Here is a 72,089-nt window from a genome sequence, read left to right as displayed (position 1 = left end):
CTATCGCTTCTAACCTTCTTAATTATCTGATTAAGTTGGTTTTCCACTTCATTCTTATAAAGAACGAATTTATCTACGGCTTTATCTTTACTCTTAAGCAAATACACATAGTAGTATCGTGTGCTATCGTCGATAAATGTGATAAAATACTTATTACCACCTCTCTTTGTATCAATTTAAAATCACACAAATCACTATGGATTAATTCTAGTGATTCAGTTTCCCTTTCAACCGATTTGAAAGGTACTTTCTTTAGTTTTGCCTCAACACAAATTTCAAAGAAATATTCAAAATTACAAATTAACAAGTTGATAGTGTTAGGAATATGGTGCATGCTAATTAATCTACGTATAGAATTAAAATTAACATGACCTAGTCTACCATGCCACAAATTGGAAGACTCAAGCAAGTAAACAGAATTAACTTTGCTTTTATTGATAACAGGAATTACATTGAGCTTAAAAAGCCCATCAGTTACATATCCTTTACAAACAAACATCCCTAACTTAGACAAAACTACTTTGTCTAACTCGAACATCATGCGGAATACATGCTTGTTCAGCAGCGAGCCAGACACAAGATTTTTCTTCAGCTCCGGAACATACAGCGCGTTGTTCAACGTTAGTTCCTTCCCGGAAGTCATCTTCAGAACTACTTTGCCCATGTCTTCCACAACAAACTGAGCAGAGTTACCCATCCACACCTTTTCACCCTCAACGGTCTCAAAGGTGTTGAACATCTCTTGGTTGCAACATAAATTCCTGGTTGCACCGGTATCGATGAACCATTCACGTGGATTAGAGCCCACGAGGTTCACCTCGGTCACCATAGCCGAAAGGCTAATCTCGACCTCCTTCTAACTGATTTCTCCAACAACGTTGGCTTCAGAATTCTTGTTCTTCTTTCTTGGAGCGTTACATTCAGATGGCTTGTGGCCAGGCTTGCCACAATTGTAACATGTACCAGAAAACTTGTTCTTGGTAACGCCTCCTTTCGGACCTAGCTTTCACTTGTCCTTCTTGTTCCTCTTGGAGCTTTTACCGTGCTCCACAACATTGGCCTTAGCGCCAACAACGACATGAACTCTCCTATCATTCGTCCTGTTCCCCGCCTCAATTCTTAGTCGCTGGATCAGGTTGTAACACCCCACTTTTCTAAATCTTAATTACGATTCTAAATCATAATTAACATAAACCAAGCAGCGGATAATCAACTTAAAAAGTAAACTAGTGGGGATGTCACCGCCACAACCACCACTCCGTGGTGATTGCACAGGCTAATGATGGAACTAGAATAAAAATAAAATAAATAACATCCATAAAACTTAATCGAAAGTCATAAGTGGAAAAACACACCCCGATATCTACATCATCAAACATCATCAAACAACATAAGTCTAAAAATCCGGCAAAATAACATCATGATAAAAGTATTAAGAGTTTAGACTATTAGGACTACTAGACAAGTCTAACTCGATCACTTCTCAACGCTGAGCCCACCTAAAAGGGGTTTTACAAACAACACATAGACAAATAGGAAAACACCCGTTATCACGAAGCTAAGTATAACCACACTCAACCCTGTAAAGTACTATAGAATATACTTTGGAAAACATTTGTTCTCAAACTCAAGCAACAAACTCAACACTTAGACAACTTTAGATACATCACAAATTTCTATATGCTCGCAACCTATAATATCAACACGCATGCTTCAAACATAACGTGCACGAGTCAATCCCACAGGGAATTGTACGATGCAATTTAATAACGACTAAACTTAGAAATAATTGAATTAATAATTTCAAGTGCTCAGAACCAATCAACAACTAAAATTAATTAAACTGAATAAAAAAGTAGGTGGAAAACTATGTAGAAAAGACAATTGACAAAACGAAATATAAGCAGGGAAAAAAAGACTAGAACATTAATCAAATGCTAGAACTGGGCAAATTCAATACAACCAATCGTAATAAAGAATTATAAGATCAAATATAATTGATGAACAAACTAAGTAAATTAATATAAATTGTTCATGCTAATAATACATGTTCCTAAAGAAAGGAAGTTAACTACGCGTACAGATCTGAAGAAAGCTGATTGCAAGTGGAATTTAACATCACTAAAGAAACGATTAACTTAAAACATTTAAAATATTCAAGCTAAACATAATTAAAGAAAGGATTAAAATATGCATGCTAAACAAGAAAAATTACAAATGGAACTAACATGTGGCTCACAAATTAAGAACCTGGACGTAAAACAAAAACCAATCTGCACCATGAAGACTGGGAATTCGCCGCCGCCGAACTGGAGCTCGCCGTGCCTGCAATTCAGAAACTGCCGCACCACCGCCGGAATTGATCCCGGGGTCAAAACTGATTGAAGAATGATGAAAATTAGCTTCATTTTATATTGTTCCGGCCAAGCCACTTCTCCGCTTCTGCGCTGCTATGGAGCATTCTTCTGCTAGTATATCGGATCGTAGCCATGACCGAGAACGAGTCTGCGGTCACTTTCTTTTATCACTAATCTACATTTATTAAACTCCTACTGAACATGTACTACTAAAATTATAAATATTAATCATTAAATTAGAATCAAGAAATTATTAGACTAACAGAATTCAAATAATAAAATAAATTTAATAAAGATAACCTAAAATTGAATAATATTACTAAATTACTAAAAACTAATTATAGCGATAATAAATAAAAATAGATAAGAAATAATCAATTATTTGCAACTTAACTATAAAAAGATTATTTAAAATAACACTAAAAATATTGTTTAAAAATAGAGTTTAGATATCGTTCCACTGGAGATGGCTCTTGTAATGTTAGGAATTGATGCAAAGTGAAGCTAAACACAAGCTAGAACTATTCTTTTAGAAGCTAGACCTATTGGTAAGGAGTTGGTTTGATATGATTAGGCTAATAAGAAATAAGACAAGCAAAACAAAGGACCGGGATTTGGTTGATTCAAGCTAAGATGCCAAATATTACACTAAGATTAGGGAATTAAACAAGGCATATGGTAAGTGAGATGCACAAAAGTGTCCAAATACCACTCTCGTAGCTATTTGGACTTGCAACCTCATATTAAACTCCACTCTCGTGGTAATTCAACCCAAGGATGCCCAAACAAGAACACAAGTAAAAAATTCTCCTTAACACCCGAAATACTCTCGTATTGGGCATTAAGTGTGTGAATGTGTGGCTAGTGTACAAGCTCTACTCTCGTAGCAACAAACACACTCCAAATCAAACATATAATTAGGATCCAACAATCATACACAAATTTCTCAACAAACCCATTTCACACAACAACCCTAGATCACCCAAATAATCCCCTTTATGTAATACAACTCAAATAGGCATCAATAGCAAGAAATCAAACCAAATCCTAGTCCCAAAACACTTAGCTACTCATAATATAACAATAGATACACAATATTAAAAGAGAAATTGAAAGCATAGATGAAAAGTAAAGAGAAGAGATGAATAAGAAAACTTCTCTACTGAAGTCTTGAAATCCAAGATTTGCAATGTTCTTGAGCTTGGAAATGGAAAGGAAACACAAATCTACACTAAGCAAGCCCATGCTATCATATAACTCAATAAGCAATCTCATGCTATCATATAACTTAATACGCAATCTCATGCTATCATATAACTCGATAAGCAATCTCATGCTATCATACAACTCAATAAGCAAGCTCATGCTATCATATAACTCAATAATATATTTATTTATTTATACTTAATGTATAATATTATTAGTACAAAATAAAATATACTTTCGTTAATAATTAATTATTAATATTATTGCCTAATAATTATTTATTGTAATTCTCTTCACCTTTTTCAGTGTAGTTATTATGGTTATTTTATTGTAATCTATATACATATATATTTTTATACTTAAGGTATAATATTATTGACACAAAGTAAAATATACTTAGTTTAAAATATAATTAATTTTTAATATAATTTTCTAATTTTTATTAATGGTAATTATTCTGGTAATTTTTATTTCGTTCTTCCGTGTAATCATTATGACAATATGGTAATATATTTCAAAATTTTGGCAATTTCATTAATTATGATGGTAATTTTATGTTAATATATTCAATATTAGAAGAGAACAAATATTATAATTAATATAATTAATGAAATTATTATAGTAATTGCTATAATATTTGATAATTATAATTAATATAATTAATGAAATTGAGAAATATAATATCTCTTCAGTTGCAATATTTGTAGTAATTTTATTAAATTATACGGTGTAATTAATAAAATATAAAATATGATTAAGGAAATGAAATTATAAAATTAATAAAACATGTGTTAATCAATTTTTTAAAATACATACGTACATACACTTGTGCAACTGTATTAATCATACAAAATTTAAATGCTAATTTTGAATTATAAATCAATCAATATAAATTATAATTAATAAAAGTATATTATAGAAATTTCCTATATATATATATATATATATATAATGTATTGTACAATCATATAAGAAAATGTAATTTTAAAATTTTGTATGAGTACGTTTAAATTGTAATTGGATGCATTTCCTTATATGATTTTATAATACATCGTAAAAATGGTCACGTGTTTGTAATTAATAATGACACGAAGAAACCCATTTTCAGTTGCGGGGATAGCTCAGTTGGGAGAGTGTCAGACTGAAGATCTGAAGGTCACGTGTTCGATCCACGTTCACCGCAATTTGTTACAACGTAGTATATTTGTGTAGTTATGTAAAATGTATTAGCTTTAAAGTTTTAGTATAATAAGCATTAAGTGATTCAGTATAACATGTATCCGTTGTTGTCCAGCGGTTAGGATATCTGGCTTTCACCCAGGCGACCCGGGTTCGATTCCTGGCAACGGAACTCTTTTTGTTTTTCCTCTCTTGGGCTAAAAGCACCGGCATGCGTCACGTTATCGTCCATTTAGTAAAAATGCAGTTTGTTTTAAATTTATAATACATGCTCCAAATCAACTATAAAGGTCGTGTCAATCAGCTCAAAAATCATCATAATATTTTTTTTGAAAGCCAAATATTTTGGTAAATTAATGAATGAACATAGTAATAGAGTCAGGTGGGATTACATCCCAGTACATAGGATGTTCCTGATCGAAAGCTAACGAAGCTAGTGTATGAGAATGCATATTAGCAGTTCTGGAAATATAATGTAAAGAACAGTAATTAAATAATGACATAATTGTCCTGCACTGGTCCGCAATGACCCCAACATACGATCGTGTTCCGGTACTTCTTGATTTTATCATGTTACGCAACTCCATGCAATCAGTGATTAGATCGACCCTCTGTATATCGCGCCCTTTAAGCCACGATAGTGCTTCCTTGCATGCTAGGGCTTCTGCCATAATGGGTGAAAAAGCTCCAGGTAGTGTCCCCGCCGAGGCTGCCATAAAAACACCCTCGTGACTGAGTAACACAACTCCGAACGTTGCTTCCCCCGTGTGTTGTCTGTAGCCTGCATCGAAATAGCACCTGAGCCCATACGGTTCGATTTCCGGCATCACCGTAGCACTCGGTTGTGCCGTCACACGTCTGAGCCTGGTGAAGGCCTCCTCGGTCAGGCCCGCCCTCTTCACTGTAGCCGTAGGCCGTGGCAAGGCTCTCTCCCACAGCGCCGAATTCCTTGCTAGCCATAAGTAGTAGAGGATCCCAACTGCCAGGCGTACTTGCCCTTCCAACAACGAGTCCATCATGCCTAAGAACCATGATTGGAAAAAATTAGTTTGAATATTCGTGACAGGTAATCCCGAAATATTCCAAACCATTTTAGAATAATCACATAAAACCAGTACATGCATAATATTTTCCTGTGTATTGCCACACATGGGACATATAGGATCCACCTCCACCCGTTTAACAATTAAATTATCAGTGGTGGGTAGTATGCCAGACACGGCTCTCCATAAAAAGGTTTTCCATTTGGGTGGCACTCTTAATTTCCATAATGTAACCCATTTATCAAAAGCACCTGGGTCATCAGAATAGTCCCCCATAATACGCCTATAGGCATTCTTAACCGTGTATATTCCTTGTGTGTCCCCTTTCCAATACCAAGTGTCATCATAATCTGGGCTTATTGGTATTCTTGAGATTCGGCTCACATCCTCAGGAATAAATAAATCATTGAGAATATGTGGATCCCAAGTACCCGTATCTTGATCTACAAGGCCACTCACTAATGCTTGTCTTAATCCTTCAGGCATGTGCGTTTGAACCAAAGGACTTGGATCATCAGACAACCAAGGATGTCCCCATATCAATGTATCCCTACCGTTTCCAATCCTTCTGCGCACCCCGGCACAGACTAGATCATGGGAGGCCATAATACTCCGCCAGCAGTGGCTCGGATTATTTCCTATAGTAGCATCAATAAAAGTAGTCTTTGGATAATATCGAGCCTTATAGATCCTTGCTACTAAAGTGGTAGGTTCTGTAAGAAATCTCCATGCCTATTTCCCCAGCATGGCCAGATTAAACGCACGAAGGTCCTTAAAACCCAATCCTCCATATTTCTTAGGGATGCATAATTTATCCCAAGCCTTCCAATGTATTCCACGATATGCTCCTGTCCCCCACCAATATTTATTCATAGTACGTTGTATGGACAAACACACTGACTCAGGTAACAAAAACACACTCATAGAAAATGTAGGCATAGACTGAGCCACACTTTTTAAGAGTACTTCCTTACCCGCCTGTGAGAGCAACTTTTTGTTCCATGATCCAATTCGCTGCCTGATTTTATCCTCAATATATGCAAATACAGCCCTTTTATTTCTTCCTATAAAGGAAGGGAGCCCCAGATATTTCCCAAAATTGGATGCCAGTTCCACCCCCAAACACCACGCCACCTGCTGCCTCTGCGCCATCTGGGTATTTCTACTAAAGCAAATATTTGATTTATTATAGTTCACCATTTGGCCAGACAATTTCTCATATCTAACCAGGCACTGCTTAATAACAGCTGCTTCCTGAATATTTGCTTTGAAAAACAACAGACTGTCATCTGCAAAAAATAAGTGTGAGACCGGTGGTACCCCTCTAGCCACCCTACATCCATGTATAGCCCCATCCATCTGTGCTCTCTGTAACAACATTGAAAGTCCCTCCGCACAAATAATAAATAAATAAGGAGAAAGAGGATCTCCCTGTCTCAGCCCACGGGTCGGGGTCACACTTCCACCCACCTCCCCATTTATCATAATCGAATATCTTACTGTGGTAACACACAGCATAATAAGGCGGATCCAGTGCTCATCAAAACCCATAACAGTCATCATCTTCTTCAGAAAAGGCCATTCCATTCTGTCATAAGCTTTTGACATGTCCAGTTTTAACGCACTCCACCCCGCACTGCCACACTGTTTCCTATGCAAATAGTGTCCCACTTCCGCAGCTACCAATATATTATCTGTAATCAAACGGCCCGGAATGAACGCACTCTGGGACTCTGAGATTATTCCCCCCATCAGTGGCTTCATTCTATTCGCAATCATCTTCGCCATAATCCTGTAAATCACATTGCTTAACGCAATTGGCCTCATATCTGCTACTGTCTCAGGTTGCGTTTTCTTAGGGATTAGCACTATATTTGTATCATTTAATCCCTCCGGGAGGACACATGAATTCAACGCACCTGTTATAAAACGAGTTACATCATCCCCCACTACACCCCAAAAGTGCTGATAAAATCCCGGATTCATACCATCCGGTCCTGGTGCCTTATCTGGGAACATGGAATACACTGCCTCCTTTACTTCATCCGCCTCATAGGGCCGTATTAACATCGCATTCTGCACTTGAGTAACTCGGGGACTAAAATCCTCAAACAACGGATCTGAGCAACTGGAATTATTCGAGGCAAAAATATTTGTATAATAATCCACTATCACTGCTTTCATCTTATCCCCCTCAACCCACAAATCATCATTATCCTTAATACGCATAATTAAATTCTTTTTCCTACGGGCAGAAGCATACCTGTGGTAGAATTTTGTATTGGCATCTGCTCCCCGTAGCCAATGTTGCTTTGCCCGTTGTCTCCAAAATACATCCTCCTGGGCCTCCAGCAGATTCAGCTGGTCATCAATCTGCCGGAATTCGGCTAGTGCCGCGTGGTCCCTCCGATTGCGGATAGATTCCTGTCGTCGTCGCAGCTGGTCAATACGTTTTCCAAACTTATGAAAACGTTCACCACCCCATCGCATGAGTTTCTCTCCACAATGTCGTTGGCACCCAAGCAGCCCCTCAATTTTACCATCCTGCCAGGCAGTCTCCACAACCTCTTTACAGCCTTCTTCCAAAAACCAGGCCATCTCGAACCGAAAACCCCTCGGGTTTCCTCTCCTCGGTATGCATGGTGCATTAATGTTGAGGAAAAGAATCGAGTGATCCGATGCTCTAGTTCGAATATTCTCCAGCCATGCATGACGATTAATATCATTCCAACTCGTTGTGGTCAACACCTTGTCAAGTCTTTCCTCAATCCAATTCTGCGTGCCTTTGCCTTTCTCCCATGTGAATTGATGCCCCCTCATAGGCATCTGGGCTAACCCACATTCATCAACTGCCTCCCCAAAACCACGTTGGAGACTATCAGGATACGGGCTTCCTCCTCTCTTCTCATGCTGGAACAAGAGATTATTAAAATCCCCCACCACCACCCACGGGAACGCGGACCTACCCTTCAACGTGTGCAACAAATTCCATGAGTCCCTCTTCTCGTTCCACTTTGGGAAGCCATAAAAACACGTCATCCGCCATTGCTTCCCCTCAACCCGTACCTCCACATCCACATGATTCTTAGAATAACTTAACAATTGTACCGTGTTATTCTTTTTCCACAATAGAGCCATACCACCACTCATCCTATCATTGTCAACATAAAATAACCCCTCGTACCCAAGACTAACACGAATCCGCTCTGCATGTATCCGTGCCACCTTGGTTTCCATTAAGAACACAAAATCTGGCTTCTTACGGGACCCCAGGTCCACAATCTGTCGAACTGTTTGTGGATTGCCCAAGCCACAACAGTTCCAGCTTAACGTACTCATTGGGACGGGCGGGACTGTGCAGCAGCTCCCGCCATGGACAAGTTTTTTGAACCTTCTTGCATAATAACATCCTCTCCCTCAAACTCCGTACCTCGTCGGTCTCTCTCAGCCTGCCTGCGCCTTTTCCCGGTGGCTTCCACCTGCTCTTCGGCCACAAATCTGCCCCGCACCGGTACGGCACCACTGGGCCGTACCACTGCCGCCCCGGTCATCCCGCCATCCACCTCTATTGGACGTGGTCTCCCGCCAACCGGCACAAGCCAGCTCTCCCCAACCGCTCTAGGAGCGCTCCGGGAGCCACCAGCTCGCATATCCGGACCATACGGGTACCGCTCCAATGGTATACTAGAGTCCCGCGCCTTAATACAAAAATTATAAAGATGTCCCATTAATCCGCAGTAAAAACAAAACCTGTGCAACCGTTCATAGCAAAACGTTACCCAAGCCGTGGTCTTATCCCTCTTCAGTAGCTTCATTCGTCGCCGTAATGGTTTATCCACCGGAATAGAAACCCTAATTCGGTGGAAAGTCAACCACGGGGCCCCTTCAAACCGATCATCATGTTTCACAAAGGTACCAATGAAATTGCCAGCCTGCTCTAACACCGTTTGAGATGTATATCCCAACGGCATATCGTGTAACTGCACCCACATATCAATTGTGTTCAACGGGATCTCCCCGGGGAGAGTATTCGGCGGTACCTCCCTGCAAACTAAGGCATTATTCTCAAAAGCCCAGGGTCCTCCATCCAAGACATAATCCACGTCCGTTCTATGAAAGAAAACGAACAAGAACACACCCCTCTGGATCTCCGTAACCTGAACCCCTCTGACCGGTTGCCAAACGGAAGCTAAAACCTGACGCATAAACTCCAACTTCACCATCTTCTGAGTCAGGAATCTTCCAACAACTTTCCACGTCTCCTCCATACCCACGTCGGCCTACCCTACCTCGTCCCCGACCGGCGCGAAAGTCGCCTCCTCCTCCTCCAGCGACCATTGCGCCCACTGTTCGGTGACCACAGCGACCTCGTCCTCCCCCGTCCTCGTACGCTGTTCCGGGTCCGGCTGCACCGTCGCCGTTGGTGTGCTCATCGTCGCTAGTCGAACGCCGGCTGTCGCCGGAAAAACGCTATCAATGCAAAAAAACCCTAGGAAACCCTAGTGTGGAGGCAAAAACCCTAGAGAGATTCTAGAGAGAGATAAAGAATACTCCAGTATCATCATCATAATATGATCTCCTCTCATTTGGCAAAATTTCAGTTCGAAATTCAATTTGAATTTTCCTCTTCTTTTTGTTAAGACAATACGACAAATTATATCGTGCATCGCAGTGCATAATCAATCGTGCACCGCGCACTAAAATGACGTCGTTTTATTTAATGAAAAGAAACGGAATCTGTTCCGCATCATTCCGCAAAAAATAACTCTGTTCTTCAGTTTCATTTTGTATACACTGTTAGTTTCAGTTCAACACAACTACAGTTTCATTTCGATATAACTACAGTTTCATTCAATTTTATACACTCAAATGTGAAAATGTTATTTAATTTTATTTTATATACATTATAGCTTCATTAAAACACAACTACATGATCATTTCGATATAATTATAGCTTCATTGTACAATATACACTCAAATATGTGAAATGTTATTCAGTTTCATTTTATATATACTGCAGTTTCATTTCACAACAACTACAGTATCCTTTTGATATAACTGCAGTTTCATTTGATAATATAAAAATAATACGTGAGGCCGTGCCGGTTTAGATATACTGTAGTGTCACTCCGTTAACACTAACAGCGCGCCGTTTCTTTACTTAAAGAAACGACGCCATTTTGATGCGCAGTGCATAATTGATTATGCACCACGATCCACGATATAACGACTGAGACAATACAGATTGGGCCTTAGTTGTGCATATTGGGCTTTACGTACTTCTAAGAAAGTTTTTCTTTGAAATTTAACCTCAATTGTTATACCTTATATCATGATCAAGGGTTCACAGGTTGGTATGTTATCTAGAGATTCTTAAATTGATACATGCTTGCTAAGGCCGAAAGTGCATGGCAGCCATTTGAGGGAGGGTTCCGTTAGTTGAAAAAGTTGGTAATTAAAGTAACAAATCTTCAGCATTAGACAACAATAGGTGACCATGTATTTTCTTGTGCTCGAATATTTAGAATTAAGTGAATGTTACTTGTTGCAAGAGATCCCTAGTGATTTTGCTGATATCAACACACTATCATTGATTCAGTTAAACGAATGTTGGAGTTCTGTTTTCGTTTCCACAAAGAAGATTCATGATGAGCAAGTGAGCAACACAACTATGGAAATGATGTCTTCCTTGTTTGTTTCGAAAAGGTTTGGGTCTCCTTATTCCCAAAAAAAAAAAAAAAAAAAAAAAATGGGTCTCTTTCTATCTCTCTAATATATCTCTGACCACTTTACATTTTATGCTATTTACTTGAATAAGGGATAGTCATTTTTCTCTCACTTGATCTCATTTTTCTATATTTGATACCTAGATAGTGATGAGGAGGAAGACGGAAAGTGATGAATATAATAAATAAGGGTATGAATGTTGTATGCGCACGCAGCTCTTTATTTTGGTGTTTTTGTCTCACCTTAACTTGCTATCAATTGGTGGTGAATATGGAAAACAAATTGTAGATGTCTCACAATTAATATACAATTAGAATTGTGAATAAATCTCACAAATTACAATTTAAATTTCAAATATAACTATATATTCAAAGTGTATCAGAGACACAGATAAAATAACCAATATGGTTGGTGTGATGGTTTAGCACCTCGTCCCTTAAGCATGAAGTTGGGGGTTCGATCCCTATCCATGTAAATGGAGCAAACCATTTGGCCAGTCCCCTACCACGAATGAAACTTCGGAGGTTGTTCATACACTTAGAGACTATATCTTGGTTGGACCCTAAGTGTTGTACGAGGGATCTCTTTACAAAATTCCAATTTATTTAATAATTTTGTACAGCTGGGGGAGCTTGAGAAGCTAATCATCAAAGATCTAAATCTTGAACCTTTTCTGAGTAGCGGCATCCCATGGACAACTAATTTTCTTCCAAATCTTAAGAAGCTCAACTTCATTGATACTTATTGTTTGCTATGGAGTGATATGAGGAGGTGCTTCTGCTGCTGAATCCCAGATCTCTAAAGATCAAGTTTAGAAGCACAAATGAGAGGTGTTGGCTGTTTTGGTTGAAGTTGTTGATTGGATTTTTGGCTTGAAATATAATGAATCTGCAGTCGTTATATCATAGACCGCGGTGCACATGCACTGCGGTTAAAAACGGCGCCGTTTCTTTAAGTAAAGAAACGGCCCGTCGTTATAGTTAACGGAGTCCGCTTGTTTGGTGTATTAAACATCAACTGACACTACAGTATATCTAAATCGACACTGCAGTTAATCAAAATGATACTGTAGTTATAGTGAAATGAAACTGCAGTGTATATAAAATGAAACTGAATAACATTTCACATATTTGAGTGTATATTGTACAATGAAGCTGTAATTATATCAAAATGATCATGTAGTTGTGTTTTAATGAAACTATAGTGTATATAAAATAAAATTAAATAACATTTTCACATATTTGAATCTATAAATATCGAATGAAACTATAGTTATATCGAAATGAAACTGTAGTTGTGTCGAACTGACACTGCAGTGTATACAAAATGACACTGAAGAACAGGGTTACTTTTTGCAAAAGGGTGTGAAACGGCGAAAAACAAACACTGTTTATTTTCATTTAAAAAAAAAAAAGACGCGCGGTGCATGATTGATCATGCACCGTGGTGCATGATATAATTTGCTATGAATCTGCTAGTGGTTTTATACTTGTTGTGGTACTCTATTACATGATATACTATATCTAATATATAATTTTATAAACAATCCATTTATGAAATTAAATAATGTAATTATTAAATTTTTATTGCAACTCAAAACAAGTTGATAGTGTTTTTTTTTTTTTTTTAAAAATACAATAATGCTACATTTTATCTCTACTAATTTTACTTTTTAATTTATGTGCATCTTTGAAATATTTTTTTACTTTTAAAATTGGAATTTTGGCTTGGAATATAAATCAAATTTTACTATTATATTTATTATTATTACCTTGTATATAGTGATATCTTTGTATAAAAATAGTAAATGATGAATGAAAAAATCCTCATCTTCCCTCTCTAGTCTCTACTTTTTGTCTATTCCTTCTTCCTTTTCCTGCGTTGTTATTTTGGTTAAGACCCTCGCGTTCTATTATTCTAAAGCCTTCATTGTTGAAATGATATCTAACTTAATTGTTGCCCAAGTATATAACATAAAGATTCCAGGATCACAGTGTATCTATACGTATGGGTTGAAATAGAAACATGATATTTCAATGGACTTCAAACCTAAAACCTTTGAGGGGCCATAATTATGTCGCTCAACCACAAGACTTTTAACAAATTAATTGCAATTCTAAAGATTGAAATTGATTATCGATTATCTATTGAAATCAAAAATCAATAATCGTAAAATAACTGAAATACTGAAAAATTGAAAATGTTTGAACAACAATAATCGAAATCGACCAAAACTTGACTTTTTTCGGTTAATTTGATTATCAGCTATCGAACGGTTAATCGATATTTTATTCACCCTAGATCACACAAACATTCATCAAGATTTAGTTTTAGTTAAAAAAAATGTCAATTTTATAAGAGTTTGCAATATATATGTTGTACTCATTTATTACTTGGAATCATGTTCTTAAGTAAGTCGTCACACACACACATAGACACACACACACATATATATAGGGTGGAGATCAAGTGAGGATGGTATCTCACATGAGGATGTGTGGACAATTTTAGGCTATACGATTATGTTGATCTACGGTTATGATTGCACAGATTTGAGGAGTTAAAAACGCATATTGATGACAGTAAGGTTATCAATTAATCACAATAGAGGGTAAAATAGTAAAAGAGCAGCTATTATACAACGTCCAACCAAGGTAACCTCCGTGATTCCCGATCGTTTCATCTTCACTTTCTTTCGACGACTACGACCGCGATGCTCAAATCATATTCCTGCATTTACCTTTGATATTGAAGTTGACTGCCATAGAGTAGAGTCCAAACAAAGAGGCGAACCATAGTAGAGAGATTATAGAGTTCTAGGTTGCGATTTGACGAACAATCCATGGCCGACGAAAGTAATCGACGGAGCAAAAGGCAGGCGTCCTTAGAGGCGGCTAGAAAAATAGGTACGTTTATTACTCGTATTTAATTGTTTTTTATAGTTCTACAAATTCTGGACGCTACATAGTGTGGTTGGGAATGGATTCTGGGAAAAATAGGATTCGGAGATGGGAGATTAAAGCTACATTTAAATATACGGTCATGGTTTTCTGCGTATTAGCAATGCACAAACGGGGAAATGGGATTTTGGATAAAAGCCAGCAACAATAAAGCGAAGTCATGTCCATAACATTTATGTTTTGCTGGCTATTTAAAATAGTAGATGGCTACTTGGTCATTGTGTGCATTTGTGGATACTGTAATTGTGAAATAATATTGTTACTAGCTGAGTTTTTTGTGCATTTTGGTAGAGTAAAGTTGTTATCTGAATTGGGTGTATCAATGACATAATGTTTCGTGTTGTGTGAGATGATATATTTGTGTTGAATGTTCGTTTCTAGGCATGATTTGTGTTTAAATGTGTTATGTTATTTGTTAAGTGGAATGTAGATGGGATTGTCAGAGCTCTTATTTAAAATATATGAGTGTTTATTTGTGATGTGGATTTGCAGAGCTCTTATTTGCTATGGGTAATATGTGCATAAATGAGTGTAGTATTTGTGCAGTTTAATGTTTCCAGAAATGAGATGTTGGTTAGTTAATATTTGCCCATTTTGAATTAAGCATTTGCAGCAAAGAATCAAAAGTTGTAGAAGATACCTCAAGAGGATAGGGATGGCCAGAACGCCAATGTTGATTTCATAGATCCACCGGTGCAAGAATCAAAACTTGATAACCAAGATGAAGATGGGGCAGAATATGAATATTATTAGTCAGAAATTCTAATTAGATATGTTGATGGAACACTTTTTGTTGTGTATTTTACAGTTTGCCACGAATGAAATAGGTTTTAAAGTGAACATGGTTTTGGGTATGTTTAGAACTTTAGATGGGGAGTTGTTTGAAGATTCAAATAATGAGTGCCGCTATAGGTTTAAGATTCTGTGCATATCATATTTTCAAAAACGTGCATTTGTGGGCGTTTTGTGTGTGCGTGACTGTGTGCATCAGCAGATATGATTGCAATGCAATTCAACATTTTTGAAGTTGAATGTGCAACTCAGATTAAGATTATTGTGCATTGGCCAAACTGATATCTCAACCATAGTAAACGAAAATGCACAACGTAGTTGAATTAGAATACACAATTGAAAGATGCAAATGTATCCATAATTTAAAACGATACAGTAAACTTAAAAACCAAATCCCAATAAATAACGAAAACAAAGTTAAAGAACATAGTTGAATGGTGGTAAGAAACGTAATATAAATTATAATTCAAAAAAAAAAAAAATTTACTTAATCGATGGGATGTTTAAAGCCTTTACGGGAACACACTGAAAAGATGAATCACTTACATGCTTTTATGGATCACCCACAAGCTACTTAAAGCATTCCCAGGAACACATCAAGTAATTTAAAACCACAACACCTTCCTCATTCTTACTAACCATACTTCGACGTACATAAAAATCCACCACAAACGCATATTGCTGATAAAACGCAACACCATGGTCAAACCTCTCAAAACGTTGGGCCTTAAAAGGCCTGACTGCCTCATCACACGTTGGCAACCAATACGTTGTCCCACTCGGCAAAACATCCATCACACAACATTGAATGGATTCGGAACGACCTACACACCCAACCAACCAAAAAGAAATTTTAAAAAAATCGTAAATGCATGTGAGTGGATTAAGCACGACTGGCACAAAACTAGAGCACAAACACATACATCACCGATGCACACAAACGCACATCCAATAAAACAACACACTACTATAAATTGTACCCTCATACGCATCAAGAGAGGGTGGGGACGCACACACAACAAACCTATATATACCCCCGGTGTCACATACCTCTACAACCAACACCACAAACTGCACATAAATGAGAAAAAAAAAAAAAAAAAAAAAAGGCACACGCGTGGATTAAGCACGACTGACACAAATATACTGCACAAACACAGACATCACCAATGCACAAAAAAAAAAAAAAAAAAAAACTACGGCAATCGTACCAACACCCCGTCGAACCTATACGAAAGTAAAAAAAAAAAAAAAAAACAAACAAACAAACAAAAAACCAAACCCATCCCAACCCACCAAATGTTAAACCTCGAACCCCCCCCCCCCCCCCCCCCAGAGCAACACTATGTAACCAGTTACTAAGAAACTACAAACAAAAAATCCACTTATCCGGTTCCTCGATCTAAATTGAATAAGAAACACTTGCAGAAAAAAACGACAATGAATAAGAAGGATGATAAAGAATACGTACCTAGTAACGCCATCCTACACATCGTAATACAAAAACACACAAAAGCCAGACGTGAAAAACAAAAGTTTGCGCAGCAAGAACTCTTTCTTGGACGCGGGGACACAAAAGTTGACACAAAGCAGAATTGTCACAGAGCACAAAAATGACCGCTATGGAAATATGGTTAAAATCAAAGTTTACCTTAATTACTAATCCTAAAAAAAAGTAAATGATCACAAAATAATAATGACCATGTATAAAAAAATAAAATAAAAGACTAAAAACCCCCAAATCCCCCATCACGTGAGATTCCAAAACAAAATAAAAGACCAAATCAAAACCACACATTAACCTTAATCAACAGCCAAGATTAATCCACAATCCTAGGAAAGCATCCTCATTTGATCCTTAATCTATATATATATATATATATATATTATAGGGTCATATTAGTGTGAGGCCGTCCTAAGATCCGTGCGATGAGTCGAACTAATATGAAAATGTAATACATATACGCAGGGATGTAGTTAGAAAATTTTGTGAGTGGGGGCAAAGTTTGAAAAACGTTAGAAATGTCAATTACAAAATATCAAACAGTCATAATAAGGTTAAAATACAAAATACATTATAAATTACAATAGAATAATTTTGATATATTACACGATAGTTAGAGTCGGAGCTAAAAATATACTTGAGTGGGTGACAATAAGGGTGTAAATGAGCCGAGCAGCTCGCGAGTCGCTTGCGAGCGGCTCGGTCAAAGCTCGGCTCGAGCTCGGTCAAAATCGAGCTCGAGCGGATCGTTTAGTAATCGAGCTCGAGGCGAACCTAGATATTCTAGGCTCGTGGCTCGTCGAGCCGTATATATATATATATATATATATATATATATATATATATATATATATATATATATATATATATATATATATAGGATCCGGATCAGGTGAGGACCTAATCTTTGGTGAGGACGTGAGGACTAATCTTGTGCGTTTGTTTTTTTTATTTGGATGACCGAGATTTGAGTTCTTGAGATGACATGGATTGATCTTTTTTGTTAAAATGGGGTAGTAGTGTCTTTTTCTATTTTTTTTTTAAGTGTGAACGCATGTGTAATCCTTGGCCAAATTGGTTTCCTATTTTCTTGGATCATCACCATTGCAATTTGGAACCGCGATTTCTTCATTATTGATTGAGTGTTCGCCCATGCAAACTAATCAGTATTTTTTATTTTTTTTCGCTCGTTCTTTTGAGTATAATATTGTCTATATTTGGATTGTCGTGTATATGTATAAATGCTTGGGTAGTACGATTGTGCATTCGTGTGTGTTGATTGTGCAACCTAGTGTTGTAAGTTGTGCACTATAGGCTAGAGAGTTGTGCATTATAGCACATAGTTCAGTGCATCGTAGGAGATTGGGATGTCCACTGTATGATTTTTTGGCGGGGTTTGAATGCACAACAATAAAGTTATCAATGCACAACACTCAGTATAGGAATGCACAACATTTTGTATAGGAATGCACATCTTTTAATAAGACTGATTTACCCTAAATTTATATATTTTAATATTTTAAAGGGATTTATTTTCTTAATCCTTGTGATTTGTTCCTTTTAATCTCAGCCATACATCATTATGATTTAATGGTCTAGATTAGTCCTTACGTCCTCACGTAAGATTAGATCCTCACCTGATCCGGACCCTATATATATATATATATATATATATATATATAAAATACATAATATAATATAATATAATAATAATATATAAAAATAACAATTAGAAATTAAAATTTTAAACTCAAAATCCCTAAAAGATTTCTATTATTTATGTATGGATAAAACAAAGTAGTTTTAATTTTGAATTAAAAGTATTAAATAGGTCAAATTCAATGTCAAATTCGAGCTCGAACTCGAACAATCGAGCTGCTCGAGCCGAGCTCGAGCAGCCCGAAAATTACCGAGCTCTAGCTCAAGCATCAGTTCTTGAGCTCGATCAAACTCGAGCCGAGCCTACATTAACGAGCTCGAGCTCGAGCATACCCATGCTCGAGCTCGGCTCGTTTACACCCTTAGGTGACAATGTGAAAATATTTATGACAACATATGAAACATAATAAATTAGATAAAATAATTTGAATAATACTATATTCATAAATATGTTTTAATTTAATTTTTTTAGTTAGATCAACTTTATGTTTTTCTAAATTAATTCGAATATAATGAAGTATAATATAAACTTGTATATTGCTCCGTACATTAATTGAATGATTCATAAAAAGTAGACTAAAAGAATATTTAATTTGTTAATTAAATGATTTATAAAAGTAGACTAAAAAACTATTTATCTTAGGAAGAAACGAAAGAGATAAAATAAATAAGTGAAGATAAGAAAAATGTTGTTAATGAGATTTGAACCTGTGGCCATAGGCTTTCTTAAGATAAAAAATAAAATTTAACCAACTAAGCTACTCAAATTATTAACAATTTAAACATAAATATTTATTTTATATAACATCTAATGCTATATATGTATATCTATACATATATATAAAGAGGTGGGGGGAGTGGGGGCAGCTGCCCCCACACTAGCTTCGTCTCTACATATACGAAAAAATGTAATACTAATCAAGAATAAAATGTTTGTTACTAAAGGAAAATTAAATGTACTACTTTTGAAAAAAAAAAAAAAACATACAGATAAGGGTCAAATAAGCCATTTAAATACACTGATTTGTGTAATTAGTCCCTTCAACTTTAAAAAATTCCAATTAAATCATTGAACTCAAATAAATTAAGCAATTAACTCCTCTTTATATTATTTTGCTAGTTTTTTTTTTTTTTTTTGGGGGGGGGGGGGGGGGGGGGAGAAGGGGTAGGGGTGACCTAGAGATCATCTGCTGCTACTGGTATTAGCAAAGGATCTCGCACATTTTTTATATTGTTATTCTGATTTTTTTAATTTCATTACTAAAATTTAAAACCCTGTATTTTGACTCCCGTTGCCGCTGGTGGATTCGCCCGTCGCCGTCGGCCCGCCGTTGCCTTCTTCCAGATATAGAAGAAGGCAACGACGGCTGCTATCACGCGTATTGAGTGAGTCCCAATCAGTGCTGCTCCGCCATGATCCAGTACATCACCGCCCCGGTCTCCGCCGTGTGAGCCGTCGTGCGCCGCTTCGATAACCCGCAGGCGTACAAGCACTTCGTGAAGAGCTGCCACGTCATTGCGGGGGACGGCGACGTGATGGACACTCTGCGAGGTCCGCATCGTGTCTAGCCTTCCCGCCGCCACCAGCACAGAGCGGTTAGAGATCATGGACGAGGAGCGCCATGTTATCAGCTTCAGCGTCGTGGGTGGGGACCACCGCCTGGCGAACTACCGCTCCGTGACGACGCTCCACCCGCAGGCGAGCAGCGAGGACGACACTGTCGTGGTGGTGAATGGGCTCTTTTCCGGCGACTTTGACGATGGCCCGGCGGTGTTTGCGATCTTCGCTTTTGTTAGCAAGAGTTCTTTTAATTTTTTAATGAGTAAATATCAGCCAAGGTCCCTCGAGTTTGGTGGTTTCACTACCTATAGTCCCTAACTTCCGTAATTATCATTCTTGGTCCTCCAAATTGCAAAATCTGACCATCTGCCATCCTCGTTAAGTTCTTCCGTTTGTGCCGTTTAAAATAGGGATAAAATTGTCATTTGCCTTAAATAATTCATTTTTAATGTCTTCCGTCTGGGCCTTATTCTCCTTCATTCGCCCCTCATTTTTCTCTAATCTCTCTCTCAAGCTTCCAGAGATTAATTCAGTCCAAGGCTAACGGCTCAACCTTACCGCCGTCACCGCTACTTCCATGTCCCTCTCCACCCTCTTCTCCTCCGGCGACCGCCTCAACCGTTTCTGTACTTGTCTTCCGAAACCCGTTTTGCGGCCACAGCGCCGCCGCCGCCGCTTCGAATCCAGGCACACCGAGTTTTATTATTAGTCCATGGAAGCTATTGAAATTAGTTGGACCTATGAGATCTGTCTGCTTTAAAGTTTCAGTTTTAGTGCTTATCTTATAGAAACATGGCAACGAAAACGACATATATGGTACATAAGTACATTTTCTGGAGACAAATTGATGAATGTGTTGGTTCTGTTTCAGGTCAAGATTTGGTAGATGGGATAAGATCATTGCCACATTTTTGTTTCCTGTAGCTTGTAAGTCATCCTTACAGGGCCAGGTGGCGACCGGTCACGCGTAAACCCCAGGGGATCAAACAATTTTGGTGTTTGGGCACACACACACATGGTCCTTGAAGTCACAACAAAACTCAATTGCACTTGACTCTAAGCAGCACCAACTTCTGCCTTTTTCTATTGTCCTTTTCAGCTCCCTCTAAAATATTTTCTCTTCTGCTCAACTTTGCTGTTCTGTGGTCATACTTCCAGAGTGCATAAATAATATAATGAGCCAAAAAAAGATAATTAAATCTGGTGATAGCTTCAGCTTGCAGATGCATGTAAGGCTTTGTCAAACTCACATCTTTGAAAACAACCACTTTTGAGTTGCCAATCCAATGTTTCATTTTTAGATTTTTAACTTTCAATCTTTGCTATTTCTCTCATCTATTAGAGCCTGGGCATTTTCATCATCTTTTCTTTTGACGTCTCCATTAGTGGCTCACGAACCAACTCTGGAAGATAACGTTGAGAGAGAGAGAAATTAAAGAGGAATGAGGGACGAATGAGGAGAAGAAGGCTCAGACGGAAGAAACTAAAAATGAATTTTTTAAGGGAAATGACCATTTTATTCCCACTTTAAACTATTCAAACGGAAGAAACTAACGTGAGGATGACAGCAGGTCAGATTTCGCAACTCAGAGGACCACGGATGGTAATTACAGAAATTAGGGACTATAGGTGGTGAAACCACCAAACTCGAGGGATATAAGTTAATATAATCTATACTATATATAAAAACAAAATTCTGAAATTTTAACTTTCTGCCCAATTCCTAAAAAATCTCTCTTCCTAATAAAATATATTGATTTCAAATTTCCCATTCGTACAATAATTCTGCGTTAAAATTCTATTCTAATATTATAATATAGTGTAATACAATCTATACTATATAAAAAAACAAAATCCTGAAATTTTAACTTCCCGCCTAATTCCTAAAAAATCTCTCTTCCTAATAAAATATATTGATTTCTATTTTTCAATTCGTACATTAATTCTGCGTTAAAATTCTATTCAAATATTATAAAATAGTGTAATACAATCTATATCTATACTATATATAAAAAAAAAAAGAAAAAAACAAAATCCTGAAATTTTAACTTCCCGCCCAATTCCTAAAAAATTTCTCTTCCTAATAACTAATAAAATATATTGATTTCTACTTTCCCATTCGTACAATAATTCTGCGTTAAAATTCTATTCTAATATTATAAAATAGTGTAATACAATCTATACTATATATAAAAACAAAATCCTGGAATTTTAATTTCCCGCCCAATTCCTAAAAAATCTCTCTTCCTAATAAAATATATTGATTTCTACTTTCCCATTCGTACAATAATTCTGCGTTAAAATTCTATTCTAATATTATAATATAGTGTAATACAATCTATACTATATATAAAAACAAAATCCTGAAATTTTAACTTCCCGCCCAATTCCTAAAAAATCTCTTCCTAATAAAATATATTGATTTCTATTTTCCCATTCGTACATTAATTCTGCGTTAAAATTCTACTCTAATATTATAAAATAGTGTAATACAATCTATATCTATACTATATATAAAAACAAGATCCTGAAATTTTAACTTCCCGCCCAATTCCTAAAAAATCTTTCTTCCTAATAAAATATATTGATTTCTATTTTCCCATTCGTACATTAATTCTGCGTTAAAATTCTATTCTAATATTATAAGATAGTGTAATACAATCTATATCTATACTATATATAAAAACAAAATCCTCTCTTCCTAATAAAATATATTGATTTCTACTTTCCCATTCGTACAATAATTCTACGTTAAAATTCTATTCTAATATTATAAAATAGTGTAATACAATCTATACTATATATAAAAACAAAATCCTGAAATTTTAACTTCCCGCCCAATTCCTAAAAAATCTCTCTTCCTAATAAAATATATTGATTTCTTTTTTCCCATTCGTACATTAATTCTGCGTTAAAATTATATTCTAATATTATAAAATAGTGTAATACAATCTATATCTATACTTCTATACTATATATAAAAACAAAATCCTGAAATTTTAACTTCCCGCCCAATTCCTAAAAAATCTCTCTTTCTAATAAAATATATTAATTTCTACTTTCCCATTCATACAATAATTCTGCGTCAAAATTCTATTCTAATATTATAAAATAGTGTAATACTATTCCTATTCTAATCTATATCTATTTTATATATCAGTGTTGCAAAAATCGTGTCGCTTGCCGCGGCGAGGAAGGCTGGAATCGGCCTCCTCAGCGGCTAAACTGGCCTTTAATTTTTTTTTTTTTTTTAAGTTGTAAAGTGTCAAAAGTTCGGCAAGGCATAACTTTTGACTCCGTTGTCCGTTTTGGACAAATGTTTTTTTGAAATTGCGTATTTTTTCGAGATCTATCCACCGCAAACTGCTGTAGGCGGTTTGGCCCACCAATTTCTAAAAAAAAAAAAAATACTTTATTAAAGAGTTTCTAAGAAAAAACTATGAGAACCTTATATTTTATTAATGAATTTTTAAAATTTTTAATTAAACTATTGTCTCGTGCATTATTTAATAATCTTTCTTTATAATTGGTCAAATTATTTAATTATGGTGAATTTTGGAATAATTAATGATGGTAATAGAAATCGTAGAAGAATATAGAATTGAACAATATTTAATTATTGTGACTCACGGAATACAAGAGTTAATGCCATTTTTGGTCCTAGACTTATTGGGGCATTGACACTTTTCATCCTCCATAATAAAAATTGCCACTTAGTAGCCACTATTATTGATCGTTGGACAGTTTTGATCCTCCGTCAATGACGCCGTTTGTTGACCGTGAATTAGATGAGTTTTTCTGTCTTTTTATGTTCTAATCCTTGTATTTCTCCATCTATTGGTCACTGCTACATCCATTTTTTCAAACTGAGGTTATCCGCTTCAGTCCTTTCTAATATTAAGAAACCATCTTCACCCAACTAACAATCACGAATTTTACATTTGACATCAATCTCAAGATAATGGAAACAAGTGCAGTTGGAATAGAAAGGGCGTTAGTCCATGCCTGTGGAAATTTTGTCGAGCATACAACATAACTAGCAAAGTCAGGAATATCACCCAACCCCTCCCTTAACCTTTCTGCATCAACTATAATAGGTATGCCCCTACTCTTTGCCTCCTGCACTACAATCAAAGAAGTCTCATGCAGCCTTCCATCTAAGTAGACAATATTTACTCCAAGCGTTGAAGAAAATTTTGATTTGGGTATGTAGATCCTCAAATATCATGGGTGGATATCCTGGAGTGAAAATGCACGTGCGAGTTTTTTTTTTTTTTTTTTTTTTTTTTTTTTGGTTGTCAACAATGACATATGTGAATGGTGAGTTTCCTCCTTTGGACACCACCATAAAAGATGTATCAACACCATCCCTTTCAAGCTCATCAAGTATTCTTTCGCCATGCGAGTCATCAGCAACCTTAGATATGATCCTTGAATTAAGACCAAGACGAATTTTATCATCCGGGTTTTATCAAAGCATTGCCAGTGTTACCACCTCCTTGAACCTCAAAGCTGGTGCTCCGAATTTTATCATCCGGGTTGGGGAATGAAGCTACAACAGCCAGGAAGTCAACACCGGCCATTCCAACACCTCAAACAATGCGATTTTTGGGGAGCGGCGGATTCCACATTTTCAGCTTGAAACTTCAATGAATTTCAGGTAGAATAATAGAGTTTTTGAGGTTGTGCACCAAGTAGTTGTGGTAGAGAGAGATGGGAAGGATATTTGTGGTCAATATGGAAGGGAGGACTTACAGGTGCAAATTCTACATCACGCCATCTACAACTACAACTGCTATTTACCATAGGAGGGTTCGCCGACCTGCTGCCCTCTCTACTTCGGCGGAACCAAAAACCACCGGTGAAGGCCCCAACCTCGCCGGATCTGTTTCTGTACCGCCAGATCTGCCTTACTGGTCCGTCGCCTGAAGGAGTTACTGCCTCGTATGCTCGCCGCCGTACCCACAACTCGCCGGAGAAGAACCTCGCTGCTACTCACTACCGACGGTTACTACTTAGCCGCCAAGTCTCGCCATCTCGCCTCACAGGAGTCACAGCAGCGCTGGTCTAAACAAGATTAGAAGAATAAGACATAAAAAGATAGAAAAGCCCTTCTAATTCACGGTCAACAAACGGCTTCATTGACGGAGGATCAAAACTGTCCAACGACCAATAACAATGTCTACTAAGTGGCAAGTTTTATTATGGAGGATGAAAAGTGTCAATGCCTCAATAAGTCTAGGACCAAAAATGGCATTAACTCCGGAATACAATACAAGAATATTTAATTATAGTTATATTATTATTGTGCCTCACGACCATTATATACTAACATTACTTGAAAAGAAACTAATAATAATAATATAAGTGGTAATAATAATATCTAAAAGTAATTAAGTGTTAATAATAATAGTAAGAATATTAACGTAAGAGTTGTAACATAGAATAAATTGTAATAATTAATAACTATAGTCTAGGATTAAATTTTAAATTGTCAGGAAAGATAAACGACCTCTGGTGAAATTAACTCTTAAATAATTATATATCGATTTAAATATTCTTAATATATTACAACAATTCCATTCCGTGCATCGCACGGGTGAAAATACTAGTATATAATAAAAAATATGTAGATGCCACATCGACACGCCAAATCAGCTCCAAAAATCTAATCATCAATAATTTACATGTTAATTGAAAGTAACCTACAAAATAGTCTAATTGCATTTTTTTTGTAAGTTTGAGGTTCTAATTGAAGCTTTTTGGAGTTGAAGAGCCTAATTGCACAAATCAATATAGTCAGAGGGCTTTTGATGTAAAAGTAATACGTTTTTCATCAAAAGCATGGCATATTCCCTTATAAGTAATATTGACAAGTGTTTGTTACTTATAAATAAAAATGTAATACAGAAAAAATGTAATACTTTTAAATTAAATACATTTTTCTTCAAAAGTATTATTCTTTCTCATATAAGTAATAAACATTTTTTCCTAATTAGTATTACATCTTCAATATAAGTATTACATTGCATCTTGACCTGACCCATCTCACGTACAAGGATCCTAAGACGGTCTCACACAAGTTTTTTGTCTATAATATAAGGATAGTTTCAGGTGAGAACTAGTAGGCTTGAAAGACGTGCAAAATAATTACATTTATCTATCTAAAATGATCAAATGTTGGAAATTAAGGAAAAACACGCAATGACATTTTCAGAATTACGACAGTACATTTAAAAATACTTGATAGTAGGCGCTAGGCGGCCACTTACCTTGGAGTTTTGGCCTATAGGCGGCCAAAACTCGGTCGGCCGCCTAGGCGGCCGCTAGGCGGCCTAGGCGGTCAAACTCGGCCGAGTCGACCGATTTCGTTCGATTTTGACCGTTTTGACCAATTTTGACCGATTTTGTCTGATTTTGACCGATTTTGACCGATGTCGTCTTTCATTAATTATTGATTTTAATATTATTATGACATTATGACTTATAAATTATCATTATTTCATTTATTTAGATGTGTTATTTGAGTGAACGTTGAAAACAACCTCATTATAATTGTCGAACTACAAGTCTGTCACTATTTTTTTTAATTTTTTTGGTGCCCGCCTAGCCCCGCCTAGAATCCGCCTAGGCGCCGCCTAGACCGCCTAGGCGCTGCCCGGCCGCCCGACTAGCGCCTAGCGCCTACTGCAACCTTGATAACTGATAGTGCATTCAAGATCTATAATAGTACACTCGTGTGGCAATTTACATCCTACATCACGGCGCGCGTTGCACTGTGCACCCAGATGCAAAACGACGTCGTTTTAATTTTTTATTTTTTTTTTTTGAAATTTCTCGCCCCAGTGAATGACAGTAATTTTTTCTTTAAAAAAAAAAAAACCGTTGTTCAAAAATGTACATAATGTTATACTAGAATACACATAATTGTATACATGAATGTACATAATTATATAACAAAATATACATACTCTTTTTAAAAGATAATACACATAATCTAACATAATACATAATAAACATAAACTTTTAACATAATACACATCAACTCTTAACATAATACACACAAATTTTCTGATTCGGATGTACATAATTGTATAAAAAGAATGTACATAATTGTATAAAAAATGTACATAACTGTATGAACAAATACACATAATTGTGTGAACAAATACACATAATAGTATGAACAAATACACATAATCACAGCAACTTCCTACCGCGCCTCCCAAAACGACGTCGTTTTGGGTGGCACGCGGCGCACAGTGCTACGCGCGCCGTGGTGTAGGGTAATCACATAAAAGCACACCTTCATAATCACATACACTATCAAGCACACCTTCATAATCACATAAAAGCTACCACATTCTTTTATTAATTTTTAACATTTGATCAACCTATATAAACATATGAGATTAATCTGTGTGAACCGGAACTCCTAGTTTTCATTTGAACCTATATATACTTTGAAATCCTATATATACTCTCAAATCTCAAAAAATTTATATAACTCATTGAAGTCAATTTTCTCATATAACATGAAATGCAATGAAAACAAGAAGCATTTGAGAGTATTTATTACATCAAGAATCTAACAAAGAAATTTACAACATCAAGGAATTACTAGGAATCTTCTTCTTTCAGAGCTTGATTTTACAAAAAAAAAAAAAAAAAACAATGTCAATACACACAGAAGTTCTGTTGGTATGGAATATGGATGATCTGATTGAATTTGTTATTTGGCTGTTGGTATCATAGTAAGATTTCCTCCTGAACACTGACATTTAGGGTCTTGTTTGGAAGGACGATGCTGTTGATCACCACAACCTCGTCTTCCACTCCCACGGATTCACCTGATTCATACATAATCGAGTCGTTAGAACAAATAGTAAACGCATTAGAAGGGCAAAGGGAGGCGGGAGAGCCACAGTACCGAGGATCGTGACTCCAAGCTTAGCGTTGTAATCTCCAACAGCCTGAAATCGATTAGGTAAAAAACCGAAGGATATCTTAGATGAAAGGGCAAAGTTCCAGTGCTTAATGAACTATGTATAAATGATTCAAATCACTAGGCTTACTGCAACGAAGCAAGTAACAGCTCGGGAATGCAGTAAACAAATATTATAGCAGATTCATGCAGTAAACTAATTGAAAATTACGCCAATCAGTTCAAATATATAGATTTCACATATTAAGGAAAAACGGGGCTGCTGATTTGGCAGAAGGGATGATAAAATCAGTTGCTTCAGTTGAACACGAACTTTATTTTAGGAGTTCTGAACTTACCTGGACTCGAGACCATCTCCCGATAGAAGACTTCCACCCAATAATAGCATGAATAACAACCGCATTTTCCTTCAGCACACAGAAATCCATGTCAATTAAAGAAAGGGCATGCCATTAATGCAGCTCACTTGTTGGAGATTTGCTAAATAAGTACCTTGATTTCCACGTCATCGAGAACAATACAGTCGATGAGCCTTGCACCAGCTCCAATACGAACGTTTGCAGATATCGAAACATTTGGACCAATCTGTTCAAATTTATAGCAGACAGGTTGTTCTTAATCAGAAGGCAAAAAGCAACAGTAAATATAGAATCCAAATAACCAAGATTGAGTGATTATTTTGTTGGATATACGATCAAGAAAAATTTGAAATTTCATCACAAATCCCCTCAATTTTCCATTGACTACACCCCTATTTTCCATTTTCCCCCTCTAGCCAAACACTGGAAACCCGAAAAATGATTTCCAAAAATCATTTTCCAGATTTCCAAATGCAAATGAAAATTAGACAAGAATAAGAATATCGCGGTATAGAACTTTCATAGCATAACTACCTTTGCAGTTGGATGAACTTTTGCGGAAGGATGAATGTAAACATCACCAGTGATTAGTGCGCTCTTTGTGCCATCCCCACTCGCCAAAAGATGGGGCGATGTGCATCTAAATTGAGAAAGGTACAGACCAGAGCATTTCAAAGACATCCTGCAAAGGAGTAAACCACAAACCGTCAAATGAAACCTTCGTAGGTGAAGGTGGAAGGACTTTTGTAATCACTTAAGTGGTTTGGCTTACCCAGGAGTTTTTATTTGTTCCCAGAAGTCCAAGGTCTCGTAGGTATATAGCTGCTTCTTCCCTGCAAGTGGAGATAAGATATCTTGATCCAGACGAACAAAATCTGCTGGAAGACTCCTGCAAAGGATCAATTGTAATTATTCTCTAACAAAAAATAGGTTTCCTGCTTGAAATTCCACACAAACTGACACAGAGATCCAGGAACCAGTTACGATAGCAAATTCTGGGAAATTCACAGCTAAAAACGTACCCATAACCCGCCAGAGCACATGAATTTACTAAAGGAATATTATTCAAGGGACTATTTTTGTAAAGGCCTGGGCAGAAGGTTAAAAAGAGCCAGATTTTTAAGTGTGGGTATGCAAATGAGTTACACATGGATGTGTTAAGGTCAACTAAGAGGGATTAACTTTGAACTAATGTTTTATCGAGGACTTCATCCATGTCAGTGATTTGTATTGCCAAAAATACATTTTTAGGGGGCAACCCCAACCAAGTTGGTCAGGTTGTTGACTTGGTAACCCCAAGGTTACAAATTCGATTCCCAACGGGAGCTATTGGCCTTCTTGGTTTGAACCAGTCAGCTATGAGCAACCTAGGCTGGTTTACCTCCTTGTAGTCCTTTGCTAGCAAGGGTCACAAGGCGGGGTTACCTAGTGCACACCCTCGGGTAGTGGCTGCGAGTTTCCTTTGTCGCTCAAAAAAAAAAAAAAAAAAAAAACATTTTTAAGTTAGTTCACGTCATTGAACTATGTAAGGCATCCATGTGAAGTGATTTGAAAACATCAAGCACCATCAAGCAAAAATAGTGACAGATTGCCTTAATCAAACTGCTTAGATTTTCAGCACCCATTAGCCGATAGGTTAATTGTTCTATGTATTTTTCCTGTGTCTTATCATGTTACTAACCTGACTGATATAGCTGCTTTGCTCAATGGCAATTGTAGAATTTGGTTCCGTTGGGCATACATACATACATAGATACATATAAACGAGGTGTTTTATTTTCTAAGGAATAAGGTTCAAATTAGCCACTGAACGTAATCTGAAAATGCAATTAGGCCACTGAACGAAAAAAAAGTGCAATTAGGCCACTGAACACTCCAAAAACGTGCAATTAGGCCACTGAACACTCCAAATGTATGCAATTGCACCGAGCTTCATTCCGAAAAATTTGAAAGGACCATGGAAGATATATTTTTATATATTGCAACTAGCATTTTGTACGCGCGATGCGCGAAAACTTATGCCCAATATTAAAATATTTGTAAGTAACAAAATTTAAAAAATTAGTTAAAATTATGTTTTGCAATTTCTTAAAGTGATGATATTTTTGAATTATCATATATTTGAATAATATAGTGATCAAAATAAAAAAAAATAAATAAATAAATTATATTTTTATATAATAATAATTTACAAATAATAGTAAGCTAAGACTCACATATATGATATATTGATATGGATACACAAATAATATATATATATATATATATATATATATATATATGATACACATATATAATTTAACATTCATATAAATATTTAATTAAAATATAATTTATAATTAAATTAATTGTTATATGATAATTTTAATAAAATGATAATTAAAAATAGGAAAAAGATATGATAGATGTAGGTGTATGGTAAGATTGGTAGATATATTAAAAACTAACGGTGTTATAACGGTGTAAGGGTGATTTTGTCCAATGCAAATGAATGTACAACAATTAAAGCAAAATGTATATATTTATTAGCATATAAAAAAGAGACAAAAATCAAGGACATAACTTGTATTGGCACTTATTATGTTTTTAGATATAAGCGAAACATTAAGACACTGCAGACTCAATGGATGTACCTATTGGGTAGCTGAAGAGCTTCAAAGCTAGATACACGCCGCAGGTTAGCTGCAAAAAGCAGAAATAACTTTACAGAGTATAACTAGCAATTGTATAACCATAACTAATTGAAAATGAAGAACTCCTGTAGGTTAAACTTTCAAATTGCAGACCTGTTTCAAATGAGAGAAAAAAAAAAAAAAAAATTCTAACATTGTTGACAAGAAATTGTAATGTCTGAAATTTGAAAAAGGGGCCAGCTAATAGGTTTAGGATAATACTTATAAATAGAATAAGTGAGTAGCAAAGAACAAGATGCAAGGCTTTCGGGCAGGGCATTCAGATTAATATGCCCGCATGGGCAGCTCAACTGGTCACAGAGGTGAAATTTGTCACAGGAGACTTAGGATCGAGTCTCACCAGCGATAGTGTGGGAGCAACCTCTCAAATGAGGGGGGCTCCTTGTGTGCAGGGAGCAAAAGTCTAGCCTCTGTTGATCAATTGAGTCACCATGATTTACCCCTCCACAATTCTGTTGGGCTGGGGAGTGGGGGCGCCTAGGGTTGGTGATTCCACGTTTTTTGTCACAAGATTTAATTTAATGGGCAATGAATTTCCCCTGAATAAGTTCTCTGTTCTATATGGAGATAATTTTTTTTCTTTATTTTGATGATTTCTAGAGGCATGGAAATAAAAGGTCTTTTACACGGACAACAGATAATTTTCGGACTTTCCGGTTATATTCTCACTTCCAAACTTAAGAGTGTTCTAGATCGCAAACAGGTGTGAGCCTCTAACACTAACCTCTGTCTTTCCGTTGAGTAGATACACCTTGAATGGCAGTGAAAATATCTGGAGTAAATACATAAACACCGCAGTTTATGCGTTCACTCACCTGCATTTTATACCCTAATTTAGAGCTTGAACATAAACAATTATGTATACATCACATTCTCAAGCACTATGAAATGCATAACAAATTTTTGGATCTATACATACAAAGGTTTCGGGTTTCTCTGTATAGTGCAGCAGCTCATTTGTAGCAGGGTCAGAAACGAGTTCCCCAAACTCATTTGCCAATTCAGGAGATACCTAAAGAAACATAACGAGGAGAGAACTGAACAAATATATCATTCAGCTAGAACCTCCTTACAAAGAGAGCGTAGGAATTTTCTTCTTACCTTGCTGACAAGGATTGTTCCCATACCTCCGTATTTTACGTGAGCCTCTGCAAGTTTAAAATAAAGTAAAAAAATTGGATATTATTGCATAAAAATAAAACCGGTACTTGTAGTTGTGTACTATCAAACGTTAAATCTGATTGGACTCTGGAAGGAAATGATCTAGAGAAATAACTTCAAAAATGACACTCGATCAGATAAATCAGCATTCTCAGGGAAGCGAAATTGGCTAATTACATGCCAAAGAACAAGAAAATGAGTAAGACTTAACGGAAAGAGAATTACCAAGCATCTCAGGCAGTGGGAAGCTGCAGCAAACATCACAATTCAGTAAAAAGATATGTGACTGCCAGGTAAAACAAAAGAAGTATATTAGCCATAAAAGCTACGGAGTATAATTCATCAGAAAAATTAAAACTTTTTACCCCCCCCCCCTAATAAACAATTGCATGACTAGTGTAAAATAAGAAATGAGTCATGAAGATTCTAACCGGGCTGTCTTCCATGATCATATCCCTGAAGTTGTATAGTCCCCCACCTGAGCCATGTGGTTTTTCCTCTTTCAAGTATCTAATAATAGCAAGTTCAAAAGCTAAAGCAATAATCTCGATGTGAAAAGTCATACTAAAAAAGCGTTTTGCTGAGCTTAATTATGAAAAGGAAAAGAAGGCATGAGTGTAACCTAACAGGAACTCTCAGTTCATTCGAGATCGATGACACATATATGGTAAATTCCCGCTCCTCATAGAATCCAACAAGGTAGATCTGTGCTAGGTTCGGAATCTAGGACAGAATCAAAGCCCCAGTCAAAAGAATACCAAACCAAGTTATTGTCATTCCCCACGACACCAGATAATGAAATCAATGCTTCATAAATGTAGGTGAGAAACAGAAACTCAAGAAAAAGAACACCATAAAAAAGTGTTGACTTTTTAGCCATTCTTCAAACCACATACCCTTTTGCAGGCAGAAATTGGATGATGAACCATTGGCTGTCCAGCTAGGGGAAAAAGTGGCTTTGGAATATTCAGTGACAGTGGCCTAAACCGAGTACCTAAAACACCAAACCAATCAAAAGAGGTCTCACAATTGAACAAAGAATCAAATCTTTCTACACAACCCACACATTTAACAGAATTGATTTAAAAAAAAAAAAAAAAAAAAAGTTACACTCAGATCCTTGAAAAAGGAACCAAACTTTATACATAAACACCACATTTAGCAAAATTGAAACAAAAATTGAAAAACGGGCCTCATTAATTCCACAAAGAAAAACCAGAATCTTGATTACTACAAGAACGAGAATGGAAATCCCATACCTTTGGTTGGTCCTCCTACCATGATCACAGCAACAACTTTCTCCGCAGAACTCCCCATTTGTCCAAGAAAAAAACAAAACCCAGATCTCAAAACTCCCAATACAACCACCTTCCAGCTAAATCACCAGCTCCAACAATTCTTAAATCCCAGTATGAAGTGTAAGCCAAACCCCCCCAATACTAAAAAATGGGGAAAAGAGCGTTAAAGTAACAAGTAATTATCTTGGAATATTCACCATCCAGATCTCAGGGTATTTATTTTATTTATTTATTTATTTTAATTTCAAACTCCCTACAGGGCTAGTTCCAATTTATGAGAAGATAAAGGGGGGTTGAAAACAATAGTGGCAAGAGACAATTGTACGGAACAAATGGTTGGAAATGAAATTGAGGAGATCCAAGTAAAGGGAAAAAGGAAGGCGCAGGCTGAGGGTGGGGCGTAGGTGGCGAATGCGATAAGTACGTTGACAGCAAGAAGAGAAAGAGGCCAAATGTAAGGAAGTTTCACATTCACATTCACATGCTCCATCTCTGCAATAGTGGGGACTGTTACCTTGCTATTCAAGGTGCAGACAATTTTGTTCTTATTAGGGACTGGATTTTTCTTTTCTTTCATTATTTTTTTCCCACTATTTTAATAGTTTTTTAATACGTCTTTTTTTTTAGTATTGTTGTAAAAATTGACCTAGGCGGTTACCTAAACACCGACTAGGCGCTAGTCGCCCCTAAACTGAGGTGATTTCAGCCAACTAGGCGTCCTAAGCATCGAGTTGGGCGCATAACTCGGTCAAGTCAAGCACCTAACTCAGCCATTTTTTTTGCATGCTCAACTTCTATAACTAGGCGTCCTAAGCGTCGAGTTGGGCGCATAACTCAATCAAGCCATTTTTTTGCATGCTCGACTTCTATATTTCTCATTTGACTAGAGTGTCCGACTACTGACTCTGTTATAATAATGTAATATACGCGTCAATATTGACTTAGGCGAGTCACTTCATACCACAATGTTTTTTTTTTTTTTTTTTTTTTTTTTTTTTTGGTATGCTACTAACTCTACATAAATAGCCAATAATGTCTCCACAGGCTTGAACTCACAACCCAGGTGTCATTAGACCACAAAGTCTTTACGATTTTTTTTTTTTTAATACATCTTAAAACTTCGTTTTGAGTTGAAAGAAAATAGATGGTGTGTGGCAGAGCTCACAAGTTACTATATCATCTCAAGTGAGATGAATAATATTTTTAGTGAAAATATAATACTTTTTTTTTTTGAATGTTACTGATTCTATTATATTGTAGTATTGTTCAAACATACTTTCTCAACCTAATGAAGCACACAGAGTCAATAACGTCTCCACTGAGGCTCGATCTCATGACCTCCCACATGTGAGAGGTCACATGTAATACTTTTTTTAAATAAATCTATAAGTATAATATTTTTCTTTGAATAACATTATATTTTTACTAATGTTTTTTTAAGGAAAAAGTAATAGTTTTTTAATAAAAATGTAATGTAGAGTATTTGTTAACTCATAGAAATGTATTATATTTTTATTTAAAATATTACATATTTGAAATACTTTTTACTTGAGACGATGACTTGATAGAAGTTTTTGTGTTGTTTTAATTATTCACATTAATCGTTTTATGTGATACAAATATATTAACACTTAAAAAGATATTTTTATTAGTAAATTTAAAAAATCCCCACTTGAAAAAGAAAAGAACTTTATTTGAAAAATTAGAAAGAAATTATCTAATGTGGCTTAATTTATTGATGTAAAAAAAATTTAGTGACTAGGGAAACACGCAATCATAATCGATTATAATGTGACAAATTAATTTAAATTTTACATAATTGGTTTTCTTAAACCAATAAGTTGCTCCGGCTGAGAGTTGAACTTATAACATTCCAATTACCAAGCTAACAACCTAATCAACTTAGTTGGCGCTCTCCCTTGTTGATGTAAATGTTTTCCTATTAATTAGCTGTACCAACAATTCCAAAATATATTCTCTCTTGAAGAATGTTTTTGGAAGTTGACTTAATAATACATCATGGGGCAATATAATTATGTCAATGACCCAACATTGAGAAATACCAATGGAGGTTGAAAAACGTTACAGTTAACTATAATCTTATTGCACTCCCTTACCTGCTCAAATTCATTAAGAAAGATTGGTATAAAAGTGTCACATCTCTTTCCTTTAAGTTATCTAATGAGTCTATGGAGATTTTACATGTTAGGGTATTTGGCTAAAGATATTAGAACACTACAGTTGATTGATACTATAACATTTAACTAAAGTAAGGTTGGCATATATGTTGAGAACAATAAAAATATAACAAATCAAAGTCAAGAATAAAAAGTTGAACTCCTACTAAACCCAACGGACCAAAAGTGAAATAAACCTTATTTTTTTTAAACATTATTTGTAAATGGATAATGGATGCATGGATGGTATCAAAGAGTCAAGAAGAACACAACCCTTATTCATCATGACCCAGCATTGTCTTGTTGGTTCTATAAAGACTAAACAGAGAAGAGAAACCAACACGAATATCACTTGCCCTTTCCAGTTAGCGATACTCATCATCCAGCAAGTACTTCTCATATAGATACTTTGATGTATTAAGGGCATCCCCTGTACTTTTGACTGGGAAAACCTTCCTACTACTCTGCCAATCGTTTGTAAGTTTGATCCATTCCCTTCTCCAATCTCTCAGATGAAAACCTTCGCCTTTCTCTAAGCTTTTTGTCAAATACTTGAAATAGATTGCTGCACGACGGCCATAGTAATCGCGTAGGAGTCCACTCCAATACTTGTTACCTAGTACAAATCAAAGAAAACATCACAATGCCGATATGTGCAGACCTTGTTATGCACTCCCCTCTTGCATATTCAGTAACAGAAATATTGGTTTCACATACCATAGTCACGAAGCAAACTAGCTTCATCCTCTGTGTTGTCAAACCACATCGTAATCAGAGTTCTAGCATTCCATTCGTACTGCACAATTGCTCACTTGAGTCAAATAATTATCCTGATTTGAACTCTCATAATCACAGGACTCTTGGAGGAATTCTTACCTGTATTTTCTGATCTTCATCTTGCGCAAGTTCCTTTGCACTCTGTAGATATGGTCCCAGAAGAAATCCATCATGACAAGCTAAAAGTGTGTCCATATCTCCTACAAGAGTGAGAAACTTTTGGCTAAGAGTAGCAACATCACCAAGATCACCAAACTTGTATGCTTCTATAACATCTAAGAATAGTTGGTTTGCATATTTTGCCAAAACTTGTCTTGTCAGATCAACAAGGTCATACCTGGGAACATGAATTGAGGCATCATTACCATATGAAATAAGCAAAAAATGGACAAGAAAAACAAGGAGTTGGGGAGGACTGATTAGATGGGATGAGGTGGCTAAATTAGTAAAACAGATCATTTGAACCCAGGTGTTATCATTTTTCTTTTTATATATGGATACGTGATTTTGAACCAAAAATATGCCAACCTGTAAGTATTACTATTGGATAGCTCATCTCCACTTGAAATGAAAAGTTCGAGTGCTGGTATTACTTCAGAAGTTGAATACCAGAGATGAGGTTGATCATAGGAATCACTTGCATCCTCAAGAATGGATCTCATAGATGGATGTGCACCATTATGTTTTTGTGTCTTGGTCAATCGCCTTGACAGTACTGAAATTGAGTCTGGAGTAACATCTGGAAATGAAACAATTACATCCCTATTTTTGTCCTGTTCCAAGATTAGAAAGAACATTTTCAACACAAGTGAATTCAGGTGGTACTTGTAGAGTTGGATGCACATTTCTGTGAGTAAATTGAAGGACCAGCAATCAAGACCAAGTTGATATACATATTGACCTTATTGCATTTGACCTAGTATAAACTTTCTATTAAATACAAATGAAATGAAAATAAGGGGGTAATGAGAAAAGACTCTGCTTAGTACTCTTTATTACGATAGCATATAATGGCATAATAAAGAAGACAAGCCACATGAGTTTGTTGATATCATTTTACTACAATTAAAGTAGTTACTTATAAGTTGGAAATCAATAATACATGGGGAAAGAGTGATATAAAACCACACCAGGGTTGGTAAACTAACATTTTGGATGGTACTCATTTAATTTGTCTATGATTATGTAGTGGACTACCACATATGATAGAAATTCTACAAGAAAAGTTGAAGTGGCTGAACAGGATTTTGATCTTTGCAGTTGTAAATCTCCATTTTAATGTCTTTAATGAAAGTTCTCTCCTTTTAGATAATGCCGATTATTGTGTAGTGTATCCTCAATAAAATAAAATAATAAGAAGATCAATTGTTTAAGAGAAAAAGAAAGTCTTAGAAGGTTACTAACATTAGCACCATCTGTGCAATTATAGATGGTATGATACAATACATTCCAGGAGTCCTGCATTGATTGAACAAATTTTCCGTACCTTCTTCTGGAATACAGATCAACCCAAGCCTAAAATAAGAAAGCAATTGCATTTATTTGTTACTACAAAATAATGAACTTGATCTGCCATGGAAATAGAAAGAGCATACATGTAATCTAATTTTCAAATTAAAAAAAAAAAAAAAAAAAAAAAAAAAAAAAAAAAAAAAAAAACTAGCACATATCCTTACTACATAAATACATATAGATGGCCTTACTGTTCAGACCATTATTCTGTCAAATTAGTAATACCTTGATAAGTTCACATAGTAGAGAAAAACTATTCATCAAGCTTGAAATTGGCAATCTAATAATAGCATGACAAAAAAATTGGTTTCCAGACTCACATAGCTAAAAGACGACATGGATTGCAAAAATGCAAAATGTCCAATATTTTGGCACATATATGGTCATATGAAGTTAAGTCAACCATGATGCTTATTCCTTGTAGTATACCAGAACACAGTTTTGTTTATATTGCTTGGATTAAAAACTTCAGTGAAAGGAGTTCTATTATATAAAAACAGGGTAAAATGACTAGAATCAGATAACATGGAAGCAAGAAAAGACTGAAAGCAAATGGCATGACCCATTTATTTCCTATTGTCCCTTGCTTTATATCTGCTTGCCTGACAATGGCAAAAGGACGAGATCATAGTGTGATGTTTCAATCTGATTTTGATGTAAGGATTGTTAAGAACAGAATGTTTACCTCTATATGCTGAAAGTGAGAAATCTATTAAATTACTGTTTGTAATTAGGTTTAGAGTGCTATACCTCTTGAGATTGGCAATCTAATAATAGCAATCTAATAATAGCATGACAAAAAAATTGGTTTCCAGACTCACATAGCTAAAAGACGACATGGATTGCAAAAATGCAAAATGTCCAATATTTTGGCACATATATGGTCATATGAAGTTAAGTCAACCATGATGCTTATTCCTTGTAGTATACCAGAACACAGTTTTGTTTATATTGCTTGGATTAAAAACTTCAGTGAAAGGAGTTCTATTATATAAAAACAGGGTAAAATGACTAGAATCAGATAACATGGAAGCAAGAAAAGACTGAAAGCAAATGGCATGACCCATTTATTTCCTATTGTCCCTTGCTTTATATCTGCTTGCCTGACAATGGCAAAAGGACGAGATCATAGTGTGATGTTTCAATCTGATTTTGATGTAAGGATTGTTAAGAACAGAATGTTTACCTCTATATGCTGAAAGTGAGAAATCTATTAAATTACTGTTTGTAATTAGGTTTAGAGTGCTATACCTCTTGAGCAGCTCTCTCTCACTTTCTCTCACACTTTTAGGGAGGATTTCAGCTCTCTATAAATGCAGGGCTAGAGGACAACTGATATGGAAGTTTCCATATACCTCAAACTCTAATTTCTTGATTTCCTAATATATAGGATTCTCAATATCACAGAATATTCTATAACACTCCCCCTCAAGTTGGAGCAAAGATATTGATCATGCCCAACTTGTTACACAAATAACTGACTCGGGTTCCAGTAAGGGCCTTCGTGAATAAGTCCCCGAGTTGTTCTCCTGTCTTCACAAATCCTGTGGAGATTAACCCTTGTTGTATCTTTTCACGTACAAAATGACAGTCAATCTCTATGTGCTTAGTTCGTTCATGGAACACCGGGTTTGATGCAATATGAAGAGCAGCTTGGTTATCACACCATAGCTTTGCAGGAATTGGAGCTTTGAAACCAGACTCATACAAAAGGTTGTGTATCCACATCACTTCACTCGTTGATTGTGCCATCGCTCTATATTCAGACTCTGCACTCGAACGAGAGACTACATTCTGCTTCTTGCTCTTCCAGGAAACCAGATTACCTCCAAAGAACACACAATATCCAGTTGTTGATCTACGATCCTCTTTGGACCCTGCCCAATCAGCATCAGTAAAACACTCAATCCTAGTGTGACCATGATTCTTATACAAGATTCCATGTCCTGGGGCTCCCTTTAAGTAGCTCAAAATGTGCTCTACAGCTGCCCAGTGATCAATAGTTGGGGATGCCATGTACTGACTCAAAACACTAACTGGGTATGCAATATCTGGACGAGTTACTGTCAAGTAGTTTAACACTCAATCCTAGTGTGACCATGATTCTTATACAAGATTCCATGTCCTGGGGCTCCCTTTAAGTAACTCAAAATGTGCTCTACAGCTGCCCAGTGATCAATAGTTGGGGATGCCATGTACTGACTCAAAACACTAACTGGGTATGCAATATCTGGACGAGTTACTGTCAAGTAGTTTAGCTTCCCAACTAGTCTTCTATACCTCTCAGGATCTTCAAACAACTCCCCCTCCTTTGACAATTGCAAGTTCAGTGTCATGGGAGTATTACATGGTTTAGTACCTAATTTTCCTGTTTCAGAGAGTAAGTCAAGTACATACTTCCGTTGAGATAGTAATATACCTGTTTTGTTTCTCATAACTTCAATACCCAGGAAGTACTTCAGTGGTCCCAAATCTTTAGTTTGAAATTGACTATGAAGAAATGACTTGAGAGATGAAATCCCTTCGGTGTCACTCCCTGTAATGACAATGTCATCTACGTAGACTACCAACCAGATGATACCTGTTTTGGACCACTTGTAAAACATGGAGTGATCCGATTTCCCTTTCACCATCCCAAAGCTCTCAACAGCTTGACTAAATTTTCCAAACCATGCACGTGGGCTTTGTTTCAACCCATACAACGATCGCCGAAGTCGGCATACCTTTCCAGACTCCCCCTGAGCAACAAACCCAGGAGGTTGCTCCATATATACCTCTTCAAGAAGATCCCCATGCAGAAAAGCATTCTTGATATCAAGCTGATGTAAAGGCCAATCATTGATGGCAGCCATTGAAATGAGTAATCTGACAGAAGTAAGCTTAGCCACATGAGAAAAAGTGTCAGAATAATCAACCCCATAAGTTTGGGCATATCCCTTAGCCACAAGGCGGGCTTTCAAACGAGCCACAGACCCATCAGAATTAACTTTGACGGTAAACACCCATTTACAACCAATAGGCTTCTTATTTGCAGGCTTAGTGACCAACTCCCAAGTACCATTGTGATCCAAAGCAGTCATCTCTTCAATCATGGCATTACGCCACCCAGGATGGGATAAGGCTTCCGTAACAGTTTTAGGGATTAGAATAGAATCAAGGGAAGCAATAAAAGAACACGAGGTAGATGACAGCCGATCATATTTCGCAAAAGAGGAAATAGGATAAGTACAACTACGTTTACCTTTCCGTTGAGCAATCGGAAGATCATCATCCAAGACTGGATCAAATGACACAGAGGTGGTTTCAGGGCATTGAGCTGGTACTGGATCCGGAAGGGAAGCAGGAGGTGGTGCCGGAACAGGTGCAGTAGGCCAAGGTCTACGAGAATACACCTGTAAGACAGGAGGAGTAGGAACAGAGATAGGAACAGAGGACGTGACCGTATACATCAAGATATCATCTCTCTCCCCCTCACGGAGAACATCAGGAGATGCAGGAAAGAAAGGAACATCCTCATGAAAGGTGACATCAATGGAAACAAGGTACCTACCAAGCTCAGGAGAGTAACATTTGTAACCCTTTTGCACACGAGAATAACCAAGAAATACACACTTCAAAGACTTTGGATCTAACTTGGAGACATTGGGACGGACATCCCGAACAAAACACACGCAACCAAATATCCGTGGGTCAATATGAAACAAAGGTTTCGAAGGATACAAAGTATGACAAGGTATTTTCCCATCCAAAACCGCAGAGGGCATACGATTGATCAAGAAACAGGCTGTGGAAACAGCATCAGCCCAGAACTGCTTGGGAACCCCCCTCTGAAACATCAAGGCCCTCGCAGTTTCAAGCAGATGCCGATTTTTCCGCTCAGCCACCCCGTTTTGGGAAGGTGTGTCAACACAAGAGGACTGATGTATCATACCTTTCCCACGCATATAAGAGGCAAAAGGATGTGAAAAATATTCTCTAGCATTGTCACTACGTAAAATTTTGACAGGAATACCAAATTGAGTTTCAATTTCAGAACAGAACCCACAAAACACATCAAACAATTGAGAACGAGACTGCAGTAGGTATAACCATGTCATGCGGGAAAAATCATCAACAAAAGTAACAAAATACTTATAACCGAGTTTAGATGTCACAGAACATGGACCCCAAACATCAGAATGTACTAACTCAAAAGGAGCAGACGCTCGTTTGTGAACTCTAGGACTCAAATGCACACGATGGTGCTTAGAAAACTCACACGACTCACAATATAAAAAAGACAAACTAGAAAACTGCGGACACAATTTCTTCAACAAGGGAAGGGAAGGATGCCCCAAACGACAATGTGCTTCAACTGGAGTGACAGCACCAGAACACGCAACAGACTCCGGCCTCGCTGTGTCAAGAACGTAGAGACCTCCAGACTCGCGCCCCTTACCAATAACCCTCTTCGTCATAAGATCCTGAAACACACAATGATCAGGGAAAAACGTAACGGAGCAATTCAAAACACGAGTAAGACGGCTGACTGAAATTAAATTGAACGAAAAATTAGGTAGGTGCAAGACAGATGACAAAGGAAGCGTGGGGATTGGCGTAATGGACCCAGACCCAAGTACACGAGAGGAGGATCCATCCGCTAAGGTGACAGGGGAACTATGTGGATGGGAAGAGAGCGTGGAAAATAAACTAGAGTTACCTGTCATATGATCTGTAGCACCCGAATCTATAACCCATTTGGATGAGGATGAGAGAAGGCATGTGGTTGTATTACCTGAGTCAGCAATAGCAGTGACCGAAGAGGATGAATGTTTCAAGGATTCTTGGTACTGAGAGAACTTGGCAAACTCATCCGCAGAGACCATGACCGTTTTGGAAGATGCCTCAGGTGTATATGCAATATTAGCAGCAGAATTTCCCCGCTCCCTCAACCACTTCCTACAATCCCTTTTTATATGCCCAGGCTTATGGCAATAATGACATACAATACCACCAGAACTGTACCCCTGAGAATTTCTACTATTCCCACTATGAGGCGGATTGGATGATTGCCCCTGGGAGTTCCCACTACGAGGATGGCGGCCAACGAGAGCACTGCTTGGTGGGATGGTTACACCGGAAAGACTCGGTTGCAATTGCTCCGAACGAATCAAACGTGGGAATACAGCAGCCAGAGTAGGGACGTCTGAGGTACTCAGAATGGCAGACCTAGCTGTATCAAACTCAGAAGGGAGACCTGCCAAAAAACTCATAACAGCCAGTTGTTCACGTTGTTGTTGCTGTGTTTTAATGTCAGTAGTGAAAGGCATAAGCTTATTAAGCGCCTCATATGTTTTCTTAAATTCCATAAAGTATGCCATAAGAGATAAATCTCGTTTCTCAGCACGATAAAAAGACTTGCAAACATCATAAATACGAGTAATATTCCCTTTCCCAGAGTACAAATAATCCAAATACTCCATCAATTCCTTAACAGAACCACAATGACTAATGAAACCAACAATACTCTCATCAATAGAATTACGAATCTGCAGAAATAAACGTGCATCATCCCGCACCCAAGTAGGCTCTTGGTCAGCCAAAGATGATGTTAGGTGATCTGTCTTATCCAAACTAGTGAGATAAAGAGTAATGACTTGAGTCCATTCCAAGTAATTAGAGTCATTAAGCTTACAGTCCGTGATCTTAGAAGTCACAGGAACAATATCAGTGACAACAACAGATTTATTATCAGCCATACCCACCAAAACTTGAGCCCAAACAGATCAGAAACTACGCCAAAAAGTGAGCCTAAGGGGTACGAAACAACCTAACCTTAGAACCGAAGTGGCAATGGTCCAAACTAAGTCCGGAACTGAGACGGCAGGACTTAGGCGACCCTGGTAGACCTGACCGGAGAAGTTTCCGGTCACCGGAGCAGCCGCACGCGCCGGCGCGTGACGGAGGAGGCGGCGGTGGTGGTGGCGCGTGAGGCCCACGCGCAGGGCAGAACACCGGGAAACGCTGCAGATGTGGTCGCCGGACGCCGGCGGACCTTTCTGAGTGGGCGGTGACGACAGGAGACCGCCGGAAAAAAAAATTTATTGAAGGGGCTCCGATACCATGTAATTAGGTTTAGAGTGCTATACCTCTTGAGCAGCTCTCTCTCACTTTCTCTCACACTTTTAGGGAGGATTTCAGCTCTCTATAAATGCAGGGCTAGAGGACAACTGATATGGAAGTTTCCATATACCTCAAACTCTAATTTCTTGATTTCCTAATATATAGGATTCTCAATATCACAGAATATTCTATAACACTGTTGTTTAAATTCTTGGTATCTAGCCTTAACTTTAAGTTATCTACAGCTCAGATAACCCGGGCACATTAAAAAAAAAAAAAAAAAAATCATGTCACCTTGACATCAACTGTATCATGTTGAAATGCCATTTCAGACATGAGATCATACACAATTGGATTCTGTTCAATGCCTTCCATTGACATCCCAACACCAACCTTTAGATCAAAACAAATTTAGTTAGAAATGTGAAAAATAAATCCATGAAGAGAAGAAGCCACATAAAAAGTATTGAAATCAGAAAAATGAACTGCTCTCATTTAGAAAATAAATTAAAGGAAAAAGAAATATGACAATCTACTCCCTAGTTATGTGCATGCGTATATGAGATAGAAAACCAAAAATCTCATGCAACTTTTCTGCTTTATGCAAGCTTTTTAGAAGGAACCAAGGAAGTGCCATTATAAAAGACAAAGTGGAAGACCATTAAATTGACAACTAAGTTAATACAAGAAAACCTTCAATGCAAGGCAGTTATATTCAACATTTGTACAATGCAGCTAACAAAATGTTCTCAGATCCCTAAGATCAATAAATAAGGAGTCCCAAATAAGAATGTAAGCCACATTTGGAATAACACTTACCATCGTTGAGTTGGAACTTGTACGAGCTTCAACAGGCCCAGATCCAACTGCATCTAAAACTCCATACATTTCTATATTACCAGCAAAATTGTGCAGCATACACCTGAGCATACAATAAAGTCCATATTAGGATAAATGGAAACGTGACCACAATAAATATAAGAAAGTTTGAAGAGTCTGCTGCTAATGCCTCAAGAAGCATGAAAGAAAGACCAAGATCACTTGATGCACATAAATAGGTACTGCATGTACATTGGAAAATGATTATGCTTGTGCCATGGAAAAGTTTCCAACAGCTAAAAGAAAGAATGTGAAAATTTTTGTTTGAGAAAAAAAGGTTCTTCAACAACTTTGTTTGCTGGCTAGGTAGAAAGTGTTAATCATGATTGTGTGTGTGTGTGTGTGTGTGTGTGTGTGAAGCCTGATTTATCAAACGTGTAAGTCATTTGGAATTTCTTTAATTGACTAGTCTTTCCTCAAAAATATTATGTCTTTTTTAACTCTCAGGATTTCTCATGCTGATGCCTGAACTGTTATGGTTCCATGCCTCAGGTAACTGTCACGAGGCATGGTGGTTTAATTTGTTAAGATATATACAAAAGTGGTTCAGTAGCAGGCAGCTATAGCACACATCAATCGAGAACTTCCCGGAGCTAAACTCATTATTAACTACAGCTAAGATAAATAATAAATGATATGGTGTATTACTAATTTACTATTTAAAACCTTTGTATAAAAAGTAGGCAAGCATCATATCATACAACATGTAACATTTTATAGAAAGAAAAAAGGCCACTTTCCAGATGTATGGAACACCATAGAACTGCTGTGAAGTAGACCATATAGGAATCACTTCAGCATATAGGTCGAGGACAACTAATCTTCCAAGAGGAACGGAGTGTAGAAGTGCCTGAAAATAGTTTAATTTGCATGTAAATATACATTATAACTAAAAAAGGACTACATAATGTGTATGTTAATTAATGAAGTCATAAACTAGTGAGAGGACTTTGAAGCATGTCAGTACAAAATTGATTCACCAACGGAAAAACAGAAAAGGATTACGAATTTGGTTGCAATTATCTGGTTCCTAGAAGAACAGAGTGTAGAAGTGCCAGAAGATAGTTTAATTTGCCCGTTAATATACATTACAAAGAAAAAAGTAGTAAACAATGTGCGCTCATGAAGCCATCAACTAGTGAGAGGACTTTGAAGCCATCTGTGACTCTGGTTTCAGTTTCTATGGAAAGATGGATCACACCTGAATGAGACAGCTAATGTGTAACATTAACATGATTTCAATGGATCAACATAAAAATGGGAAGCAAAAAACAAAAACAAAAAAAAAAAAAAAAAAAAAAAACAAACAAACAAAATAAGATGGATGTATATAACCTTCATTTGTGGGGGCTTCCAAAACGGGTCATATGTAAACAACCATCCCTACAGAAGATAGGGTAGCTGATTAGGGAGGAGGGAAAACATTAATAAATTATGGATCAATATTCACAACTTGCTAAAATGAGTAACATATAAAGGAGAAAATGCCAAACAGGGAAGCAAACAATTTATTAGTGTTTAAATAAGATAAATAAAGGAAATACAAGGGAACCAAAGAGTAAAGTGTGAGCATGTTGAAATTTCAATCTTTGTCAAAGATGAAGACAGTGTTTCAAGTGTGAACCTAAATCATCATAACAGTTTGATTATGATCCATTATAAAGGGTTGATATAACTTCTTAGGAAATAAACATTTACCTGCATTAGCCAAACAGCATTATCATCACCACTTTGCATTCCTTTAAAAATAGCAGTACCTAATGAAGAGATGTACTCTGGATCATCGGTAGGCGGTGTGTTCTCATCAAAGGTATCACTGCAATAGATTTGTCATTTTCTAATGGAGCACTTTGTGCATGCTTGGCAAAGAGTATGGATTGTGCAATACCTTTAGCTTACATAAGACAATAATCCATAAGTAACATGGATGATGGATTCAGTTATGGATTATGATTAACAAATAATCATAAACTGAATTCATAACCTAATATTTCAAAAAAAATTATAAAGCCAGACCAATAATTGTTGCATATTGGCTATCAATTCATTGTTTGTCTTTATTTGAACCTTATTCTTGACTTGCTTAAATTCTTATACCCGTATGCTGCTGCCAAGAGTTAGACATCAATTAATTTTACACCTGATAAGGAGTAGAAGGATGAATTTGATTCAAATCCATATAGCAAAAACTCAGAAAATTACAGAAAGATTAAGTCCCTTACTACAACAGAGAAAAGGTTTCACTGATGTACAATAGCTAAACTTATCATTGACTGGTTTTGAATCATCCATGCGATAAAAGATGACAAATAATATTCTGGCTGTTAGGACAGGGAATCAGAACAAAAATTACCAGTTGTATATGTGGCTGCTCCTTCCATACTCTGAATGCACAAAATGGAGAAAAAAAAGGCAGTCAGCTAATAATTTGGAGTAAATTTCATTTTGGTCCAAGAATATAAGCTAACTTTCAATTTGGTTCAAATGTTTTAATAGCTTCAATTTGATCATGAATATATCTCATTGGTTTCAATAATTCAATTAGATCCCAATGCCATTTTCGACCATTTCTTGACATATGGACAAAGATAAATTGGCATTTCACAACCATATTCTTTTTCTTCATTCTATTTCTTGCTTCCCCCTCTCCCATTCCCATCCAAATTAAGTAAATTTGATGTTCGAAGATATGTCTGAATTTTTTTAAAAATCTTTTAACTTCATTTCCTTGGAATTATGAACAATAAAGAATGATTGAAGCTTCATGTTAGTGCAATTTACATTATGGTTCACAAGTGTAATAATTTTTACCAGGCACGCCTTCCTTGCAAAAATGATAGATTTTAGGTCTTCTTCTTGAAGTGTTTTTAGAAACAATTTGAGCAGAAAACATTAATACTTCTCAGTAAATAAAACAAAACTTTTGAGAACTGTATCATAAATAACATTGAGGAAGAAAATGAAAGAAATGAGAGTCTCAAATTTCTCATTGATGAATAAGAATTTGCAAAAATGGTGGTCGGGAAAGAGTTGCAGGGGTAGGTGTAGGTGGCAGACTAGAAAATGAGAGGGAGAAAAAAGTAATGTAGAAAAGAATAAAGGAAAGAAAAAGAAAACATGTTACAAATCTCAAATTTGTCGTTGGGATCTAATTCAGACCAATATCATAAATTTAGAATGAATTGAAACTATTAAAATATTAGGACCAAATCGAATCTTAGCCTCAACTTCCAGAACTCATTTACTCAACAAAATAGTAAATTAAAGGAAAAGACTTTTTGTTGTTTCAGTGGCATGACAGTGTAAAACAAACCTTTTTAAAAAAAATAATTTATACCTTTTAGTTGCTCTCTAACAAATGCTTTTCCAATTTCAACAAACAAAGGATCAGTAGCATCAAGAAGATAAGTGCAACACCATCTTGAGTCACCATGGACAGTAAACCTGAAATGAAAAAAATTAAACCAAGGGTTGGGTTCAGGTGAGAAAAAGGAAAAAACCATGTACTATACTATGACCAAGAATGTGGTGAACTCTTTCTATAGAAGATAATTTGCTCTCTCTAGGATGAGGAACTTTTGTTAACCTTTTGAACTTTGGATTAGGGCCAAGTGATATAAATAAGAGAAATAAACAAGAATTAAAAATTTTCCTTCTAAAAAAAATCCCTTGAATTCAGTAGAGACATGCAATCCTTTCAGAAAAGGCTGACCAAGTAACACGGGGAAAACATAAATGCTAATTAGACAAAAAAAGAAAAAAAAAAAAAAAAAAAAAAAAAAAAAAAAAAAAAAAAAAAAAAAAAAAAAAAAACTGTATTTGTAGTTATGTCCTATAGGCAATATAGACAGAAATTTAGTGCTTACCAATTGCTTAAATGTGTAATTTTTGCAGATGGGAATACTTGTGTCAGCGCTGCAGGTACATTTCCAGAAAAGGCAGGCAGAACTGACAGATAAAGTAGCCAATGCATGAGTTAGCATAGCAAGGATTACAAACTTGATAATCAGTTTCAAAAAATAATATGGTGTGGAACTAAATTAGGACCTTAAACAAATTAAAAAACTCTTTACATGGTATGAAAGGAATAAACCTTAACTGCAGAGATGGAAAATAAAAGTATTACAGATTTAATTTATACTTCTATCATTCATGGATACATTACTTTTTAATTAAAAACTTTGACAAGGTTGATCTTAAGAAATAAATAGTAGAATATCAAAGGATAAATCTACCTGGAGTCATCCCAAGTTCATACATTCTTGCAAGAATTTTCTTCTGCATAACAAGTTGCTGATCTAGCCAGCTCTGTGGCAGTGGACCGCCCCATCTAAGATTAAAAATAAAAATAAAAAATGTTGGAAGTGAAAAATAAAATAAAGTGACAAAAAAAATAACAGTGCAGTAAATTTTGGTCAATATTGATGCAAAGGATACAATCCAATTGTTGGCTCAAAGAATGACTTATGTTGAATGTTCTGTCAGATGTTGCTAATAATGCAACTTGCAATACAAAGAATTGAGATGCAAATAATAAAATGGTCAAACAAATTTCAATGCAATCATAGATAAATTATTTAGAGTACAAAAATCAATTCTTCTTCAAATGCATATGCCTATTGCATTATCAATCAATAATCTACCAACAATATTGCATTGCTACTTTGAGATACAGCATTTGAAGAAGTGAGATGACAATTACAGAAACCCGAAGATATTTGTAAAGTTCAAAGATATGTAAGAAGAGAAAAGGTTGCAAAAGATGCCTATATCAGAGCCTGATGCAATTATACATTTATACTACTAGTCAAAGACAAGAAGCTCACCCATGTAGATTGCCCATACGTGACCATGCAAGAAATGCAGGGCCTCCAAAGAAATCATTCAGATCTGAAGCACTAATGTTGAAGCTCTGTTCATGTATAGACAACAAAAACAAATAAACAAATAAAAAAGAGATGTAAATGAGAGAGTTTTGACATGGTTAGTCCATGCATACGAACCCACATTAGCAAACACACATGATAGGAATCTTTCTTGATGCAACACATTAAGCTTGTGTATATACTATTGCTTGGTTTCATATCTTTCCTATGTGGAACACTTTGTCCTCATTCTCGTGGACTGTTGAAATTGAGAGATTGATAGGTCTGGCGGGTGGAGAATAACCACCACCCGCCAGTTAGGCGGAAGCAAAATATGTGAGAACCAAAGAACAAGAGAATATAGAGAATATATTATAGTGAAAGATTACAATAGAATGTCTCTCTTAATGTATATTCTATACTTCTATGGACCTCTATATATACTAAACTAGATACTAAATTAGTTTAGGAAACTAAGACAACTTTCCTAATATTCAACATGGACTTTGCAACCTTGGGCTTTGATACCACTAGTTAGGAGAGAGTATCAACCAGCTCTGCTTGGCCACACAAGCCTAGACTAGCACCATAAAAAAGAAAGAAAAAAAAAAAAAAAAAAAAAAAAAAAAAAAAAAAAAAAAAAAAACCTGTCTTGATCCAAAATCTTAAGCAACCAGTTCTAGTTCCTCTCATGTATATATTAGTGCTTGATTTAAAATCTTTATAAAGTGGGACACTTCATCTCCATTCTTAGTGCTTACACAGGGAACCCTAACAATACTTTGAATGCCAGCAAAATTTTCCTAGTTACTCCTAAATTAGCAATCACCTTGTCCCAAATGGATAAAAAAAATATAATATTTTCATTAGAATGCGGTGAATAGAAATTTCCAGGATACTTCCTTTGATCCATATCATATAAGAAAACAAAAACAAAAGCCATTTACTTCAACATAATCCAGTAAAATTAGTTAATTGAGTAAGCTTAACTAAACGTAAAGGAATATCAAGTATGGAAAAGAGTACCATGAACACTTTTTGCCATATTGCTTCTTGTCCAGTGAACGCTAGGGGCATATTGATTCCCTGGAGAGCCATCCAGTCTATTTCTTTCTCCCATCTTTCCCAGTCCCACCATGCAAATGAATCTTTATAACCCATGTGGTAATAAATTTAAGCACACACATAGAACTTTGAAAGTATAAGATAGGGAGAGGGGCTAGGAAAAAGAAAAAGAATGGAGGTTTACAGCTTGATGAGACAGCATTCTGGTAATAGCTCCATGGAATAGGTCTCTTTACTATTATTCCAGCATCTTGAACATGGGGAAGAGATCCAGGCTTAGGAACTGAAGTCAATTGGACTCCTCCTGTTTTACTCCATGATATATGTGCTCCACACCAATATTTCAAGTACCAATGCAGACCAGATAAAAGCTCTACTGCCGTGGTTCCACTTATTCTGTGTGAACCAAAAATATGAAGATATTATATAAGAAAAAGCTAACGTTCTAAGCACAAATTCAGAAACAACTTCCTATATATTTCAATGCCTACCAAAGAAGCTAACTGTGCATATATCCAGAAATGTCAATGCTAGTGAAATCTGATAATAATGAAGGTTGAGCTTGGTACAGTGACCAAGTGCCACCATTTGACTGTTGGGTCATGGGTTTAAGCCTTCAAAACAACCATTCTAAAATAGAGATAAGGTTACATATACACACATCTTCCTTCTCTAGGCCTGTCACAATATGGGCACCTCACGCAAACAGGATTCATACTTTCAAGAAGAATTTATGGTTTATTTGTGACAAATTGACAATCTCTCATCTAACTGATGTTCTGCCTCATAGGAAAAAACTAAAAGAAAAAAATATATTTACATGTTGAAGCAGAAATATAGACACACCACTAACTCACTAAGGAACCTAGAACTTTACTCTTTACAGTCATCATAATGGCAAAGGACCCATCATACCTGAACTGCTTCCTTTTTGAGGGAAAGTATGATCTGTATGCAACTCACAGTTTTTTGTAAAACTCATGTATGTTCTAAGTTGTTGGACCATGTATTAAGCTCAAAGAGTTGTTAACACACTGATTTTCAAGCAACAACAGGCCTAAAATGTACAATTAGATAGATACCTTGGGTACTGATAATGCAGTAGGTAATAAATTAAGCTAGTGCCCCTACTCAATAATAAATTTAGTGCCAGCTTACACAACCAATATACTTGGACACATAAAGCACTACTTTGGCTCCTTTTCATTAGGAGAAGATAGTATGATCATATTGAAGAAAATTAGAGAACAGATTAATCCTATTTATTTATTCTGAGCAATAGTCCCCAAACAAAATGAACACAGAACTTCAGGTTTTGTCACAGAGAAATAAAAGCAGAAGTTATTTAGAAATGCTGCTGCTCTATAGAACATATTAAGCCTCATCAATAACTAAAATTTGGTATAGTACAATATGCATGACAGGATATGAACTTACAGAATTTCTGAAGAACCAGTTTTATTCAGAGAAGGATGATTGTTTATCTTGAAGCAAGCATCTCCATCACATTGCTCCTAAATTATAAAACAGAACGAGCTTCAGGACATCATACTGATGATACTCAATACTAGAACAGCAACAATAACTCAGTGTATAAAATAATATTCAGCTTATTCAGGGAAAAATAAGAACACCAATTCACCAACTCACAAGCTAAGTCATACAATCAGAGGGACTTAATTTTTTGAAATAATCACTCATCATGAATAAATTTGAAAAAAAAACTACATAAATATGAGATTTGCAAATGCAATAATGTGAATTAAATTTGTTAAACGGACCTTCGGGATGATGAGGAAGTCAAAGCTGGAAGAGTGCGAATGAATGAGGCGGTTGAGGACGGCGTACGCGACGGATAATTGGAGGGAAGCCGGAGCCCTTTCCCGGTCGTGAATTTCGAGGAGGCGCGAAACGTAGCGGACGCCGAGGGTGGATGAATCGGCTCCGGCGAAGAGGAAAGCGGAAAGGAAAATGAAAAATGTAGAGAGGGAGAGGGAGATGGAAGCCATGGACAAGGAGAAGAAGAAGAAGAGAGTGAGGAAAAAGCGTTGATCATCGGCATTGTATAAAAAAAAAAATAACAAAATAAAAAGGAAAAGATTTTCAGGCCGGCCGAGATAATAGAGAAAGGAGCAATTTGGTTGTGCTTAGAGTTCTTATTCTTGATCGTCGATTGACTACGATATGTCAACTACCTGGCGCCTTTCCTCTTGTCTTCTTCAAATCCGTTTTTTCCCCTTCAAATAATATAAATCATATATTTTTCTAATAGAACATGTGATACGGTCTAATAAAAGATTTTGTCTTTGAGTTATAATAATTTAATAAAAGTCACAACACCAAAAGTCCAAAATATTGATACACAAAATAAATAAAGGAACAAGTGACAAGTAAAGTCATTGCAAGTGATATTTTATTGTGACCACACCTTCTTAATAATTGCTACAATTGTTACTTACTCAACAATAGTTATTAGTGACCAAAGTCCATTACTTAGTTGTGACAACAGCACAGTTACGAATATTGTATTTATTTGTGACCAAAAACAATTGACACTAAAACAATCATTAGTGCTAAGTAATACCTCAATTTATCATAACTATCATTATTGTTAATAATATTATTAAAATAATAGTTCCAAAATGAGCGATCAAGTAGGTGAACACATGATTCTTATACGTAAAAATTACAAGTTTAATTCTTGTCACTACTCACTTGATTGAGGTTGTCACAAGAGCTACACTTCTTGGTCTTGGTACAGGTTACACTAATTGCAATTCGCACAATTGATTTTGTACTATTAACTAATTTTATCACTTTATTTCCTTTATTATTTGTATTTCTTTTGCTTGGCTCTTATATATGAACAAAAAATTTATTGCTAATAAAAATTGATTAACAATAAATAAACTGTTAAGTCTCTCATTTGTTTAGTTCCCCTCACTGCCGTTGGTGAGACTCAATCCCTAGTCATTCTTCCAACTTTTCACCTTTATGGCCAGTTGAGCTGCCCATGTGGGTATATTTTTGTATTATAATTGCACTTATGTCAATCTTAATGTAATCAAAACCAAAATGGCACTAGTTATCTAACACCTATTTTATGGGTGTAAATGAGCCGAAGCTTGGCTCGAGCTCGATCAACATCGAGCCGAGCTCACATATCCTATGATCGTGGCTCGACGAGCCTTATAATAATAATAATAATAATAATAATAATAATAATAATAATAATAATAATAATAATAATAATAATAATAATAATAATAATAATAATAATAATAATAATAATAATAATAATCGAGCTCAGATATTCTATGCTCGTGGCTCGACAAGTCTTATAATAATAATAATAATAATAATAATAATAATAATAATAATAATAATAATAATAATAATAATAATAATAATAATAATAATAATAATAATAATAATAATATTTTTAAAAAATAAAAAATAAAAAAATATAATTAAGTCAATCATATTCACTACTTGGGGGATTTATTGACAACAAGAGTATTCAAATTACACTAACAAATTGAAGTGGGAAACTATCTCGCAATGTCCTTGTGTCCCGTATTTGGTTTCAATCATACCTATACAATTATTTTATTGACAATTATAATCAATCTTGACTATATTATCTTGCATTTGTAATCTTAAAATTGCCTATTTAAATACGCAAATTTAACATTCAATTATCTATGCATGAACAAATTCAATATAATCTTGTCTTGATGTACTTTAAAGTACTTATTTAAAAAAAAAAACATTGGGCATTATCCCAATCGCGCAATGCGCGTAAAAAACTAGTATATATATATATATATATATATATATATATATATATATATATATATATATATATATATATATATATATATATATATATAAGAGTCCAAGAGAGTTAGGCCTATAATGGGTAGAAAAAATGGTGGTCAAATTTTTTAATCAAATGAATGACTCAGATTGATCAGATTTTAATTTTTTCTTAAGATTTCCTAATTTATCCTTAATAAATATGATTATTGTTAACTTTTTCGTTAAATATTATCTTTTTCGTTAATTTCTGTTAGTTCACCGTTAATTTACTCATTGATTTCAATAAGAAAGGTCTTAGGTTCGAACCCTATCCCAATCAAAGTTGACATAATTAGTACTCTATTTTACTCTAATTAAATCAAATAATAATTTAGTAGCTACAACAAAAAATAATACATATGCATTTCTTTAATTTAGAATTATGTGTCTACAATGTCTTTATTCAAAAAATAATAATTCATTATCAATAAATTAAATAAGAGAAATAATTTCATTAGTTATATTATCTTTATTTTTCTCCAATATAAAAATTCTTTACATTCAAATTCATCAATTGATTATATTCGCTACATTGTCCCTATAATGTCTTTATTAAAAAAAATTATTCATTATCAATAAATTAATTAAGAGAAATAATTTTATTAGTTATATTTTCTTTATTTTTCTCCAATGTAAAAATTTTTTATATTCAAATTCATCAATTGATTATATTCACTACATTGTCTATTATCTTTTTTTGTGCACTATTTTTTAATTAAATATCAAAGTTATAATACAAAATAATGCTATATATTTATTTACCAAGTATTTTATTAATACCATGAAAAATTTTAAAAATATAATTGGTAGGGAATATCCCGACCGACACAGCTTCACCACGACCGAGATGCCTTTGTCCTTTTGTCTATGTCTTTGCAGGTAACAGGTCGGGCTCCTTGAGGAGAACCCGGTCGGGGACCGACCGGGAGTTGCCCGAGCGATGCTATGAACCCCGAGCGGCTGTCCTTAGGCGAGAGAGCTGGCTAAAGACACGTGACGGCTTTCTACGACGACAGGCAGGGCACCCGGGAGGAGGACGCGTGGAGGCTACGTGGAGAGCATGCCGAACGGCCGGAAGCTTGTCTCCGGCGTCGCGGCTATAAGTACCCACAGTAGCTACAGTGTAGAGGACTTTTGGACGATCGATAGGTTGTGACTAGAGAATCCCGACCGCAGTCAGTCGGTACTCAGTGCAACCAAGTAGATTGTACTTAGGAACTCTGCCTTGATCAATAAAGACATTACTTGCTTTACTTGGTCTTGTGTTATTTATATTGCTTACGTAGAATTAGCAGTATCATTTTGGCGCCGTCTGTGGGGACCCGTGCAACAAGCCAACGTCTTGACGAGCACCCGGTCTCTTTTCCAACATGTATCCGTGGGCACACAACAACTTCGCCGACGACCAGGCGGATGCGGCGAGCTCCTCCGACCACTATGCTACCCAACAGCAGGGTCAGACGATGGACCTCAACCTCAATCTCTCACCACCACATCCGTCAAATACGTACCCGGCCGCCCAGCAGCCGGTGAATTATATACAACCGGGATACTCACCACCCGGTCTGCCATACCAGCAGCAGCCGATGATGTATCCCGCCCAGTACCCGTATCCGGTTCCACCTCCACCATACGGGTTTTGGCCAGGCCAACCGATGTGCTACACTTCCCCGGTTGGCTATCCACCATATACGCCTGCCTATACAGCTCCAGCCGCCGCCCCTCCAGTACAACCAATCGCACAGGTAGAGCCGCAGCGTCAGTCCTCTTCCCGGGCTCGACGCTTGGCTCATTCGCGGTTGGGGTCGGGGGGTGCTGATGCGATGGAGGCACCAGTTCAGGCCGTTCAAGCGGAGGACCCCGAGGAGGTTGCCCGGGCGGTAGCTTTCGATCGTCTCCGACCCGAGATGCGCCAGCGTCTGGGACCCCAGGACCCGAACCCCAGGCAAGAGGACGAACAAATGCGGGAAGCTAGCCACGAGGCCTCGTCCGGGTACAGCGGGTCGAGATCGCATCGACGTCGACGCGCTCGGGATACAGCCCAAGCCGCCCAGAACGCCGAGCTCAACGAAACCCGAGGGTTGCTCTACAACCTCCAGGCGGAAGTTGCGCAGCTAAGGAATGCATATCCTGCAGCACCCCCGGCCGACCGATCGACCCTCCACCAGACGCCTTTCACAGCAGCGGTAATGGCTCAGCCTTACCCGCTCGACTTAAAGGTCTCGGGAGAGAAGAGCTACGACGGTCGGACAGATCCTGAGGCTCACGTGAACGATTTTTTCAGCAACATGATGCTGAAGGGCGTTTCGGACGCCGTGATGTGCAGGGCCTTCTACTCAACCCTCACCGGTCGGGCAGCAGAGTGGTTCCGCACCTTGCCCCGGGGTCGATCGACAAATTTGAGACCCTGGCAATCAAGTTTGTACGGAAGTTCATTACTTCCAAAGTGGTGAGGAAGTCTTACATGTACCTCGAGAAGGCCAAGCAGCTCGAAGGGGAAAGCTTGACCGACTTCCTCATCAAGTGGAAAGCAGCGGTCGGGGAGGTCGAGCCCATGGATGATGCGACCGCCACTCACATGCTTCACATCTCCCTCCGGGCGGGGTATCTATACCAGGATTTCATCCTTCACCCCCCGACCACATACGAGGAGGCCCTCCGAAGGGTCACGGATTACGCCAACGCGGGTGAGGCGAATGCCGTCAAGCGCTTGCAGGAGGTCGGCTCTTCTTCCCGTAAACCGGCCGGCCGGGCGGAGCATCGGTCGGGAGACGATCATCCCCGATCCCGCACCAGGCCTGGGGAGTTTACGGCCTTAAACCGATCTGCAGCGGAGGCCATGCAGTATGCTCAATCTTGCAACCTCATCAAACTCCCCCATCCCGATCGAGACGGCCCTGATAAGAGTAAGCACTGTGCTTACCACCGATGCGCCGGGCATGATACCGAGGAGTGCACCCACCTGCGCCAATTGTTGGAAGATTTGCTCAATTTGGGAAAATTGGACAAGTGCGTGGGGAAGAGAGAAGAAAGCAAGAGGAATACCGATCGGAGGGATCACAGGCGATCTCATCACCGCTCCGATCGGTCGGGTCAGGACCGAAGAGACGATCGAAGGGACGATCGTCATGAAGACCGACGGGACCCTGATCCCCCGACCAGTAGTCGCCCGGTCGGCAAGCCCACCATCCATGTCATATTTGGTGGCTTAGAAGACGCTTCCCAGCCGAGGACGAATTGCCCGGTTGCGATCGTGGATTCCCGAGAGACCGGGAAAAGACAAAAAATGGAGCCCATAACCTTCACCTTAGAGGACCAACCTAGCAGCAGTGACCACGGCATGGAAGCGCTCGTGGTCACAATCGACGTCAAGGGAACGGACGTCCAGAGGGTTATGGTGGACACGGGTAGCAGTGTGAACGTCCTGTACTTGGACGTGTTCGAGAAGCTTGGCCTTGACAGGAAGGAGCTGACTCCGGTCGGTGTACCACTGTCGGGATTTACCGGGGCCCTCATTTACCCCGAAGGCAAAATCACTCTCCCGGTCGAGATCGGCACCCCCCCGAAGTCGATCAAGACAGAGCTTGAATTCGTTGTGGTCAATCTCCATTGCGTCCACAACATCATCCTAGGCCGACCCGCCATCATGAAGATCGGTGGGATAATTTCCATGCCCCATCTCTGCATGAAATTCCCCACCCCAAATGGGGTCGGTGTGGTCCGTGGCGATGTCCAGTCCGCCCGGAAGTGCTACACCCGAGCGGTCAACAGACGCGATTCCGGTCCGTCCTCCCGGGTGAACACTATAGCCAAAGAGGAGGCTAAAGAACGGAAGGAGCAACCCGAACCTTCCGAAGAGATAGAAGAAGTCCCCCTATCCGAGGACCGCCCGGATAGGAAGGTTAAAATTGGCCGGGCCCTCACCCCCGAGCTCCGAGCACAGGTTCTGGGCATACTCAGGGAGTATGCTGATATTTTTGCGTGGGGACCCGAGGACATGCCCGGGATCGATCGATCGGTCATTTGCCATAAGCTAGCCGTCGATCCCGCAGCGAAACCGGTCGTGCAGAAGACACGACACCTATCCTCCGATCGCCGCGAGTTTGTTAGAGAGGAGGTCAAGAAAATGGCGGCGATCGAGCACATTCGCCCGGTTATTTACCCCGAGTGGGTGGCAAACATTGTTCTAGTTCCAAAGCCCCCAGCTTGGAGGATGTGCATAGACTTCACGGACCTCAACAAGGCCTGTCCGCTCGACCCTTATCCTCTACCGAGCATTCATCAAATGGTCGACGAGACGGCCGGGGCCGAGCTGATGAGCTTCATGGATGCCTTCAAGGGATATCACCAAATAATGATGCACCATGAAGACGAGAGCAAGACAGCCTTCGTAACCCCGGACGGGCTGTATTGTTACCGAGTGATGCCGTTCGGCCTCCGGAATGCGGGAGCGACCTATCAGAGAATGGTCAATATGCTCTTCGCTGATCTATTGGGCCGAACGATGGAGGCCTACATTGATGATATGCTGGTCAAGAGTCAGGACCGGTCCGACCATACTCGAGACCTCCGGGAGTGCTTCCAGATCATGAGGAAGTACCAGTTGCGGCTGAACCCGACCAAGTGTACATTCGCGGTTCAGACCGGCAAGTTCCTCGGTTACATGATGACCAAGAGAGGAATCGAGCCCAACCCGGCCAAAGTTAAAGCGATTCTAGACATGCAACCACCTTCTACCGTTCGGGAGGTCCAGCAATTGACCGGTCGGTTGGCAGCCTTTAGCCGGTTCCTCTCCAAGTTAGCCGAGCGCGCTCTACCTTTCTTCAAGGTATTGCGAAAAGTTAATGGGTTCGTCTGGGACGAAGAGTGCCGAGCAGCTTTTGACGAGTTGAAAGAGTACCTTATGTCACCTATCGTGCTCTCAAAGCCTGAGCTCGGAGAAGAGCTAGACGTGTACCTCGCCGTCTCCGATCGTGCAGTAAGCGCAGTGTTGTGCCGAACTGATCCGGAAGGGGTCCAGCGACCGGTGTACTATGTAAGCCACGCGCTACATGGTCCCGAGCTCCGGTACTCCCGGTTAGAGAAGGTCGTCTACGCCCTCTATACCGCCGCGAAGAAGTTGGCTCCCTACTTCCAGGGTCGAGCGATTCGCGTGTTGACCGATCAGCCGATCGGACCAGTCCTTCGCACCGCCTCTTCATCCGGTCGCCTAGTCAAATGGGCGTTAATGCTGACCCAGTACGCGATCGAATACCGACCGAGACCAGCAATCAAAGGTCAGGCTCTGGCAGATTTCTTGGTCGAGTGCACCGCCCGGGATACCCGACCCCCCGAGGTTGAGGATCCCGAGGCCGAGTGGTGGTCGCTAGCTACTGACGGGTCAAGTAGCAAAAAAGGAGCGGGCGGAGGAGTAGTGGTCACGAGCCCAGAAGGTTTCAAGGTGTATTTCGCTCTGATGTATCAGTTCCACCCGACCAACAACGAAGCCGAGTATGAAGCATTTGTGAATGGCTTGCAGTGCGCTCGGGACTTGGGGGCTGAATACATCCGAGCCCAAACCGATTCTGCGCTCGTGGTCGGGCAAGTTCTCGGAGATTATGAGGTCAACGGAGAACGCCTACAGTTATACCGAGACCTCGCCCTGGAGAAGCTTGCACAGTTCCGGGGGTACACCGTCCGACACATCCCCCGATTGGATAACGCCGATGCGGATATCTTGTCTAAATTGGCCCAAGACGCCCCGGAACACATGTCGAAGATAGCTCGGATCTTGGTGATCCCCAAACACAGTATCCACCGCCTGCCGGTTAACCCAATCCAACCGGTGGAAGATAGCTGGATCACTGATCTGAAGGAATACCTCGAGCACGGTCGACTCCCAGTCGACCCGCAGCGTGCTCGAAAAGCCAAGCTGAGAGCCCCGAGGTTCCAAGTCGTGAACGGTCGTCTCTTTCGGCGATCGTATGGAGGCCCCCTTATGCGTTGCTTGACCGCATTCGAGGCCGAGTTAGTCATGAAGGAACTGCACTCGGGAATCTGCTCCTCGCATCAGGGAGGTCGATCCCTGGCCCGTCGTATCATGCTGATCGGGTACTATTGGCCGTCCCTCCAGCTAGACTGTGAGAAGCTAGCTCGGGAATGTGAGACGTGCCAACTGTATGCCCGGATGCCTGGACGACCGGCAACCTTCTACCAGCCAGTCACGACCGCCATTCCTTTCGCTAGGTGGGGGGTAGACATCTTGGGCCCCTTTCCTCAGCTGTCCGGTAGGAGAAGGTTCGTGATCGTCGCCGTGGATTACTTCTCCAAGTGGATAGAAGCCGAGCCCTTAGCCACGATCACATCTCAGCAGTGTGCTCGATTCCTTTGGCGCAATGTCGTTTCCCATTTTGGCGTGCCCGTACATCTCATCAGCGATAACGGTCGCCAATTTGTGAGCCAATATTTTCAGAATTTCCTGGCCACGATCGGGACGACTCATGTCCGGTCGTCTGTCGCTTACCCGCAGGGAAATGGACAAGTGGAAAATGCTAACCGGACGATACTGGAAGGTCTGAAAAAGAAGTTACACTCGGCCGGTCGTAGTTGGGCCGATGAGTTACCATACGTCTTATGGACTTATCGGACGACCCCGAGGGAAGCTACTTCGGAGACCCCTTTCGCCCTGGTTTACGGAGCTGAAGCCCGGCTCCCGATCGAGGCTTGGATCCCGACCGATCGAGAGAGAACCTACAACGCGGAGGACAATGAACACGCCATGGCTGTGGATCTCGATGCGGTCGAAGAAAAAAGAGAGCTAGCCGCTCGGCGTATGGCCGAGTACCAGAAGCGCGTCAAGAGCTCGAAGGACGTCCGGGTCAACCCTCGTTATTTTCAAGTCGGAGATTACGTTTTACGACGAAGGGAGGCCAGTCAACCTTTAGAAGGGGGAAAGCTAGCTCAGAATTGGGAAGGGCCGTACATCATCAACGCTGTCATCCGGCCGGGGACATACCGACTAGAGACAACGACGGGTCGGTTAATAGAGGGGACTTGGAATTCCGAGCACCTCGTTCTTTTTAGGCATTAGCCTATTTTTTGTATTTTTAGACGAAGTGGGGGCTGGACCTGCGAGTTAGTCCCGGTCGTCATTTCTATGTAAATTTTATGGTTGTAAAATTAGTTCAACCGCCTGCGAGCGGGAAAGTTTAATGTATATACGATCAATGATTGCTCGACCGTTTGTATACGGCGGCACGATCGGTTATTTCCTTTCACCCTCGTCATGAGCAGATCATTTCAACATTCAATCGATCGGGCGAAGTCTGTCGACCGGTCAAAACGCGCTCCACATAGGCGGACACTCAAGTCACGCCACCGATCGGGGAAGCCAGGAGCTCTCAGCATTGTTCCCCGATCCGTCCAACTTCTGTCCACTATCGCACCCACTCGTGCCTCGAGCGCACAATAGTGTGGGGGCTGGGATAAGGAAGTATGGTACAAGGCCCGTCGCTCGGTTACATTCCGACCGTAGAGGCTTGCTTGTTCTCGGCCCGTCGCTCGGTTGCATTCCGACCGTAGAGGCTTGAAAATTTTTTCGGCGAAGGCCTGGAGATCGGATAAACCCGATCGTTTGGCCAGTTTTGAATTCGAAACATCGAACGCACGACCAGGTCGTGAGGTCGGGCGTTGAGCGGATCGAGTATCGCGAGACCGGGTCTAAAGGCCGGGTGGTCGAGTGATTATGATCAATGTGTGCAAATGGAGAGGCAAGAAAATAAAAAACGAGCGACATAAAAAACGAATTTTATTAATCAACAAAAGATGCCCGGTACAAAGCGGGACCGGGCTCCCGATCAGTCAACGTTACAAAAAAGGGGAGACAAGCCTAGCCTACTTCTTCGCCTCCCGAGCTCCGGCAGCTGCTTCCTTCCCGCTCGAAGGGGCCGCCGACGATGCCCCGGGCTGGGAAGCCTTGGCTTTTGGGTCAAAGGGAGAAGGGCCGGGATCGGCTAGATCGGGGGGCAAGACCGAGAGGACCAGCTGAAGGTCCTCCCCCTCTAAAGCTTGCTCCAGCCGGGTACGGACCCGCTCGAGCATCTTCCGCTTCCCGGCCATGAAACCCCAGCGGCCGAACGAGACGATCAGCTCTTCACCGATCGCCGTTCCCCGGGCTTCAGTGAGGAAGGCCGAACCCAGGTCCTTGTCCTTGAAGGCGGCCCGCGCCAGCTCGCCCGGGTTCTCGAGCTGAGCCTTCAGCTCCCGGGCCTCCCCAATCGCCCGGCTGGCGACCTTCTCGGCCAGCACCCGCTCTTCATCACCCTTCTTCAGGGCCTTCTGCGTTTTCTCCAGCTCAGCCTGGAGTTCCTTGATCTCCTTTAGACGATGAGCAGCCGTCTTCTTGTGGTGATCAGCCTCCTCGGCCAGCAAAGCTTGACCCTGAAGAAGTTGGGTCGCCCGGGAGATCTGCAACACGAAGAAGATAGTCAAAGTTAGCCCGATCAACGATATTTGGGCAAAGAAAGATCAAAAGTTGGGACTCACCTCGGCCAGATCGTGGCCAATCCGTTCAGCCACCTGGGTCGGGGTCATCTTCCCCAAATCCGCTCGGGCCGGCGCGGCATTACCGATCCGTGCCAACACGCATGTAGGCTCCCTCTCCCGCCCGGCCGAAGGGGTCGGGCTGTGCTGCTCACGGCGGCGCTTCAGGCCGCCCACCTCGGTCGCGCCCTGGTCGGCGACCTTCTCCTTGCCCCGGGCGACCTCCACCCGAGTGACCAGGACGTCCGGCTGCTCCACGATGAAGCCCTCGCCCGTCGTCACGGTCGAGGCGCTTAGAGGTCGGGCAGATGGGATCTCCTTCTCCCCGGCCGCCTTGGTCTTGGCCTTCTTCTTCCCGCCGAGCGAGATCTTGACGGGTGGGGGAAGGGCGGTGTCTTCATCACCGAACTCGGCCATAGCTGCAAAACAGGAGCAGAGTTAGTTTGTTCAAAAACAAAGCTAGGTCGGGAATAACAGCTCGAGCTAAACCTTTCTTCTTTCGTTTCGAAGGCTTGGCGACCGTCACGCCCATCGGTACGGGCAGATACTTCTCCGCCAGCTCGTACGTGGGGGGCGGGAGCATGGCAGCTGCGAGGCTTTCAGCCGTCCGGTAGATTGTGTATTCGTGCACCTCGCTCGAGATCCGGCTGACCGCGTCCCTCAGCGCCTGCGTCTCGGCCGGCACCACTTGTTTCCGGAAATGTGTGCTCCAGACGCGATCGACCGGGAAGATCCAGGGCTCGTACTTGAGGGAGAAAATCCTGTTTTTCCACCCCTTGTTGTTCCCGGGCAAGCCTCTGATCGAGCACATATCCGTTCGGGATTGCAGCATCAGGAACCCACCCCCGTAGCGGCCCGGAAGAACCTTGATCTGGTAGATGAAGTTAAATAACTCCATCGTGCACTCGGCCCCGTGCCGAGCGCATATCTGTGGGAAGCAGGCCAAGATCCGATGTGCGTTCGGGCAGATCTGGGCCGGGACGACTCGGTAATAGGCCAAAAAGGCGTTTAGGAGGGGGGTGAAGGGAATGGCGATCGGGGCCGTCAGGGAGTCATAGTGCATCCCGATCCACTTGCCCCGATGCCTGTCAATTACATTTCCCAGCTGCCGGCTCGTGTCGAATTCTGCCCGACCCCTGAGTATTTCAGCAATCCGAGCCGCCTCGCCTTTGGACAGCAGGCTCATCTCTTGCTCGACACTCTCGCTATTCAGGAATTCGAGCTCGACAGCTGGTGTAGCCGGCCCGGCCGGGTCTTCTTCGGTCTGCTCGGGGGTATTTTCTCGATCGCCTCCTCGAGGAGCAGCTTCCGGGTGGTCCCCAACCACCCGGGTAGGCGTTTCCCTAACGCCCTCGGCTGGAGAACCCCGCCCGCTTGACGTGGCTCTCTCTTCTTCTTCCTCGTTGGAGCTCCCCGATCCGCTCGAGCTTGAGCTTGACGATCCTGAGGAGCTCGATGCATTGTCTCGCCCGGCGGCTTGCTCGGGGGCTGGCGTCGCTCGGGGACTGGCGTCCGGGGTGTAGGACATTATGTCCACCTCCTCGTCGCTGATGTGCTCGACCTCCTCGTCGTAATCAGCAATCGAGGCGTTTTGACTGTCTGAGTCCGTCATATCGATCTACCTAAAGGTCGGTCGGAGTTAGTAAGGACTTGAGACGTCCGGGACAGTTAGTTGCCCTAGCAGTTCTACCTATAAATAAGAGCCTAAAGTAAAGAGGGGGGTTGAGGGCTTACCGATTGAGAGAAGATTGAAGTTTGAAACTTGAAAGTTGGAGTTTGCTTGCTCGACTGCTCTGCTAAGCCGCTCTGCTCGGGACTCTCTGAGGGTACCGACCGATGCGAAAGAGTGAGGAAAGTTCAAATGAGGGCCTCAAGGGCCTATTTATAGGAGGACATTTAGGCGGGAAATGGGCCAACTTGCCTGACACGACCCGCGCTGAATCCGAGACGACGGATGGGATCGCCAAGGCCGGCAGAGGCCGACACGTGGCGTAGAATGGAATGACAGCTGGCAGGTCGGCTTGGTGGCTGACGGTTGGGCTTCTTCATCCCGTCCCGTTTTTTCCCGACTGATCAAAAAGGCCCAGGCTGGGGGGCTCTTGGTAGGGAATATCCCGACCGACACAGCTTCACCACGACCGAGATGCCTTTGTCCTTTTGTCTATGTCTTTGCAGGTAACAGGTCGGGCTCCTTGAGGAGAACCCGGTCGGGGACCGACCGGGAGTTGCCCGAGCGATGCTATGAACCCCGAGCGGCTGTCCTTAGGCGAGAGAGCTGGCTAAAGACACGTGGCGGCTTTCTACGACGACAGGCAGGGCACCCGGGAGGAGGACGCGTGGAGGCTACGTGGAGAGCATGCCGAACGGCCGGAAGCTTGTCTCCGGCGTCGCGGCTATAAGTACCCACAGTAGCTACAGTGTAGAGGACTTTTGGACGATCGATAGGTTGTGACTAGAGAATCCCGACCGCAGTCAGTCGGTACTCAGTGCAACCAAGTAGATTGTACTTAGGAACTTTGCCTTGATCAATAAAGACATTACTTGCTTTACTTGGTCTTGTGTTATTTATATTGCTTACGTAGAATTAGCAGTATCAATAATTAATAAAGTCAATCTTATTAACTACTCAAGGGATTTATTGACAAGAGAGTATTCAAATCACACAACAAATTGAAGTGAGAACTATCTTGCAATGTCCTTGTTTGACAATCAGCAATTAGAGTTAGCGGATTATATTAGTAGGTTTGACCAGCGAATTATATCAACGGTTGGTAAAAATATATTTAAAAAAATTAGTTGTTTACATTAACATGTAAAATGACCAAAGGGTATACATATATTTAATAACAACAACAACAACAACAACAACAACAACAACAACAACAACAATAATAATAATAATAATAATAATAATAATAATAATAATAATAATAATAATAATAATAATTGTTTTAAAAAAATAAAAAAATAAAATTAAGTCAATCTTATTAACTACTTGGGAGATTTATTGACAAAAAGATTAGAGTATTCAAATCACACAACAAATTGAAGTAGAAACTACCTCGCAATGTCCTTGTTTGACAATAAGCAGTTAGCTCTTCAACGAGAGACTAGCTCAAACTGTATGGGAGACTAGCTAATGTCGTATGGGAGACTAGCCCAAACCGTATGGGAGACTAGCTCAAGTGTATTGGAGACTAGCCGGGAGACTAGCTAAGCAAGGAGACTAGCCGGGAGACTAGCTAAATGGGAGACTAGCTAAGCTTGGAGACCAGCTGGGAGACTAGCTAAGAAGGAGACTAGCTAGCTTGGGAGACTAACCCAAGTGAATGCACAAGTCTCACAAGAGCCATGCACCAGATGGAGAAACACACCAAGTATGGTGGACCAAGCTTAAAATCGAAACAGAGCATCTCACCATGAACAACTATGAAGTTTTTACAGAGGTTCCAGTATATTATTTTACAAGGATCATGAAGGAGAAAATATATGATATATTTTCATCTGAACATCAAGTTTTTACGGTGGAACCGGAGACGCTCGAAGAAGGCTGATTCGCGGAGAAAATATTTTATATTCAAGCAAGAATCAGCAGATAAATTATTTGATCAACTTGACATGTCAGAGCATTTATGAAGGACAAGAAATATCAAGCTTGCCGCGCCGAACTTATTCAAATTTTGGAGGCTACAAAACTCAAGACACGGCAATGGGCAAATTATTCAAATCATCTGACAAAAGGAGAAATGACATCTACCTAATATTTCAGATCAAGTTGACAATATCTTTTGATCAACTACAATTCAAAATGGACAATCGAGATCGAAAGTTGATCAACGGGCAAATAGTTTTCACTAGCTATAAATTGCCCAAGCAGACTTGAAGACAAGCAGCGATTGGGGGACTTGAACAACGGCTAAGACATACAAGCAAAAGATACAAGCCATTTTTTAATTAGCCGAAAAGGGGGAAATAGAGCTTCATAGAATTACATTCAAGTCTGAGTGAGAAGGAAATTTTATCTCTTTGTAGATTTCTCTACTGAGTGTAGAAAGAGGGCGGAGTAACTAGAGAGAGTGAAAAACCCTGGTTGAGTGTAGCTTTGTGCGTAGCACTCGGTGTAAAGGGCAGAGTAGCAAGAGGAGCTTGTGAAAACCCTGTGAGGACGTAGCTTTGTGCGTAGTTCTCGTGGTGTAGGAGTACAGCTTGGTGCGAAGTACTCGAGAAGGCGGAGTAACAAGAAGAGCTTGCGAAAAACCTTGGAGGAGTGTAGCTTTGTGCAAAGCACTCGGAGAATTGTCGGTGGACACTTATTTCACTATTGTATCTGGGTGATCGAAGAATAGTGAATTTCCTCCTTGAAGTGAAAGGAGAAGAGTGGACTAGGAGGATTGCACCACCTCTGAACCACTATAAATATCTCTCTCTATTTACATACTGCTCATATATTTTGTGCATGCTTATTCTAACTGCGAACTAACCCGATTACGATTTATCGCATATCTTTATCTGTCTGGGTTTGATAGTTCCCACGTTTGCATGCAAGCCAAACTTTACGTACATCATCTTTGAACCATATCAAATGTTTCTAACGTGTTGCATGTTTAGAATCTCTCTTTGAGCACCGCACTATTAAGCATAACACTTTACCGCTACCTATTCCGCTGCACACTCTAAGTTGTTTATCTTGTTGATGCTTGTTACTTAGAGTTGAAATTACCAAAGTGTTATTTGCCTTGTGTGTTTCCGAAGAAAGTTTAAAAAGTTAGAGAAGTCTATTCACCCCCCCCCCGCCCCCTCTAGACTTCTCGCCACCCTTTCGAGATCAACAAGTGGTATCAGAGCGGTTGTCTATTTGAGTCAATTTTGACTGCTAGATAGATCTCAAAATCTTCAAGATGAAGAGAGATATGGCTCTTGCTCAAAATTTGCTTTTCTCACTTGATAAATTTGATGATTGGAAAATACGTATGCAGGTGCACTTATCTGCTTTAAATGATGAAATGTGGGAAGTCATCACGAATGGTCCTATCCAAATTATGGAAGTTAACACCACCGCCGCCGCACTAACTCCAAATGGTCCACGATATATTCTAAAGCCAAAAATGGAGTGGACAAAGGAAGATAGAGGACGAAATAATTTGGACAACATTGCCAAAGATATTTTGTTCAAAGCGGTCGATGACACCATATTCCCAAATATTCGAAAGTGCACTACAGCAAAAGAAATATGGGATACACTTATCGGAATCGGTGAAGGCGATGAACAAGAAAAGGATAACAAACTAACCATTGCCATGAAGAGGTTCGAAGATTTCAAAATGCTACCGAACGAAAGCATCACCGACATGGAAGCTCGATTGATCAAAATTCTTGGAGAAATCACGGATCTGGGAAAGACCATTACCCAGAAGGAAATATCGCTCAAAGTGTTACGCGGACTACCTACAAATTGGGATATGAAGGTGACCGCAATGCACGATCATAGAGATCTAAGGACATTATCTACGGATAAACTCTTTAGTGATCTTAAGGCGTATGAGTTCGAAATGAAGACACGAGTCGAAGAAGAACGTGATGAACGAACATCCGCATTGATGGCCGAACAACCTTCAACATCAAGGTCAATAGTAAATAATGATTTTTTATCTGACGAACAATTTTCCTTATTTGTTAGGAAATTCAAGAAGTTCATGCGAAAGAACAAATGATCACCACAAGGGAATTCTTTTCGAGAGAATAGAAGATCAAGAAGGGAACCGGTCGAAGATAACACAAATGTGTGTTACAATTGTAGAAAGCCTGGACATTTTATGGCCGAATGTCCACACCCCAAAGTAGACAAAAATTCGAATACTTCTCCACAGTTGGAATACAAATCCAAAGAGAAGAAATTCAAAAAGGGCAAACGAAAGGCACTAATAAGCGATCCGCTAGAAGCAAGTGAATCCGAAGAATCATCTAGCGACGAGAGTGATTCATCACAAGAAGATACGGCGCTACTATGTTTAGTAAGCAAGACATCCGAACATGAGGAATGCTATATGGTGCGTGAAACCGACGAAGAGGTATCTTCTAGCTCTTTTAGTTCTTTTAGTTCCGTTGACACCTCTTTCGAGACTCAAGAATCTTTTCAAATTCTTATGGAAGATTGTCAAAAGGTCATGGCCACTCATACTCAAATCAAAGAGCGCAATAATACGTTAATTCTTGAAAAGGAAGAAATGTCACAAAAATTGCAAAATGCTCTAAATGAAATGAGTAATTTGAAAGCCGAAAATGTTCGACTTCAAGAAGAGTGCAAAGCTAGAGAGGTTCGAGAACATAACCTTCGGGAAGTAATCGCATCATTTACAAATTCATCCAAAATAATGGATAAAATGGTAAACATGCAAAAACCCGCTGGAGATAAAGCCGGACTAGGCTATGATCCATCATGTTCTCAAACCCCTGTGAAACTGACTAATTCTACTACTACTTTAATTAATAAAGTTCCAGTGATAAAATTTGTGAAAAGTCAGTATAGCACAATGAGACAAGGAGTTGGTAATCAAATAAATGCCCATAAAAATGTTGCAAGGCTGAATCCAAAAATCAATATCTCGGATAGGCAACAAAATTTTAAAAGGCAAAAATTTGTATCTCAAAAGAGAGCCAACGAGTCTAGTGCAATAAAACCTCATAGGAATATGGGAAGAATTCCGAGTATTGGGGCTGGGAGATTATATCCCACAGAACAAGATTGGTTGCTTGAAGACAAACCATGGACCAAGTCCAGATTTGCTCAACTCGCACCAAAGCATTATTCGCAAGTGCGTTATGATTATAGAGTCTTTAATGGTTACAAATCACCTACTCTTGGATCAGTGGGATCCATGTGGATTTGGATGCCAAAAATTACTAACACAAAAGGACCCAATCAAGCATGGGTACCTAAAAATAATTAATCTTTATTACAGGAAGTTTGGTATTTCGATAGCGGTTGCTCTCGACATATAACCGGCAATAAAGCTAGTCTAGTTGAGTTCAAAAGTATCGAAGGACCAAAAGTAATTTTCGGTGGAAACGATCGATATGGAATGACAAAAGGAACCGGCGCAATTGTGAAAAATGGTCTACGAATTGATGACGTATCTTATGTCGAAGGATTAAAATTTAACTTGTTTAGTACAAGTCAATTTTGCGACAAAGGATATCTCGTAGAATTTTACAAAGGCAAATGTCAAGTCAAAGACGAATCTACGAACGAAGTCGTACTCGCCGGATCTAGAAAGAAAAACATGTATGTTGTAGATTGGAGCACAACAAAGGAATCCGTATGCTTGATGGCAAATAATTCGAATGAAGCTTGTTGGGAATGGCACAGAAGGCTAAATCATTTGAATTTCAAAACCATCAACAAGCTTGCAAGAAATAATCTAGTCAAAGGACTACCCAACATTGTGTTCAAGAAAAATCAAATTTGTGATGCATGCCAGAAAGGAAAACAAATCAAAGCATCATTCAAAGCCAAAGCTCAAGAGTCAACATCAAGACCCTTAAGTCTACTGCACATGGATTTATTTGGTCCAGTAGACCCAGTAAGTATAAGTGGTAAGAAATATACTTTGGTTGTTGTTGATGATTTTCTAGGTACACATGGACAATATTCATCAAGAAAAAGGATGAAGTCTTATCGAAGCTGCCAGAGCTATTAAAGCTACTACAAGTCGAAAAGGACATGAAGATTGCAACAATACGAACCGATCGAGGAACAGAGTTCGTGAACAGAGTGATTCAATCTTACTGTAATTCACAAGGAATTTTACATCAATTGTCTGTCGCACGAACGCCGCAACAAAATGGTGTAGCTGAAAGAAGAAATCGAACACTTAAGAAAGCCGCACGAGTCATGATAACGGCTGCCGGACTACCAAAAAGATTTTGGGCAGAAGCAATTAACACGGCGTGCTATACTCAAAATCGCAGTCTAATCCACAAGTCTTATAACAAAACACCATATGAATTATGGAAAGGGAGAAAACTCAATCTCACCTATTTTCATACATTTGGCTGTAAATGTTTTGTACTTGTTAATGGAAAGTCTCAATTAAAGAATTTTGACGAGCGAGCGGACGAAGGAATATTCTTGGGATATTCATCTACGAGCAAGGCATATAGAATATTCAACAAATCAACAATGGTGGTAGAAGATTCGATTCACGTTGTGTTCGACGAAAATCACGACAAATAATGGGAAAAATGATGAAGGTAATCGTGATTTAATCATTTCAAATGACAATTTCGAAGATAATGTGTTGCAGGAAGTAGAAGAATCAAGTGATATAGGTGTTCACCAAATTGAGGCAATATCCAATGAGATACCCGAAAGATCACGTACAACCGAAATTGCACCCAGAATTCAAGAAAAAGGAACTCCAGTAGATGAACCCGAAAATGCACCCGTCAACAACTTACAACAAGTGGAATCACATCAAGTATTCCAACAAGAAGGAAACTCTGAGAATCCAACAAGTTTTCAACCGAATCGAAAATGGTTAAGAAGTCACACACATGACTTAGTCATTGGAGATCCAAGTGACGGAGTGAAAACGCGATCATCTACTAGGAACCAACAACAAGATGCAATGTTCTCATGCTTTCTATCACAACTGGAGCCAAAAGAAATTGACGAAGCTTTAGCCGATCCAAGTTGGATAGATGCCATGCAAGAGAAATTAGATCAATTCAAGCGCAACGACGTATGGAAACTTGTTCCAAGACCAACGCACCAAAATGTAATTGGCACTAAATGGGTCTTTAGGAACAAAGCAAATGAAGACGACATCATTGTTTGGAATAAAGCAAGATTAGTCGCGAAGGGGTATTCACAAGAAGAAGGCATTGA

General features: G+C 39.0%; 4 protein-coding genes and 2 non-coding genes across 7 annotated transcripts; 2 read left to right on the top strand and 4 right to left on the bottom strand.

The window, feature by feature from the left end:
• Positions 1 to 4,673: 4,673 nt before the first annotated feature.
• TRNAF-GAA lies at positions 4,674 to 4,746 on the top strand. The gene has a single exon. It is a non-coding gene; the product is annotated as a tRNA-Phe (tRNA).
• A 96-nt stretch (positions 4,747 to 4,842) lies between these two features.
• On the top strand, positions 4,843 to 4,914 carry TRNAE-UUC. Its single transcript has one exon. It is a non-coding gene; the product is annotated as a tRNA-Glu (tRNA).
• Positions 4,915 to 5,095: 181 nt separating this feature from the next.
• Positions 5,096 to 6,391, bottom strand: LOC109150809. The gene has a single exon (XM_019298785.1). It carries the CDS (start codon positions 6,389 to 6,391, stop codon positions 5,096 to 5,098), a length of 1,296 nt encoding a protein of 431 aa, XP_019154330.1.
• A 2,729-nt stretch (positions 6,392 to 9,120) lies between these two features.
• On the bottom strand, positions 9,121 to 10,053 carry LOC109150808. The gene has a single exon (XM_019298784.1). The coding sequence runs from the start codon at positions 10,051 to 10,053 to the stop codon at positions 9,121 to 9,123; it is 933 nt and encodes a 310-aa protein (XP_019154329.1).
• A 17,433-nt stretch (positions 10,054 to 27,486) lies between these two features.
• On the bottom strand, positions 27,487 to 33,939 carry LOC109150857 (mannose-1-phosphate guanyltransferase alpha-like). Its single transcript, XM_019298829.1, has 15 exons — positions 33,406 to 33,939; positions 33,043 to 33,140; positions 32,769 to 32,869; positions 32,578 to 32,656; positions 32,372 to 32,432; positions 32,087 to 32,133; positions 31,905 to 31,997; positions 31,710 to 31,800; positions 30,926 to 30,974; positions 29,065 to 29,181; positions 28,827 to 28,974; positions 28,426 to 28,518; positions 28,272 to 28,340; positions 27,919 to 27,961; positions 27,487 to 27,838 (listed from the first exon to the last, which is right to left on the bottom strand). The coding sequence occupies exons 1-15, from the start codon at positions 33,461 to 33,463 to the stop codon at positions 27,738 to 27,740; spliced, it is 1,248 nt and encodes a 415-aa protein (XP_019154374.1). The 5' UTR covers positions 33,464 to 33,939; the 3' UTR covers positions 27,487 to 27,737.
• Positions 33,940 to 35,526: 1,587 nt separating this feature from the next.
• LOC109150854 (alpha-N-acetylglucosaminidase-like) lies at positions 35,527 to 52,995 on the bottom strand. 2 transcript variants are annotated; one of them, XR_002049235.1, is made up of 20 exons: positions 52,603 to 52,995; positions 52,259 to 52,335; positions 51,006 to 51,217; positions 50,783 to 50,904; positions 49,718 to 49,803; positions 49,127 to 49,221; positions 48,758 to 48,839; positions 48,229 to 48,335; positions 47,245 to 47,275; positions 46,590 to 46,707; positions 46,227 to 46,274; positions 45,632 to 45,741; positions 44,832 to 44,934; positions 44,307 to 44,405; positions 37,803 to 37,913; positions 36,927 to 37,171; positions 36,498 to 36,735; positions 36,339 to 36,417; positions 35,819 to 36,237; positions 35,527 to 35,781 (listed from the first exon to the last, which is right to left on the bottom strand). XR_002049235.1 is itself a non-coding variant. In XM_019298826.1 (19 exons), the coding sequence occupies exons 1-19, from the start codon at positions 52,828 to 52,830 to the stop codon at positions 35,987 to 35,989; spliced, it is 2,442 nt and encodes an 813-aa protein (XP_019154371.1). In that variant the 5' UTR covers positions 52,831 to 52,995; the 3' UTR covers positions 35,527 to 35,986. The 2 variants fall into 2 exon arrangements, 1 of the variants encoding a protein (XP_019154371.1); XM_019298826.1 differs by having other exon boundaries at positions 35,527 to 36,237.
• Positions 52,996 to 72,089: the final 19,094 nt, after the last annotated feature.

This window comes from Ipomoea nil, unplaced genomic scaffold (assembly GCF_001879475.1).
Source record: "Ipomoea nil cultivar Tokyo-kokei standard unplaced genomic scaffold, Asagao_1.1 scaffold2280, whole genome shotgun sequence".
NCBI lineage: Eukaryota > Viridiplantae > Streptophyta > Magnoliopsida > Solanales > Convolvulaceae > Ipomoea > Ipomoea nil.
The sequence above is the reverse complement of the archived record's forward strand: the minus strand, read 5'-3'. Positions and strand labels throughout refer to the sequence as shown.

Bases quoted from the DNA above. Each gene is read 5' to 3' on its own strand.
- LOC109150809 (XM_019298785.1), bottom strand. From the start codon at position 6,391: ATGGCCTCCCATGATCTAGTCTGTGCCGGGGTGCGCAGAAGGATTGGA.
- LOC109150808 (XM_019298784.1), bottom strand. From the start codon at position 10,053: ATGGAGGAGACGTGGAAAGTTGTTGGAAGATTCCTGACTCAGAAGATG.
- LOC109150854 (XM_019298826.1), bottom strand. From the start codon at position 52,830: ATGGCTTCCATCTCCCTCTCCCTCTCTACATTTTTCATTTTCCTTTCC. The intron at 48,840-49,126 runs GTAGATTTATCC...TTTATCTGTCAG, and splicing joins TGAACTTGGGATGACTCCAG to TTCTGCCTGCCTTTTCTGGA. The intron at 36,418-36,497 runs GTAAGAATTCCT...GCAATTGTGCAG, and splicing joins ATGAAGATCAGAAAATACAG to TACGAATGGAATGCTAGAAC.
- LOC109150857 (XM_019298829.1), bottom strand. From the start codon at position 33,463: ATGGGGAGTTCTGCGGAGAAAGTTGTTGCTGTGATCATGGTAGGAGGA. The intron at 32,134-32,371 runs GTAATTCTCTTT...TTAAACTTGCAG, and splicing joins CCCACTGCCTGAGATGCTTG to AGGCTCACGTAAAATACGGA. The intron at 28,975-29,064 runs GTAAGCCAAACC...ACTCCTTTGCAG, and splicing joins GAACAAATAAAAACTCCTGG to GATGTCTTTGAAATGCTCTG.